Below are 72,089 nucleotides of genomic sequence, written 5' to 3'. Positions count from 1 at the left end.
GGCCCCTCCATCATACGTCTCTCTCTCTCTCTCTCTCTCTCTCTCTCTCTCTCTCTCTCTCTCTCTCTCTCTCTCTCCTTTTTTTGGTTAGGATTTCATAAAAGAACCCAGCCTTCTCTAATCAAGGAAGCCATTGTTGCATCTCAAAGAAAGGAGAAGACCCATGTTGTTGTCCATTTCTGGGCCTGTGTGGTCAGTCAGTTGCACAGGCTTGGATAGGGAAGAAAGCACAGATATTAGATTGATTTTTTTAGCTCTGTGGGTCATCATATGAACCCCACTTTGATGTATGTACTTCATCTATTCCAGTCCAGCAAATGGACTGTGTTGCTCGACATTGTAGGCCTACATGGTTGGCTGGCCTTGTAGGACCGTCTAAATGGGGAGATGACCCCTATCTCTGTTTGATGGGAGAGGGGTGGCCCACTGACGTGTGGACCCACCTGATGCGTGCGTTGTATCCATGTCATCCATGCCCATCCATCCCGGGCTAAAAGTGGGCCCACCTTGATGATGCCTTCCATCCAGGTTGTCTGTCCGTTGGATGTCCAGGACGTCTGGATGAAGTGAAAATACAAATATCAGCTTCATTCTAAGCTGAGGTGGGCCACACGTGTGGACCCACCTTATATGCAGATCGTCTAGGGGATGATGGGTCCCATCAGCTCAAGCTGTTGTTCACGTCAGCAATTCTGTGGCCCTATCACAAGGTATATGTTACATCCCGACCGTCCGTCCAAGTTGCTGGACGGTGGGACCCACCCTGCACATGTGAGGTCCCCACCGTCCGACTAGGATGTTGAAAAGGCCAAGCTATATGTCCTAGAGGGGGGGTGAATAGGACAGTGTCAAATTAAAACTTATAACAGCGGAATTAAAATGAATATGATAGCCAAAGTAAATCACAATGCAGTAAATTAAAATAACCTCAAAATTCAGATCTTGAGAGGTTGATACAAACGTTGTTCTAAGGACAACCTTACACCAAAAACAGAGTTTATGGTAGGACAACCTTATTTCTAGAAAGATCTTTGTATCAAGTCTCAAACCGAAGAGGAATACAAAAAATAAATACAAACTGAATTGAAATAACTTGAATAAAAAATGTATTGTTCTAGGGACAGCCATACACCATAAAAATGGCAGGGCAACCTTGCTGGAACAACTTTCAAATGAAATTGCAAATCAAGCGATAAAGGAATAGCAGAAAATAAATTCTAAACTATTACAACATTCCCACAAAGCTTGAATTAAATAATTACAACATTCACCACCATACATACATCCCACAAAAGAATAATTAGAAATATAAATCAATCAACCACAACACAAGGGTTTATAGTGGTTCGCCTGTGTATTCACCAACTGTTAAACAACAGCCACATAAAAAGCTACTCCACTCCTAATATCCTCACATAGGGGATATTAGCGTTCACTAAAAATAGGTTTTCCCAGGTTCACCCAAAACCTTTACAATTGTGTCTTTGTATGTGGGCTTACACAATTAAAAAAAAACCCCACTTCTGAGTTTTCCTGGCTTTCCTCAGATAACCAATATAACAAGATTTTTCTGGCAAATCTTGAAAGAAACCAAAATAATAGAAAGGAATTTACAATATGTAAAATACCTGAATATCTCCTTCGTTGTAGCAGCCCGGTAGAACCAAATCAAAGTAGATGATTGAATGTCCAAGTTCAATGTCCAGTACTCGATTACAATGGTTCTAATTCTAATAGATTTTAAATTAAACCAAATAGGGCTTGCCTTAATTGATTTTGATTCCAAAGAAAGGGAATAATAATTCCTCTTATCAAATCAGATTGGAATAGCAGAAACAAAATCAATTAAAATAAAGCTAAGGAAAGAGAATATTAAATAAGCACACTTAGCTTAGATGGAGCACAGAATTATCTCTCAGAAGTTCGACAAAGATTGGCTTGAATGAATTAATTAAATCGATGATTTCTTCTGAGATTCGTGCACTATTTATAGGTGAGAAGATCGGGTCTTCGTGGTCCAGAGTGCTCTTCGACTAGTCGAAGCACTATGATATTTGAAAAATCCGGAGATTTGCTTTGGCCGTTCTACGGTGGTTGTAGGTCTCCTACGAGTCGTGGTTTCCTTCGAGTCGTAGGTCGAGAAAATCTTTTTGGACTTGAGTCGAAGATTGTACGGCGGTCGAAGATCGATCGACACTTCCTACTGGTCGAGCAGTTCTGGACTAGTCGAAGGCTAACAGATTTTATCCAGAATTTGTAACAAACTCACGACTGGTCAAGGATTTTCTTAGACTGGTCGAAGCAAGTCTAGGACTAGTCGAAGAAGGCCTAGGACTAGTCGAAGAACAGACCAATCACATGTAAAATAAACATTCGGTTTATGTATCCGAAATGACCTACTTCTAAGGTCAACCTATGGTCAATCAAACCTTAACCATGAAGTATGGACATTGAAACATTCAGAACTTGAGACCTTGAAGTATGAGCCTTGAAGTCTTGATATAGATCAATCTTGAAATCTTCAAGTAGCTCAATCTTGAAAGGGTCTTGAGTTCTGCCTTGTACCCTTCTTGAAGTCTTGCAGCTTGAGTCTTGTCTTGTGAGCTTTGCTTGTTGTGAGCGTAGCTTGTTCATGAATGTTGATCCTTGAAAGAGCTTCACTTAAGCAAGTTATATATATAACATAACATTGATTTTGGCACCACAAATTTGACAACAGACAGGGATAAAAACTATAGCACTTACAATCTCCCCCTTTGTCAAATTAGTGACAAAACACATAATCAAGATAAACAAGAGTAAAACAACTGGTTAATACCTGCAAATCAATATTCAATATTCAACATTCAACCAGTTTCATTCAACATGATCAAACATATACTCCCCTTGACTCCCCACTCCCCCTGAGTAACATAACCAATGCTACTCCTCTCACAATCACATTAAGAACAAACCATTCTTCCCCTTTTTGTCACAATATGACAAAGGAGAACTAAATAACGGAAGTCATGAGAGGAAACATGAGGAAGTAAGAGAGTATAGCAAAAGAGTCATAGAGATACTCAAGATAGCATCACATATATCCAGCATAAATATTACATCAAGAACAAATATCCAGCATTAAACATAGATAGAATCTAAATCAAAATCAGCCAAGTGCTAAGTTATTACAGACCAGAAGTCTCATAAAAACTAGTCAGAACTAGAACTTGATGACGGAGCAGGAATAGAGAGATCAAGTTGGTGCATGCCTTTGTTCAAGCGCCTTAGATATTTGCGCATGTATTTGAATTGCAAATCATGAGCAACAGACATGTTTTCCAACTTAACATTTATATTCTCAACTTTACCCTCTAATGCACTCAGACGTGCATCAACATCAGATGGTACAAAATCTGGATCATTAGCTGAGTCAGAATCCAGTTCCTCAAAAATGTCATCCATATTAATGTCAACACCAGCTTCTTCATGACCACCACTACCACCACCACCTTGTTCAGGAAGCAGATCCAACTTCATCTTATTAATATTTGTATTGTTGAAGATCAGATGATGGATTGGTGCTTCATCAACAGGCATATCGACTAACATATGAGTAGCCAATACAGTCATAAAATAGGCAAAAGGAATGTCACTATGACCAGGATGGAGTCGAAACTGAATAATGAAATGACAGATTAAGGATGGCAAACAAATCTGAGTACCATTTGAGATAGCATGGATAACACGAACCATAAATGAAGTCAAGTCAGATTTATTACCCGAATGAGGATACAGATTAGACATAAAGATTCGGTGGAGAATTCTGTATTTGGGTAACAAATACCTTGCGGGAAGCGCATTCCCTTTTTGAGTCCATTGAATATCCATATTGCACAAGTCTCTAGTGAGCATGCGTTTTTCAGCCATTGAGGGTTTATCGGTTAAATTATGGATAGGAATACCCTCATCATTCACAGAAATTTTCATAAGGGCTAAAATTAAATGACGATCAACGTCAAATGGCCCTTCTCTTGTAGAAATTTGAAAAGTTAAATTATCCTGTGAAAATGCACTAATACATGTAAACATGGATTGGGCAATGGACCGGTATGCAGGCCCACCCCAATGCAATAAGTTAACCCAACCTACAGCTTCAAGCATAGGAAGGATGTCAAAAGGAGCAATGTGATTAACATCAACAGGATGTTCAACAATAACATTATGAGATCTAATGTCCCTAACATATGATGGATCATCATTAGGAACAAGAAGATGACGCTTAGAGATAGCGGTGATCTGGAGGAAGAAGAAGGACCACGTGAAATAGTTTTTCTACCTCTAGAAGCCATTTGCAACAAGGATTTAAAGGAATAAAGAAGTTGCAAAGGATTGAGAAGTGGGTTTGCTCAAAACAGATTTTTCAAAATCTAAACCCCAAATCTCAAAGATTTTCAAAATAGAAAACTTCAAGAGAGAAAAGGAAACAATCTTGACACAAATCTACAAGAAAAACGGGATTTAGAACACTAACCTTGAAGGACTTGAAGGATGGGTTCGACAAGTCGAAGTTCGGCTCCAAGGAGAAGAAAGAAGAAATGGGGAAAAAGGTGAAAAATCCCCAATTTAAGTGAAACCTGTGTTCCACGACTGGTCGTGTATACTCACGACTGGTCGAGTAAACCCCAAAATATTCAATTTTCTTGCAATTTAAACAAAAATTGGAATTCAATCTAGCAAATATATACAATATTATACAAGAAGGCATAAATTATCAATTTAAAATGCACATGCCAAGATCAAATTTCATCTTTTTGAACCTGCTTTTATCAAGAGATTTTGTGAAAATATCAGCACGTTGATCTTCAGTAGGAATATATTCTAGAGATATAACTTTTTCTTCTACTAATTCCCTTATTTAATGAAATCTAATGTCAATATGCTTAGTACGAGAATGCTGAATAGGATTTTTTGAAATATTTATCGCACTGAAATTATCACAATGTAATAACATAGAATCTTGTTTAATTCCATAATCACTTAGCATTCGTTTCATCCAAACAAGCTGTGTACATGCATTACCGATGCGATATACTCGAATTTGTTGAAAGTGATATAGAATTTTATTTCTTACTAAACCAGGAAACTAGACAATTTCCAATAAAAAAACAATCACGACTGGTTGATTTTCTATCATCTAGATTACCAGCCCAGTCAGCATCCGAGTACCCAGCTAATTGGACATTGGTTTCATGAGGATACCAGAGACCAAGATTTACAGTACTTGCGACATATCTAATAATTCGCTTGACAGCAATTAAGTGAGATTCTTTTGGATCAGATTGATATCTTACGCAAATACCAACACTTAGTGAAATATCAGGTCTACTAGCAGTTAAATATAGCAAACTACCAATCATACTCCGATAAAGTTTTGAGTCAACATTTTTACCATTAGAGTCTTTTGATAGTTTCAGGGTAGTACTCATAGGAGTATCGAAATTCTTGCCATTCTCAAATCCAAATCTCTTGATTAGATTCAAGGCCTACTTAGATTGAGAAATGAATATTCCTTCAGGTTGTTGCTTTACTTGCAATCCAAGGAAATAAGTCAATTCCCCAACCATGCTCATTTCGAACTGTGATTTCATCAAATCTGCAAACTCAGTAGTCAAGTCAGTACAAGTTGATCCATAAATAATATCATCAACATAAATCTGCACCATTAAGATATGATCATTATGTTTCTTAACAAACAGAGTTTTATCAACAGATCCCATTTGAAAATTATGACTTAAAAGAAATGTCGTTAGTTTCTCATACCATGCCCTAGGTGCTTGTTTTAATCCATAAAGTGCCTTTTAAGTCGATATACATGATCAGTATTTTTGGAATCTTCAAATCCCATTGGCTGTTCAACATAGACTTCTTCATGTAAATCGCCATTTAGAAAAGCACTTTTCACATCCATCTGATAGATCTTTATCTTTCTAAAACATGCAATGGATATAAATAGTATGATAAATTCAAGACGTGCTACTGGTGCAAAGGTTTCATCGAAATCAATCCCTTCAATTTAAGTATAACCTTGTACCACCAGTCTAGCCTTGTTTCTAATTATATTTCCACATTTGTCAGACTTATTTTTGAAAATCCATTTTGTTCCAATGATGTGTTTATCTTTAGGTCTTGGTACGAGATACCAAACATCATTTCTTACGAATTGGTTGAGTTCATCTTGCATCGCAACAATCCAGTTCTCATCAGCAAGAGGTTCTTTTATGTTTGATGGTTCAATTTGAGATGTAAAACATACATAATTACATATATCCTCAAGTTGTCTACGGGTGCGAACACCGGTGAGAGGGTTTCCAAGAATTTGTGTGGTTGGATGATCTTTAACAGTCCTCAACTCAGAATCAATCTGATTCGATGAAGTATCGGGTTTATCAATGATTAGTACTTCATCATTATCTGAATTAGAAATTGGTGTGTTTAAGTGATCATCAATGACAACATTAATGCATTCTTGAATCACACCAGTCCTTTTGTTCAGGACCCTATAAGCTTGACTGTTTAAAGAATATCCTAGAAAAATACCTTCATCACTCTTCGTATCGAACTTTCTCAAATTTTCACGATCACGTAAAATATAGCACTTGCTGCCAAAAACTCGAAAGTATTTAACAGTAGGCTTTTTATTGAACCACAATTCGTAAGCCGTTTTATTATTATCTTTGCTAGTGTATACTCGGTTAATAATATAGCAAGCTGTGTTGACTGCTTCAGCCCAAAGATTTATAGAGAGCTTCATGCTATTCAACATGACATTAGCCATTTCTTGAAGCACCCTATTCTTTCTTTCAACAATTCCATTTTGTTGTGGAGTTTTGGGAGCAGAGAATTCATGTAATATTCCTTGGTCGGTACAGAACTTCTCAAAATTGCTATTCTCAAATTCAGATCCATGATCACTACGAATTTTACTGATTTGAGAAGATTTTTCAGTTTGAATCCTTTTGAGAACTTTTCTTATTTCTTCAAGGGTTTCAGATTTATCCCTTAAGAAGACTACCTAAGTGAATCTGGTAAAGTCATCAACTATTACCAAGATATACTTTTTACCACCACGACTTTTCGTTCTGGTAGGTCCTATCAGATCCATGTGGAGAAGTTCGAGTGGTCTTGATGTGGTATTTGAATTCACCTTTTTGTGTGAGTTCTTTGTTTGTTTGCCTATCTGGCACTTACCACATATTTTATCTAATTTCTGAAGTTTGGGTAAACCTCTTACAAGTTCTCGTTTGCTCAATCGATATAAATTTCGATAATGTACATGTCCAAGATGTTTGTGCCATAAATCAGTCTCGTCTGTATGGACCATGTAACATGTTTGATTAGATGAGCTGGATTCACTAATAATATAGCAATTTTCAGACGTTTTACGTCCAGTTAATATTACAGAACCCTTATTGTTTAGTATTTCATAGCTTTGATTAGAAAACCGAACATTATGGTTATTATCACATATTTGTGATATACTAAGCAAGTTGTGCTTTAGGCCTTCAACGTATAAAACATTTTTAAACATAGGAAGATTAAAAAGTTGAACCGTACCTTGGCCTATAATCTTGCAGTTGCTACCATCACCAAATGTGACTGAACCATCAGTCATATCTTTCAGATCGGTGAATAAAGCTTTGTCACCTGTCATATGCCTGGAGCATCCACTGTCTAGGTACCACTTTGAATGACTTGTTGCTTTGAAAGCAATGTGAGCAACCAAGCAGGTGACTTTAGGAACCCATTTCATAACTGTTTTGGGTTTAGGAACATAGTTGGTCTTCTTTTGTGTACATTTGTAGGAATGACCTATAGAGTTAGATTTTAAGAGCTCCTTGAGTAAATCAACTATCTTTTCAGCTAGTGGATTTCGTTTCTGATTAAAGTTGACATGGCTGTTTCTAGGTTTTTGAAAAGTTTTTGAATTTTTAGAAAAATCTTGATAAGTACTTTTCCCTTTTGAGTTTGAGGACTCTCCTTTAACAAACATAGGAGGAGTATACTTTTGTTTAGGAGGTAAATTTTTATCATAGCCCAACCCGGATCGATCACCACATTTCTTGATCCAGATAAAAGTTTCTCTAACTTTGGATCACCTTGGGCATATTTCCATCTGTCCTTTAAACTCAGAAGAGAAGATACTTCAGTTTTAAGTTTCTCAATTTCAGATTTTAAATCAATAATTAGAGAGTTTTTGAATTCCAAATCGCATTTTGATTTTTCAAAACAATCTGAAATTTGTGATTTTTCTAAGACAAGTGAATCAAAACAATTTTTGAGTTTAGAAAACTTTTCTTTTTGAAGTTTAAGTTTGACAGCAATTTTATAACTTTCCTTATATAGGGCATTGTAAGCATCTTAAAGATCATCTTCATTTTCACATTCACTATTCAGATTTTCTTCACTTGTAGAGTCATTATCTGAAAATGTGAATTTGGTTAGAGTCATAAGAGCTTTAACCTCATTACCCGACTCAGTTTCAGAATCTTCTGATTCAGAAAAACCTTCAGAATCAGATGATTCATCCCATGTAGCCAACATACCCTTCTTCTTGGGTTTGTCTCTTTTAGGACATCTATTTGCTAAGTGCCCATATTCTAGACAGTTGTAACATTGACTATCTTTCAAAGATTTTTGAGATTTGGGTCTAAACTTCTTTTTGTCATTTGATTTTTGAAAATCAACCCTTTTCTTACTTTTGAAAATCTTGTAAAAATTTTTAGCTAAAAGAGCCATATCATCTTCTGAATCAGAATTTTCTTCTGAATTACATTTAGAAGATTTTAGTGCGATAGATTTTCCTTTAGGAGCTTTAAAGTTTAACTCGTAGGTTTGTAGTGAACCAACTAGTTCTTCTACCCTCATATTATCCGTATCACGAAGTTCCTGGATCGCGGTTACTTTAGAATTGAACCGTTCAGGAAGTGAGCGTAGTATTTTTGCACACACTTTACTTTCTGGGATTTTATCGCCAAGACCCCACATTAAGTTTACAATGTCATTCAATCTAGTGTAAAAGTCCATAAACGTTTCATTTTCCTCCATATGAATTTCTTCAAATCTGGTTGTGAGGAGTTGGACTTTAGATTTTTTGACAATTGTAGTACCCTCGTGTGTCATTTCTAATATATCCCAAGCTTGCTTTGCAGTATCACAGGAAATGATTCTTTTGAACTCATCCGGTGATAGTGCACAAGTAATTGCATTTAATGCTTTAGCATTTGCACTACTCTCACTTTTCTGAAGAGTGGTCCATTGGTAATATGGTGTTACTTTCATTGATTCTGAACCATCAACCCCAGTAACTTCCATGATAGGAGGATTCCATTCAGTCACTGTGGCTTGCCACACATTTTCATCCATTGATTTAAGGAAGATCCTCATTCTGGCTTTCCAATAGGCATAGTTGGAGCCATCAAAGGGTGGAGGCCTAGTGACTGAAAGGCTATCAAAATTTGACATCTTTAATAGCTTAAATCGTTAGCTCAGGAATTAAATCCAAGAATAAAAAAGAGCTATTAGGCTTTGATACCACTTGAAAAGGCTAAGCTATATGTCCTAGAGGGGGGGTGAATAGGACAGTGCCAAATTAAAACTTATAACAGCGGAATTAAAATGAATATGATAGCCAAAGTAAATCACAATGCAGTAAATTAAAATAACCTCAAAATTCAGATCTTGAGAGGTTGATACAAACGTTGTTCTAAGGACAACCTTACACCAAAAACAGAGTTTATGGTAGGACAACCTTATTTCTAGAAAGATCTTTGTATCAAGTCTCAAACCGAAGAGGAATACAAAAAATAAATACAAACTGAATTGAAATAACTTGAATAAAAAATGTATTGTTCTAGGGACAGCCATACACCATAAAAATGGCAGGGCAACCTTGCTGGAACAACTTTCAAATGAAATTGCAAATCAAACGATAAAGGAATAGCAGAAAATAAATTCTAAACTATTACAACATTCCCACAAAGCTTGAATTAAATAATTACAACATTCACCACCATACATACATCCCACAAAAGAATAATTAGAAATATAAATCAATCAACCACAACACAAGGGTTTATAGTGGTTCGCCTGTGTATTCACCAACTGTTAAACAACAGCCACACGAAAAGCTACTCCACTCCTAATATCCTCACATAGGGGATATTAGCGTTCACTAAAAATAGGTTTTCCCAGGTTCACCCAAAACCTTTACAATTGTGTCTTTGTATGTGGGCTTACACAATTAAAAAAAAACTCCACTTCTGAGTTTTCCTGGCTTTCCTCAGATAACCAATATAACAAGATTTTTCTGGCAAATCTTGAAAGAAACCAAAATAATAGAAAGGAATTTACAATATGTAAAATACCTGAATATCTCATTCGTTGTAGCAGCCCGGTAGAACCAAATCAAAGTAGATGATTGAATGTCCAAGTTCAATGTCCAGTACTCGATTACAATGGTTCTAATTCTAATAGATTTTAAATTAAACCAAATAGGGCTTGCCTTAATTGATTTTGATTCCAAAGAAAGGGAATAATAATTCCTCTTATCAAATCAGATTGGAATAGCAGAAACAAAATCAATTAAAATAAAGCTAAGGAAAGAGAATATTAAATAAGCACACTTAGCTTAGATGGAGCACAGAATTATCTCTCAGAAGTTCGACGAAGATTAGCTTGAATGAATTAATTAAATCGATAATTTCTTCTGAGATTCGTGCACTATTTATAGGTGAGAAGATCGGGTCTTCGACTGGTCTAGAGTGCTCTTCGACTAGTCGAAGCACTAACAGATATTTGAAAAATCTGGCAGGATTTGCTTTGACCGTTCTACGACTGGTCGTAGTTCTCCTACGACTGGTCGTAGGTTTCCTTCGACTGGTCGTAGGTCCAGAAAATCTTCGCTGGACTTTGAGTCGAAGATTGTACGACTGGTCGAAGATCAGTCGACACTGTTCCTACGACTGGTCGAACAAATTCCTGGACTAGTCGAAGGCTAACAGATTTTATCCGAAATTTGTAACAAACTCACGACTGGTCGAGGATTTTCTTAGACTGGTCGAAGCAAGTATAGGACTAGTCGAAGAAGGCCTAGGACTAGTCGAAGAACAGACCAATCACATGTAAAATAAACATTCGGTTTATGTATCCGAAATGACCTACTTCTAAGGTCAACCTATGGTCAATCAAACCTTAACCATGAAGTATGGACATTGAAACATTCGGAACTTGTGACCTTAAAGTATGAGCCTTGAAGTCTTGATATAGATCAATCTTGAAATCTTCAAGTAGCTCAATCTTGAAAGGGTCTTGAGTCCTGCCTTGTACTCTTCTTGAAGTCTTGCAGCTTGAGTCTTGTCTTGTGAGCTTTGCTTGTTGTGAGCGTAGCTTGTTCATGAATGTTGATCCTTGAAAGAGCTTCACTTAAGCAAGTTATATATATAACATAACATTGATTTTGGCACCACAAATTTGACAACAGACAGGGATAAAAACTATAGCACTTACAGATGTGGACCCCACCAATAATGTATGTGTTTCATCCCTACTATGAGGGGCCAACCGTGATGTATGGGCCTTATCCCCACCACCGTCCATCTATTTTTTAGGGTGGGACCCACCTTAATGTATGCATTGTATATCATCATTATCCATTTGGACGTGTTGTGGGATGCACTATAATGTATCCGTTTTATCCATGTTGTCTGACTATATGCCCACCAAGATGTACATGTTTTATCCTTGTCATTCATGGGCTGGACGTGGGCCATCATGTTGTATGTGTTTTATCAGCGCAATCCAGCTTGTGGACCCCACACTGTGATGCATTAATGGCCCATTGATGAGGCCCATTGTGATGTGTTTGTGGCCCATTGATGTGGCCCAACATGATGTATTTGTGGCCCATTGTGATGTATTTGTGGCGCATTGATGAGGCCCGATGTGTTATATTTGAGGCCCATTTGGTGAGGCCCCATGTGATGTATTTATAGCCCATTGATGAGGGCCGCTGTGATGTATTTATGGCCTATTTGGTGAGGCCTAATGAGATGTATATGAGGCCCATTGCGATGTATGTTGGGCCCTTATGTAAGGCCATGGGCCCACTATATGTCAGGCTCTATGTGGCCCACTCCTTAGGAGCAATGTTGGTTAAATGTCCACATTGATGGGCAATGATGGTTAAATGTCCACATTGTGATCTTTCCTTAGGCCATATTAGGCTCATTTTCATCATTCTCTAAGTGGGTTAACCCAAATCATTATGCCCCATTGATGTTTTGCATATTCCATCTATTTCTATTAGGTTAACCAAAGTTGTCGGGCCCAATTGGTTGCTTATAGGACTATTTCTTTTTAACCTTGGAGTCCATTTAGGACTTATCTGAGCCCCCTAGGGCATCTAGCGGGCTATATGATAGTATGGAGAATGAACCCTTTCTGAATCCTTAGGATTATAGGTAGGCCACCTAAGCCCAACCTTGATTTGAGGAGAGTTCATCATCGTCATAGATAGAGGGATCCGTGCTATCGAATTTGGTATATTCACAGTCGAGGGCCGATCTTTATATTATGGGTTAGATCGGTTGTCCATCTATGGACCCTGCCTTGTATATAGGCCGGTTATCGATACCGATTATGAGTATGTGATAGCATAGTATCATGATACATGCCCATACGCATCATCTGCATGTTTGTTATGAGATGTGATTGACCATTGCATGTGTCATTGGGCAAGTTATTTATGGGACTCCCTGATAGGTGGAGTTATCCTGCATAAGCGCACTGTATGCATTAGATTGATGTATGAATGGATTGTGTGACTCATGCATCTTATATTGTGTATTGTGATTGTTGTACGCCCTAGCGACATCAGGGCCATAGCCTCCACAGGCATATCGTGGATGGTAGGTTTGGACACCGAAAATTTTCTCTTTACATAGGGCGCGAAGTATGTCCCTGGGTGAAAGTACTTAACCTGACGGTACCGAAAGACGCTCCAACGTCGAGACCGAGTGGATACATGAGCGCACAAGGGATGAATACTAGGAGGCTGCATCTATGACTATGTCATGGTCAGTTGGAAGGGGGTGTGTCCTTACTCGCCCGCGGGAAGGGGACAATTGCTAAGTTGAGTATGACCAACTCATAAATGGGTCTAGTATCGATATGCCGGATAGATATTGCCTGACTATTGACCAAGCGGATAGTGAGGTCTCTTCTGCTTGCAGAGTTGTACATCCAGTATAGGGCGGCAATGTGGTGTATAGTGTATTAGACCCCGGTGATTATCCAGAGAGAACTGTACTAATATATGATGCTCCAAAAATGAGCTAGATTGGTATGTGAATTGGTATGCTTGAGCTACATCTTGCACATGACAATTGGCTATGTAGGCCTTGCATCGCATGGCCTTGGTATGGTTAATAACATTCATGCCCTGCATCGCATAGCCTTGATACGGTTGTTAGCATTCATGGACTTATCAGCATGTTTCCTTATTACTTTGATACTGTATTCTTGCATTACTACCTTACGCAAACACTTTCACCACCCTCTAAGCTTTCGATAAGCTTATGCACGATTGATGCATGCAAGTGATGCCAGGCCGTAGCTGAGCAGGAGCAGGAGCGTGCCGCAGAGCTTCAGGAGTTTTTGTTATTATCATTATTGTATTTCCCTTTATGCGTATTGTATCTTAAAGTTTTTTATCATAGTAGATTTTGTGATGGAGTTTTGGTTATTGTTCATAGGTTACGTTTATTATAAAACGAATTCATGTTTAAAATTCTCCTTGTAGGATCCCAGGATCGCAATCTGTTATATGGGTGCCAGAAGCTGAGAATGGGGTACTACAGAGGCTGTTGGTACCGAATTCACAATCGGAAATTTTGTGAGCCCGGTTTCTAAGTTTGGGGCGTGACACTCTTTGCCACTAAACTATAATAAAAAAAAGTATTGTGCATACCATCAAGCCTAGGGTCACACAACAAATCACTATTTCATCTTAAAACACGCAATCTAAGACTTGATCAACTACAAGAAAATTTTAATCACAACCTCTGATGTAGCTGCGAACAACATTGTCACGCCACGAATCCGGCACCCGAATTCTCTCGACCCAGATCTCGCACTCAACAACACAACTTAATAGCTTTATGATCACAATAGAAATTTCAAAGATGTACTACTACATAGTATTCATCACACACACACACACACATAGGGAAACGGTAGTATGAGGTTGACCTCATGAGAACTTCCCATGAGGTTAAGTTGTGTGGACCCATTGCGATGTGTGTCAAACATCAACACCTTGTATTTGATGGGTCCCCTTTAGGTTATGGGATATCCCAAAAATCAGTCGTATAAGGAACTTAGGTGGGCCATACCATCTAAAATCATGTGAAGACATGTCTAAAACACATAAAAGCACTTGCTAGGGTCCACATGAGTTTTGAATGCGACTGAAACTTGGTTTGACCCCTCATCCAACTAGGACACACATAATGGATGGGCTAGATTTGTGAACCACATCTCGGTGGGCCCAATAAATGATTATAAATGTTCTAATAGGAGGGTAACCCCTCTCAATTTTTATATGTGGCGTGGCCCACCCAAGTCATGGATTTACTTGATTTTTAAGCCCATGGTGGGCCATGGAATGGTGTATCTGACAGACGAGTTGATGTTCAACACACATCATGGTGGGGCCCACATAGCTCGACCTCATGAGAACTTCCCATGAGGTTGATCACATACCATTCCCCATATTATTTATATATATATATATATATATATATACAGAGAGAGAGAGAGGGAGAGAGAGAGAGAGAGAGAGAGAGAGAGAGACCCAGTCTCCTGCACACAGTATTGTAAGGAGTTTATATACAAGCCTTCATATAAGCCGTAAGATGAAGAGAACGGCTGGGAATCAACTACATTAAATGAGAGAGTCTTAAAAAAAAGACTCTCCTACACTCAAGGAGGCGAATTTCCTGCAAAAGCCTTTAGCAGTGAGTTCCTACACAAGGATTCTAGGTGGGGCCCACTATGATGTTTGTGATAAATCCAACCCGTCCATCCATTTTTTGAGATCATTTTAGGACATGCGACAAAAAATGAGGAGGATTCAAAACTTAAATGGGTCACATGAGAGAAAACAATGGTGATTTAACGACCACCATTGAAACATTTATATTACCACAAAAGCTTTGTATTCTTGTTGTTTTCACTTCATCTTAGAGAAAATGACCTTATAAACGGTTTGGATGGAATATAAACAACAAGATGGAGCCTAGGAAATTTCAACAGTAGGCATTCTTTTCCCCACTGTTTCATCTCATATGGCCCATTTAAGTCTTGGATCCTCCTTATTTTTAGTTGCATGTCTTAAAATGAGCTCGAAAAATGGATGGACAAGTTAGATTTTTTACAAACATCATAGTGGGCCCCACCCAGAATCCTTGTATACGAACTTCCTGCGAAAGGACACTACGGTGATAATGACACCCACTGTTGAAACCTTTCAAAGCGCCACTATGATGTTTTTTTTACCATCCAACCTATTCATAAGGTCATGTAGATGTGGATGAAGTGAAAATACAAATATCACCTTGATTTGAAACTTCTCCAGCTCTCAAGAAGTTTTTAATGGTGGACGTTCAATACCCACTTTGTGGTCCACTTAAGCCATGTACCTACCTCATTGTTTTTCTCATACCTTAAAATGATATGAGAAAAACTATGACTGGCGTGAACAAAACACTTACATCGCCGTGGGCCCCACAGAGCCTTGCCCGTCCGGGTCGGGGTAGGACGCAATCCGCGTCCAATTCCAGTGTGCAAAGACAGAAGTCTCGACGTGAGCGTAGGAGGCAGATTTCCTACGAAAGCCTTTCGCAAGAAGTTCCTACGCAAGGATTCTGGGTGGGGCCCACTATGATGTTTGTAATAATTCCAACCCATCCATTCATTTTTCGAGCTCATTTTAGGACATGTGACCAAAAATGAGGAGGATCCAAAACTTAAATGAGCCATACGAAATGAAACAGTAGTTATGACTCTCATCAACCCCCTTTTCCAACTTTCCCCCTTTCCAATGTGGGAAAATTATATAATAGAGCATCTCACTCTCAAAGCCGTACACGTGGCTTGCAAAAGTATCAATCTAAATGGTCCATCTAGTAAAAAAATAGTTTACATGGACATTTCTTTTAATATTCACACCATTAGATGATCCTTCCAATTTGATCATTAGTCCTCAAATCGACGGTGGAGAACCAAAATGGGTTAAGGGACGACAATCACTTATTATATAGAGAAATTATATCTCTAATGATATATCACCATACATCAACCCATGATAGTTTCGAATAGATGGCGGTGAAGATCACAAATATCAGTACGACTTGCATGTTTGAAGGATGACCCTACAAAGTTACGGTGCTACATTTTCTACCATATAATTGCAGTATATGGACTGACCTAAAGAAAATGTGCCCCTTAGGAACGATAGGTAATGGGGTTATACAATCCTCTTTTGAAGAACATGTTTGCATCATCTTGCGTTTTGTTTTGTACAGGTGGGGCCCATAGATTTGTGATCCATTCCATTAATATGATGGGAAACGAATAGTGGAAGGATCTCAGTCAAAAATTTCAATGATGGATTAATCCTGACCCTTCCAATGGTGAAGTGAAATCAACGATTGAGAGAAAAAAAAAAAAAGCAGGTCCACAATCAATTGAAAGGGTGACAATTGGACGGATGGGATTTTTCGATCTAGTATAGTCTTGAGGGATTCTCCATTCATGGTGGGGCTAATCATATCACCCGTCTGGATTAATGAATCGAAATCCCCAGTTGTATATGATGAGAATCTCTGGAGAATGCGACCATTGAAAAGTGGGGAAGTTATTAGTTAATCATGACCAATGGTTTAGTGATCGAAACTGTTGATATTGTGGGCCCCACCTTAGATAAGGGATGCCCCCAAAAATTCCAAGAGCAACAAATCCTAATTCTCTGATCTGTGGCTTATGTTCTGCTGAGGATGAACCATTGTTGAATGTCTTTTTTCATTGGTGTTTCAATCGTTAGAATCTCCCATTTCGAGAGATTTATTTTTGGGTATTGATGTTAGCAGCAGTGTCCATCAGATCAACAGACTGGATCATTAGCATATGAGACCGGGTTGCTTTGGAAAGTTTCAATGGTAGGCATTCCTTTTCCATTGTTTCCTCTCATGTGGCCCACTTAAGTTTTGGATCCTCCTCATTTTTAGTCACGTGTCCTAAAATGATCTCGAAAAACGGATGGACGGGTTGGATTTATCACAAACATCATAGTAGGCCCCACCCAGAATCCTTGCGCAGGAACTCACTGCGAAAGGCTTTCGTAGGAAATCCGCCTCCGTGAGTGCAGGGAGAGTCTTTTTTCTGAAGACTCTCTCTCTCAATGCAGCTGAATCCCAGCCATTCTCCTCATCTTACAGCTTATATAAAAGCTCGCATATAAACTCCTTGCGGTACTATGCGCAGGAGACCGGGTATATATATGTGTCTGTGTCTGTGTGTGTGTGTGGGAAAAGGTACTATGCGCTCGACCTCACAAGTCCATCCCATGAGGTCGAGCTGTGTGGGCCCCACTGTGATGTGTTTCAAACATCTACCCCATCAGTCACCATTCCATCGTGGGCCTAGGTCTCAAAAATCTAGCCCATCCATTATGTGTGTCCCACTTGGATGAGTGTTTAGACAAAGTTTCAGGAGCATTCAAAACTCAGGTGGGCCCCACCAAGTGCTTTTATATGTTTTAACGGTGTTTTCACATGATTTTAGATGGTATGGCCCACCTGAGTTCCGTATACGGCTAATTTTTGGGATATCCCATAATTTAGAAGGGACCCATCAAATGCACGGTGTTGATGGTCGACACGCATCATGGTGGGGCCCACACAGCTCGACCTCATAGGAGCTTATCGTGAGGTCGAGCGCATAGTACCTTTTCCCTATATATATGTGTGTGTGGAAATGGTTCTGTGCGGTCGACCTCATGGGAAGCTGTGTGGGCCACACTACATGCAAAAGTTGAGAGAGGTTACCCTCCCATTAAAACATTCATAATCATTTGTTGGGCCCACTGAGATGTGGTTCACAAATCCACATCTCATCCCAACAAACTCCACTCATTCTCTCTCTTACCTTCCACTTGCAGCTTTACTCACTCTCTCCTTTTACCCATACACCATGCACTCGTTAAGAAAGGAGAGAAAAAGAAAGAAGAGAAAGAACAATGAGTATAATGAAAGAAAAAAGAGAAAAGAAAGAAAGGAAAGGAAGAGAGAAAAGAAGAAAGCAAAAGAGATGAGAGAAGAGAAAGGAAAAGAAATTAAGAAGGAAAAGAGAAGAGTCAAACCCGATCCAACCAACAAATCGTTACATACACCTCCTGCACACCCGAACCCGCGAGTGCATCTCTCCTTTCACCACCCACTCTCTTTCTCCCTTCCCCCCTTTTTCAGGGTTCTTTAAGGCACAGGGCCTGTCCACACAACAAGCTTCACATTATGGGATTCATCATTCCAGTAGGTGGCCCCCTCCCCCTATAGAGTTTGAATCCCATCCAATTTGTTGATAATGTCAGACAGACCTAGATGAAGGGAGAACATAAATATCAACTTGATAAGCAACTAAGGTGGACCCCACCTTAGGAAATAGTTAGGGACAATGTGTCCACGGTTGAACCTTTTTAGGGCCCATCATGTTATTTATTTTTTCCTACAACTTGTTAAATAGGCCCCATAAACTTAGATGAATCTCTGGATAAGCAAGCCATGAACATGAAGGAGCCAAGGGAGGAGAAGATAGTAAAAAACTGAACCGATTATGAGATTGTACCTACATTTAATACAAGATCATTGTGATAAACAACTCTTAAAGCAAATGCAACACATGTAGTTGATAAATTAATGGGGTTATGCCGCATGAAACTAACGATTCTCATTCTTATGCGAGAAATCCACCACTTTGTTGCAAATCCAAGTTGTGGATCATCCAAATGCAACCAAGTGAGAGGCATCGTTTCAACTCCCCACAAAATCACCTACGTCTCTTCACTTTTTTATAAATGCAAAGAGATATGAGAGGCATTCTTTATGTCTGATTTGACCGTGTCAGATCTAACGACTCAGATGATGCTACATAGCAGTGAAATCTTAACAAGAGATAAACAAAAAATCTCCTCAGTTATCTTGATGACCGAATGTGATTAGAATATGAAAAGTCCTTAATAGCTCGAAAAGAGTAAGTCGAATTGGCTACAAGCACGAAACATGCATTGTGTATCTTGCTCACATGATAGAGCCAACTATACACCATAGTAGCCTCATAATCAAAAATAGATATAAACTAATAAATCGTCATGACAGGTGACAAATTCGATCCATACACTATAGCATCACACAGAAGTCATTACCGTCGAAAGCACTTAAGGAGTGGAGTAACAATAACACCAAGTTGGTTGAGTTTTATGACGCAACACGCATGCTTGCGTGAAGAGGCCACTCACTAACACATAGTGTTACAAGAGGAGTTCTCGTCCATATAATAAGAGCAGGATGTGCTACGATAAACGAATAATACATGTGGCGTTACTTGATAAGCCACAACTATCTTTGGGCCCAAATAATTATTTCTAAATTAGCAGGCATGAGAAGTGACTACAAATATCTCTCTCCAACTATTCTCTCAAATTTCTATAAATAGAAAAAAGATTTATAAAAAAAAAAAAAACTTAGAGCCTTCGCTAACCTAATATAAAAATAAATCTGCAGAAAAACATTGTGTATTACATTTGTATCTTATTCTAGACTAAGAGTATTGTATTTTAATTGGTCTACACTACTACGTTGGACCAGCTTTAGCATAGGAGTAATTTAGTTCTTGTCATGCCCTGAAAATGGAGCCTAGCCTCCTGACTATGCTCTTAGGATATGATTAGGGAAGTATTTTTTATACAGTTGATAGTGTTTTCCTCAATTATAATATCAATAAGATAAAAGAGCAATTCAAAACTTTTATTCCATTATGTATCTTTAACAATTACATCATATACATAGGTTCCAAATACATAAATACACTGCATGAATTCCAAAGGAACGAAACATCAAATGCAGCTAGCATATAGTCCTTGCTAAGTTATTCTTATTGCCTACCATACCCTGAAAAAATGAGAATAAGGCATAAGCTAAAAATCTTAGCGAATACATCTCGTTTGTGCAATGTAACCTATGTCATGCAATAAAACTTACAAATACTTAAATATGAGAGTACACTATGAATCTTGTATGTAATGCAATATGATACAATGTCACATGATTTTGATGATATAATGTAATACAATAAATGCAAATGTTATAATATATGCCACGCTTCCACAGCTAATATCCAACACATATCAGTGCAATTACTATATGGAAAGCATCAGGGCTGATACCTAAATACACTATGGTGTACGGTCTCGCATACCTGCCTCATCGATAGGGCCAAATGTAGAATAACCTCTAAATTAATCTACCCAACAACTAGTAGTGGACCCTATTTCACTTCATCTTGCCAAGGGGTCAACTCAAATCTATTTTATATATCCACTCATACTAGGTAGGTCACACCTCTTTCCACTTGACCTTGGCAGTGGGAGTCAAACACACCATGACCTACGTATCCACTCAACCTGACAATGAGGCACCTGATGGGGCCAACTCGGTTTAGGGAATTTAACCGAAGAGCTTTGTGTATTAATCCACAATATTAACAATATTTTTGGTATTTTTAAACTACGAATACAACTATGGTATCTAAGTCACCATAAACTATATCTATCGTATAATGCCATGCATTATAAAATATCTATAATCCATGTGTATGTCACGCATAATATACATCCAACAATACAATGCATACCTTATGATATGTATGCATGCACCGTGCACCCAATCAATCAAGGTTATCATCCTCCATATATCATCTAACATAAACCGTTGCCCCTAAATCTATATAATATTAAAAACAATTATGGCCCATAAGTCTATATAGAATCCATATCACTATAACAATAGCCCATGAGTCTATGTATAGTCCATATCACAAATATCATGACCCATCAATCCATGTAAATAATCATCCTGTGATCTATAATCATAAATTCATGCATGTACTTTGTAACATGCTCCATACACACATGCTATGCATCAAATCAACCATGATGCGTATGTATGCATGTCTATTGTATTAAACTACCATTGTAAAACATAAGTGTACTTGGTTAGCTCGACTGTAATTGTAAAAAGTATGCACCATTATAAAGTTCGTACTCTCTACTTAGTATATAATTACATTTGGAGATCAAATGGTTCAATGATCATTACGACCAAAATAGTTCACACGTTCCAACATATTTAAGTATAGTAAATGATCAAATATTCCATGTCATACATTTAAGAGCTCATATTCTTAAACACATAAGCATACGATTAAGTTGCCATAATTCCACATACCATCATATGGTCAGATGGCCATAATTTACCTTATTCATCACGCAACTAAATGGCCATGATTTATCATATTCATCACCATTAGTTAGTATATAAGCAAACATTCAATATTATATGGTTCACAACATATATTGTAAATCTATTCAATTTAGCATACTACCTGTAGTAGATCATCATCATTATACTATATCATGCATATACAATTCATGTACCCAACATATTTTTTTTGAAATAGAGCATCATACAAAGAATACCATATTTTATTTCATATAATCATATGGTCATTCATATATCAAAGGTTGACTTAATGCAATAGTCATACACATATCACAGGTTCATATTGTCTGGTGGCCACGTAATTTCATATAATTAAGTAATTTTACAACTATTAAAAGTTTCTAAGGTCAAGTAGTCATAAAATCAACATCCCTTTAGATAACTAAAGGTTACGTACATATTTCACAAATTCATCATTTCAAGATACTACGGAACTAGCATGATTCACTTGTTCGAATAGTCGCACCATTATCTAAAGTTCACAGACACATTATTTACTTGAGCAATCACAACATAATTCTAATGACATCACTTCATAATATCTGCACATTGGATCATCTATATGTCATATCTTCTTTAATACAAGAGTTTATTGGCGGATTTCAAAGGGACTTCACTAGAGTACTTGAACGAAGCTACTTGTATGCAATACTAGCATACATTACATAAGTCACATACGTTATTTGAGTATACCCCAACAATAGTTTGCATGCGCTTGCTATTTGTGCATATTTCATTTATCTAATGCTTCCTTAAGGGCTTACTTGAACATGAGTTATGGTACACATCATGTAGTGTGCATCTCATAAATATATTTATTTTCCATATGCGCAAGCATTCTCTCTAAGCATTGTCAAATCATAATCACTACTCAAGGCATAAGTTTATGGTTTGCAGGCCTCGTGCAATAGGCCTCACATAAGCATAAGGTAGACCCTGCTTCGCAATGGGCTACAAAAGTTCTGATCATGTGCACACGTGTACTTTCCATTCGTCCAAGCCTATGCGACCATATTAACAAATTGGAAGGCAGACACACCTCATGGTGGGCCTCACTCCCAAGCTAGCCACGAAAGTGTGGTCCCACCAATAGGTTAGATAGCGAAGAAACCTCAAGGTGGGCCAAGATGGTTTCAATCGTGAGTATCATTATCAACTCTGCTCCAGGGGGCTGTAGGCCACCTGACCGTTGTATCCGCCCTACTTTTGGGCCCACGTCCTAAAATGATCTATTTAAAACAGATGGACGATGGCACATGGTGGCCCCATGCCTAAATGATTTGGCATAATCAAAGCAGCCATAGCGGTGGGTTGTGCTGTTGGACGGCATGTATAAAACACATACACCATGTTGGCTTGGCGATGGGTCTCACATTTACATGATCATGGTGGGCCCAACTATCCAACTAGTGGGCTCCTGCTCAAAGCGTCATGGTGGACCCCTTTGCCAAACAGCGAGTCCCGAAACCTCCCTCGACCAACCCATTAAGGGCCAGTATGCACAAATGATAAGGTAGGCTCTACAGTTCAAGACAGTGGGCGTGCCCTACACAAGACGGCCAACCTGATTAGGAACCGGTGAACCGCACATGCACACATCCACGGTGGACTCCACGGTCTCGTGGGTTTCGCAACACATACATACACAACATGGTGGGCCCCATGGTCTTGTGGGCCTCATAGCATACTTGCACACAACACAGTGGCCTCACGGTGCACACAAATACGTTACACGGTGGGCCCCACATTGCACACACCACATCACGACAGGCCCCATGGATTGCGTGACTTGGACACATGCATAACAGCGGTCCCATGGACCACGTGACTAGGACACAGACATCATGGTGGGCTCATGGCGGCATGCAAAACACGCATACATCATGGCAGGCCTCATGGACCGCACGCATAACCACATACATCGCGGTGGGTTCCGGTGTCCAAGGGACAGCGTGGACCGTCACGAACATCACTGGTGGACCAGGCAGCCGGTCATGCTGCTGGACAGGGTACACCACATACATCAAGGTGGGCCAAGTAGTGGGTCATGGTGCTGGACGGTGTAAAATATATACATCAAGGTGGGGGGGTCACTAAAATAAAACAAAGAAATCATGGTGGGTCCCACTATCAGCGGGATTAGAACGCATCCATCATGGTGGACTCCACTTGAAGTTCCAGCTGTAGGTGATCAATCACCATAATTTCCAGCGGTGTGGTTTCAACGGTGGAGATAAGCATCACCGTTGATTGGGGTGGTGGGACCCACTTAGGCTTTGGGTTGACCTCACGTGTGGGGTCTGGTCCACGTCTCTTGCGGACTGGCCAGGTTGCAAATAAATATCAAGGTGGGCACTTAGGAAGGATTCAACAGTGAATGATTGATCACCACTTTTTTTTGTGGCGAAGCCCAGTTGAGCCTTGCACCTGCCTCATGTGTGGGTCCCTCCAAAGTCCAGCTCTCGGGAATGTAAATAAAATGCCAATGTGGGCCCCACTGGAGGTCTCAACGGTAGACGGCAGGACTGTTTTCCTGCAGTGGGATCCACTTCGAAATTTAGATATGCCTTTTGGACTTGTGCCCAGGGCTAGGCTAGAGAAAGAGACGGACGGCGTGTATGCGTACATACATCACAGTGGCCCCTAAAGAGGGTTTCAACGGTAGGTGTTCAATCACCACCGTCTCCAATGGTGGGGCCCACAAGGCTTTGGATTAAGTTGTTATTTGTGGGGGTCTGCCCCTGGCCCACGTGGCCTCTGTCAACAGGTCAGATGAAAATTAACAACACGGTGGACCCCACAGGTGTTATTCAACGGTCTGAGTTCAATTCCGCTGTTTCCTGGGATGGGGCCCACTTCATCTTTGGATCTACTTCATTTGTGGAGCCTGGCCCACCTCGGCCTGCTTGGTCTTGCCAGCAGGCTGGATGGCTGATCAACATCATGGTGAGCCCCATGGTAGTCCCGCTATTTCCTGCAGCGTAATCCACTGGAGCCTTGGATCTGCTGCTGATTGTGGGGCCCATGCCCTGAAATGAGTTGGCAATTTGGATGGGGTGTGTGAATCTGACACGCTCATCGGGTGCGCCCCAGGTTGCTGGACACACGCCCAGGGAAGTTTTCAATTCCCTTGCTTGTTTATTTATTAATTTATTGTATTTTAATTCCCTCTTTTCTTCTCTCTCAATGGTGGCATATAAAACATATTCATCCTGTGGGGACCACAGGGGGCCCAGCGGCTGGACAGGGAGGCCCCACCTGTTGGCGTGGATAAAACATATAAATCATGGTGGGTCCCACGTAGGGACGGCATGGATCAAGGGCACATCCATCAAGGTGGGTCCCACGTCCAGTGGGCCCCCCTTTTGAGCTGGAAAAACTGATGGGATGGGGTGGATAATACAACATCACAGTGGGCTTGTAGGTTTTAACGGTGGTCAGTCCCCCACTATTTTCAGTCGTGGGGCCACGACAGTGTTGGATCAAGCTAATATTTGTGTTTTTTCCCTTCATCCAGGTCCGAATTACCCTAAATCGAATGGTAATAAACATCGCAGTGAGAGAGAGAGAGAGAGAGAGAGAGAGGTGGGATGAGGGGGAGATACACTCACCCGGGTGTGGGCAAGAGAGAGAGAGAGGTCGCATGGAGGGAAGGGGGTATGAGCTAAGCAAGGTAGGGGGTTTGTGCAGAGATCCCCCCTGTTGACTAGTTGAGGCATAAAGTAAGGGGTGATGCGTATGGGTGTACACGAACCGAGCTAGCTCGGTTAGCTCGTTCGACCCAACTCGAAAAAGCTCGATTGAACTCGGTTCGAAGCTGAGTTCGAGCCGAGTTCAAGATGGCCCCAGCTCGATTCGACTCAGATCAAATCCAGCTCAGATCGAACCAATTCGATGACTCAGTTACTTTGATATTGATGTTGCTCACCAAGTGTTTGATGAAATGACTCAACGAAGTGTGGCTGGTGGCAAGGAAGGTATGTATATGAAACAAAAACCCCCTTTTTTCTGAATTTTTATGTTGCTTGGAAGGTATTTGATAAAATACCTGAAAAACTTTTGCTACTGTTTTACAGACAATGGGACTTTGAAGGTGCAATCCAGGTGTTTGTGGAAATGCCGCACAGGCAAACTCGGCTCGAACTCGGCCTGAACTGGCCCAAGTTGCTGACCAAACCGAGCCAAGCCGGCCAGTCAATCTCGAGGACCAAGCCGAGTCGAGCTGAGGCCAACTCGACTCGGTTCGGCTCGATGTACACCCCTAGTGATGCAGCATGTGGGGACCACTCCAATGTTTAAGGTCGAAGGGTTAACAATCGTGTAAGAGTGTTTCTGTATATGTATGTGGTACATATGTGCGAGAGTAAGTATGTATATGAGGTGGTGCACTTGTGTGGGGTTGCGGGGGGTGGGGTTTCGGTCACACATAAACAGGGGGTCATGATCGAGCCTGTAGGGTACATCATGCACATACGAGGCCGGAATGCGCATGTGCAAGGGCATTGACATTCGTGCGCACACATGAGAGGTTTCGGGATTGACAAGCTGCGTGTGCTCGGGCAGGAAGGGGTACAGAGGATCGAGGTGCACACATGCTCTCGAGGGTCTACGGAAGGATTGGGGGCACATGAGTGCGGTTTGTGTACTCACGCAGAAAAAAACAGGGCACTTGCATAGGGGTTGGGTCGTACATGCACGAAAGCTAGTACACACTCAGGAAGGTGTGGAAAAGACCGAGGGTATTATAATTTTATCCATCTACATTGATACTTTGGATACCTAGATTAATAGTGTAATTCTGTCCATCTATGTTGATACGCTAGACCGACCTAGATTAGTAGTAGTGTAATTCTTTCCATCGATGTCAAGCACTAGATCACAAAGAGGGCCTTTACTTTTCTTTTTTAGTAGTGTAATTCCTTTCGTCTATGTCCAAGTCGTTAGACTAAGGAAGATTTAGGTTTAGGGGATCACCATCTACACCGCATATGTTGGATCACCAAGGAAAATTTGTAAGTTTTCATTTTTATTTCAATTACAAGGATCAGGTTATCTCCATTATAATAGTGAGAAAAAGTCATTTTAACTGAAAGACAAAAAGAACTCATTAAAATGACAAATCCTCCTATTTGCAAATTGCCTAATTTCATTTACAAGAACTCATGATTTCTATGTCTATATTGGCGCTTGGGGTCATAGACGTTCAGTTCGGATCAGCTCTAGCATGCCCGGCACCATACACATGTACCAATGATCAAATTTTGAGCCAAACAATTAATATGATGATTGTTTGGATTATGACCTATCTAAGGTTAGGCCTACCTTGATCATCGATTCAGATCTTTTACACATTTGACGTGGTTGGAAATCAAGAATGAGAAAATGGTAACCAACAATATAGAATAGACTGGAAATTTCAAAAAAAAAAAAACAAAAAAAAAAACAAACTACAAAAAAATATAATCACAAAGTCTAAGCAAACATGGCAAGATAAAGAAAAGAAAGGTCATAGAAAAGGAATGGAACCCAAACCCAAGGGGGTCGGGGGTATTCCTTTTTCTTCATTGACAACGTGAGATCCAAGCCAGGCTTTGGATACAAAGCATATATCACCTTACTTGCACGCTTTCCCTACAATACTCGAGCTAATCGATAAACAGCCTTCACAAGCCTTCCTTTCTCTCTTTATAGGCTTTTCTCTCTTCAAATAAGCCCTTCCCATCTCTCTTTTCTTTCTTCAAATAAGCCTCTCTCTCTCTCTCTCTCTCTCTCTCTCTCTCTCTCTCTCTCATGTTACAGGTTTTGACGAAAGAATGGAGAACTTGCTTAAGCAGCTCAGGTAGTTCTCAGCCTAATTACATTTATCATTATAAGGTTGGCTAGAACACGATGCTACGTACTGCAGTAGGCCACATGTTTAGATGACCTTCCCCAAAAATTCAGGCCAATCAACCCATCGGTGTGGGCCCCATGTTTACGTCCAATAAGGGACCGACCATAGTTTTTATTCTAAAGCATGCTGAATTGCTTCACATTGGCGATGTTTTCTACTTGTTTTTTCCTTTTCTTTTTTTCTGGGCTCTGGTGACTACTGCCTCACAGAGGCCACGGGAGATGACTCGGACCCACTCTTTTGGTCCTAATTTAAGTTGAAACTCGGCAGAGTTTGGGCTAAGTCACTTTCTATTCCCGGTCCCAACACACGATTCCAAACTAGACATTTATCTCTGTTACTTCATTTGGGTTCTGTTTGGATTGTTTGGATTCATGGAAAGCATAGGAAAAGAAATGGTGTTTATTGGGAAAACTTATTTCCATTAAAATGTGGCGAAGTTCATTGTTTTCAGGTTGGTTTTTTTTTTTTTTTTTTTCACAAAATTTTCCTAGAAATTTAGGATGTATTTTGAAATTTGTTCTTTTGCATAACAAAAAAATTTCTTGGGAAAAAAATGCTTGTTGGTCATTAGCATGTGCCAAATTAGCACCCCACACATGTGGGATGATAGTGGAACATATGGCATACATGGCATTTGTGGGCGCTTGAAGCTGAATTGTGGCAAACGTGGTCTACATAAGTTGCTTGAAGCTGTAAGGGTGTCATGTTATAGAAGACACACATTGGCACATTTGACACATGGGCACTCAAAGCTAGATGACAGCACTAGTGTACATTAGCACCACTGGCACATGTGGCACACTTAGAGCAATTGAAGATAGATGATGGCACATGTGGCACATTGGCGCATTTAAAGCTGGACACAAACCAAGCTAGCTCGAAAGCTTAGCTTGGATTAGTTTGAAAAAGCTCGGCTTAGATTGGTTCAAATAGAAGTTTGAACCAAACCAAGCCTCGGAGTCGAGCCCGTTTAAAAAAACAAGTTCAAACTATGACAGTACCAGCTCGACTTGATTCAGCTCATTAACCGTATGCACACTGTTTCCTATGGTGTGATCCACTTGAGCTTTGGATATGATTCAATTTTGGGATCATGTTCTATAGAGGATATTAAACTTTATGTTACCTTTTAGTGTTGTTACCTCTATATTAATATTTTTTAATGTTATTTTGTAGTGTTATCTTTGTATAAAAAAATTCATATTATGTATATTATTTATTTAAATAAAAATTTTAAAAAAAGGGAGCCGAGAACCCTGTTTAAATTTGGCTCGGATTGGCTTGGCTCGAATATTTGGATCAAACCAAACCAAGCTCAAGCTCATATAATCTAGACCAAACCAAGCTCAAACAATAGGGACAGGCTCGAAGCTCAACTCGTGTCAAACTTGAACAGGAGGTGTCACATAAACAAGATAAACCAAGCTTGGGTCCAACTCGGTTTGGCTCAGCTCTTGTACAATTTTAGGCACATCTAGAGTGCTTTGCGCATGTAGGGAGCTAGAGAAGATGAATGTTGGTGCAAGAGGCACATTAACACGTGGGGCACAAGAGAAGATAGATGGTATCACACGTGGGACATTAGCACATATGGGATGCTTTACACGTGGGGTGCAAGAGAAGATTGATGGTTACATATGTGGCACATTGGTATAGGTGGTATAGTAGTAGGTGTGGGGCATAACTAAAGATGGACAATAGGTGTGGGGCATAACTAAAGATGGACAATACATTTGGTACATTGACACATGTGGCACATGTAAGGCAATTGAAGGTGGATGCTAGCACATTTCAGCTGAACCCTTGAGAAACCTATTTTCCTTCCATCATTGGAAAGGCATTTCTTAGGTGTGGAGGTGGGAAAATAGTTTTTTTTTTTCCAACAAAGATAAAATGTGGAAAACAATGTTTCCCCCAAATTCTCATGAACAAAGGCTTGACAAACAAGGAAGAGTGATCTCCAATGTGTTTACTTCCGATCCAACAACGTTAGATCTAGCGACTCGGATAATGCCATGTGGCAACGAAATCTCAGTAAGAGACGGATGGAAGATTTCTCCGACTGTCCTGATAGTTGAATGGGATCAAAATCCATAAAGTTATGAATAGCCTAAAAAGGGTTAGCCCAACTAGCTATAGCGATGATACACGTGTTGCATATTCCACTCATGCGGCAATTCTAGTTAATTATCATAGTGGTCTCATGACTGAAGTTGGGTTTCGAACGAAACATGGTTGGGTCAAATGAGGCATTTGACTGATGCAATATAGCATCATGCAAAGATCTTACGGCCGAAAACATTTGAGGACTAGGGTAATAACTATAACAAGTTGGTCGAGTTTCACAACACATTATTCACATTTGAGCAGAGAAAGGAAGCTACCACTAATACGTGGCATATCGGGAGAGACACTCATCCACATAACAGAAGCAAGACATGTGCACAACCAATGGCCAATCCACGACAAACGACTAGCATACATGGCATCGTTTGATAAGATATGACTATCTTTGGGCCCAAAGAGTTATTTCCACTTCAATAGACATGAATGGCTATGAAGATCCCTTTCTAGCAACCGTCCCAAAGTTCTATAAAAATGAGGAAAATCGAAGAGTTGTACATCCTCACCAACCAAACACAAATTAAATCAAATCTACAATGTGACACTACTTATCCTTCTATTTTATTTTAGCATAGCTTATCTTAAACTAGGGGGGATCAACTTTAGCATAGGAGCAGTGTAATCCTTTCCATTTCCACTGCTACGCTGGACCAACCTAGATTAGAAGTAATGCAATTCCCTTTCATCTACCCCAAGAGTCATAGGAAAGACCCTTATTTTATTTTCAATAATGCAATTTCCTACATTAAATAGTTATGATACTTTACCACCTTATAGACTTCAACATGCCTTCTTGCATCAAATCTATCTCTAGTTGCAAACCTGATGAACAACTATGGATTTCAAATCTATTCCTAGCTGCAAACTTCAGTGCACTTTTTTTCTCTTTTTGTTTTTGTTTTTTTTACTGTTGCAGATAAGGCAAAGAACAGGTTGGAAAGGGAGATTCCTGATGGCGACGCTGATGACAACGATGAGTTCATGACAGCAACAGCAGCAGCCAGCTTTGCTATCACCACTCTAGAAGAAGAGTTCACGACAGCAATCACAGCAGCCACCTTTGCTATCACCACTCTTGAAGAAGCAGACGTAGCAGTTGCAGCCGCCACCTTTGCTATAACATCTCTTGAAGAAGCAGATGCAGCAGTTGCAGCCGCCACATTTGCTATAACAACTCTTGAATAAGCACATTCGCTGCTGAACGGTAAAAGGACATTCCCTCAGGCAGCAGAACATTCCCCAATCAAGACCGAAAGCAGAAAAGAAGATAGCCAACCAAATAGGCCCCACAGTGCACTCCCTCATGCACCAGAAGTCCCTCTAACCAAGGCCAAACACCCAGGAGAAGATAACCAGCTGAATGGGCTGATGACACTGCCTCAGCCAGAAGAAGCCTCTGCCGGGCAAACCGAAAAAAAAAAAAAAAAGCATAACCGGCTACCTAGGCTTACTGCATCCCCTCAGACACTGGAAATCTCTCTAACCAAAGCCAAAAGCAAAAAAAGAAAAAGAAAAACAGGATAACCCACTTGCCGGGCAAAGGAAATCACCTCATGCACCGGAAGCCTCTCTAACCCAGACCAAAGGCAGAAATGTAGCTGAGTCACTGGACTGCCAAAAGCAGGAAACATTTCCGGGAGGACTAGAAAAAAGGACAAGAAAAAGGAGACGCTATCGTCTGGTAAGCTGAACTACATGTGTGGATCCCAGTGCAACCACTTCCGCATGCCAGTAAGCCGCTTATGGTCAAGACCAAAGCCATCCACCAGAAGGGTTGCACCATGTACGTCCCTAGCCTAAAAATCAGTGCGACCATTCATCAGGTGTACAACGGAGAAACGAATGTCTAGAGAAGGTTGGCCAACAAGTGTGGCCCACCTGATGGGCGGGGCAGCCTGATCTTTGGACAAGGACACACGGTAGAAGCAACCTGATGGATAGCTTGAAACCTGCCACATTCTTACAAGATCTTGCCTGAGCTCACAGCGACGCTCATGCATGTGAGCTTTCACTAAACTTGTGTTCTGTCGTGTCGGGGTAATGTTTCTTGCCTTGGCCATTATTACTGCCAATGTTTTCATCTTAGGAAAAATGACCATCAGGTGAAGAAGCTTCAGCTAGGCAAGCTAAATCTGGTAATCAAAAGCCATCAGAAAATTCCACTGCCAATCAAAAAACACCTGAGAAGCCCATGATCCCACCTAGCAGAAAAGCTCCAGCATCCACTGAGGAGCACCGGAGTGGTGTTGGCAGAATGAAATCAGAAAGTGCGAAGGATATGGTGCTGAGACCAAATCCTTCTTCTGGTTTAAAACCCACAAATCCAACAGCTGGCCACAGGGACCAGACAGAGGGCTTAATCGAAAGCCATGACTTAGAATCAAAAGCAGATGATTGGGAGAAAGCCAGGATGGCTAGAAATGAAAGGCAGTAATTGATTCACCATGCCCTTGCAATCAGTGTTCAAAGACTTGACCAGAGTTCCTGCAACAACATCAAGTTCATGCAGGCTAGCTGACAGGAATTAGATAAAACTCGAGCTGAAGACACATGATATCCTTAAACATTGAGCGGGTAAGAGTGGGACCCACATCCGGGTGATCAGACCATTGATCTAATGTGTCATGGGTTGATAGGGGATTCCACGAAAACCACCCTGATAGAAGAAACATAGGAGAGGTGCCTGTCATAGATGGACTGATTCAATCTTCCATCATGACAGTTTTGAAAGATTCCCTAGCCATCTGGGAAGCCCATCATTTCTACGGTCTGGATTGCCAAGCTATGGGCCCCACATGTACAAACTCAAGGCTTGAGGAAACTCAGCATATCCTCTACTTAAGTTCATATAATTCCTCATCAGGGTCAAGAAAGAGTTGACTTGTTTCTTAAGAACCCAAAATTCAAGTTCTAACAAAGAAACTCAAAAGATCAAACTATGGTATCAGTCTCCTAAACCTAACAAAAAACTGACGAGTACTAGATTGAGTTTTGGGTTGAGTTAATGAGTCAGGTCCTCGTATATCCGAATATATTTTGAGGTTTTAAATCCTTCTTCAAATTACATCCTCAAAATGCAAGGCATTAGATTTTTTTTTTGTTCCTTCTAATAAGCCTAAGATTTCAGGTACGAAAAGCAAAAGTCCTCAATTCTGTCATGGGAGAGCGAGAAGCTGATGAAAGGGCGGTGCCAATTGGACAAAATAGAGGTTTTTTACTTTTACATGTTTACTTTGGGAAAAATCAAACAAAGGTTTGCTAGCACATATACCAGCCTGGCATTTGTGTGGAACGTCTAAGCAATGCATAAGGAGGCCCCATCAGAAAGATAATCATATGGGGAAATCAGAAAGGTTCACTCATCTGTTGGGCCACACATGTTTGTCAGGTGTTGGCGGAATCAACTGAGTGCACAAGCCTGATATTTGCGTTTGATCATCTTTGGTGGGGTGACCTTATATACCACTTAAATGTTCCACGTATTCTCCATCTGAAGGTGCATGTGTTGCTGTGAATTGTGTTTTGAAACTGGAACTCAAATTCTGATTACCGTCATCATCCAACTATGGCAACTGCAGATGAAATTGGAACACAGTAGAACAAGAGCTACACGAGAGTACTGCAGTGAAATGGATCGGATCAATAAGATTGCCAGAGAAGCAAGAGCACTTGCAGAAGAGAGGAGAACAAATAAGCTCAGATCAACGAGGAAGTTTCCGTGACGTGTTTTTGCTTCCGTTTAAGCAGAGACCCAGTTGGGTCTGGGATAAATACTGTAATCCACGAGCACCACAGAAATAACCCTCTCACAATTTCTCAGCAACTGCAAGCATAACACAAAGCGACTAACTGAATTTGGCTCCAGAAGCAAGCTTATCTGTTCATGAGAGAATTATTTCAATTACGTCCATGTATACCTAGAGAGCTTAGGAGTTGTTTGGATGCCTGTAATCCTCAAGTTGTAATCGGATAAGAGGTAATCAGATTACAAGTGTAGAGTGTTTACAGCCTGTCCGATTTGACTTTAAGCTGCCATCTGTTTACAGGCAAACAGTTGTCTGTGTTCAGATAACTGTAAATTTTTTACAGCCTGTAATTGGGTATTTACACATGACAAAGCTTAGAGTGGTAAATCCTTCAAAAATTATCAAATAAAATATGAAGTCTTCATTTAAGATAGATCATTGGGATAGGCCCAATTCAATAAAGCATATAGCTGATCCTCATGCTAAACCAATCATTTGGTTGGCCACAAAAGTGGGCCCACTAATTCAAATCCCCTCTTGTGATGAGAAACTCTTGAATATGAACAATTAATTATTAATTCATGTGTACATATAGTATATTGGCAACGTGCATAATATGCTTCACATGTGCAGTGGCCCCCACATATGCTGGCCACGTGTACATGGCCATACATGTATAGTTACACATACACGCGCGATCAACTCATGTATACAGCGGACCATACAAGATACAAAAAGAGGTACAAAGATGGATTACAAAGCACGCCACACATCCTGCAAAACCTTAGATGGGCAACCCCACGTATAATTAGGCACTGTGTACAATGGACCATAAATACACGATGGTCTATATCACTGAACCATGGGTCCCACCATTGGAAGAAGTGGAGAGTGGGAATGTCAAAACCACAATTCTCCCTACATCGAAAATTTTCCAAAAATAGATCTGTTGCCTGTAATTTGTTTACCTGTAATCTGAAACATGCCCTTTCGCCATGTTTCAAATTACAGTTAAAAGCTATAATCCAATTACAATCTGTAATCCTATTATAAGCAAATGCACCCATCTAAACAACCAATGTAATCGAATTACCTCTAATCCAATTACTAACTTAAGGATTTTACACACATCCAAATGATTAGAAGAGGATCCCTAGACAGTTAATCTAGTGGCTATTGGAGGAGTTCAAAACCATGGAGGTCTACCACTGAAGATATTCATGCTTAGACAATTGATAGAAACAAATAGGGAGGGGAGGATCTCCACATGGTCTTCGTTGACCAAGAGAAAGCTTACAATAGGAGGATCCCTAGAGAGTTAATCTAGTGGGTGTTGGGAGTGGAGTTTCAAGAGGATATATTAACATGATTAAGGATGTGTACAAGGAGCAGTAACAAATGTGAGGACCACTAGTGAGAGACAAGTGAGTTTCCAATTAATGTAGGCTTTCACCAGGGATTGGCATTGAGCCTGTACCTTTTCGCATTGGTTAATAGACTAAGTTAACAAGGCATGTGTGGGAAGAGATCCCATGGTGTGCTCCATTATCAACCAATTTCATGTGGCGTGCTCCCACCTTTTAATTTAGAAAAAAAAAAAGAAGGCATATGCAGGGAGGGCGGGTGTAAACACAAAGCTAGATTTATGGAGATGCGTCATTTCCCACTCCTTTTGTTATTAAAATTGCCCTCCACATACTCTGTTTTAGTCACACTATTTATAAATCCTTTAGATTCTAAAGCACCACTCCTTTTTTCTTTTTCATTTTTTTTTTCAAATTTTTTTTAAAGATTCCTCCCTCGTCTTGTCCACAAATGACATAGCTTTGATTGACAAGACGAGGGAGGGCATAAACACAGCTAGATTTATGGAGAGGCATCGTAGAATCAAAAGAATTTATATATAGTCGGACTAAAACAAAGTACATGGAGGGAAATTTTAGCAACAATAGGTGTAGGAACAAGAAATTAGTAAAGATTGCTGACCAAGAAGTTTCCCAAAATGGCCACTTTCGATATCTTGGGTCAATAATTTATGAGTGGAAAGTGTTGTTCTCAGAAAGATTGAGAAGGATGTTGCCCATTGACGTAGGGGAGGACGTGATGAGGTAGATCACCGTCTTCCTCGATCGATAGATACCTTGAATCCAGAAGGTGCTCTTCAATCCACAAGAGAAAATCTCGAATCCACGAGAAGAAATAGAATTTCTAAGAGTTTTAATTGCTAGATTAAATGAATAAAAACGAGTTTAACACCCTTTAAGTAACCCTAAACAAACCCTATAAATGTAATCAAAGAGTTCTAATCAAATAAAGAAACAAATTCCAAAAAACGTGTAAATTTTCGCCGTCTGTCGACCTGTCGAGTCGACGGGTCGAAACAGCCAAAAATTGTCCAGAGATTTAAATCGAAAATTCTGTGATTTTCAACCTGTTGACCCGTTTTATTGACCTATTGACAAGATTTCAACCTACCGAAGAGACTCGTGAACAATATTTCAACCTGTTTAAATAATGCAGGGCCATTTTCACACCGAGCTTGAGTGGGGTGGCCGATGAATGCAAGGGCACACTCGGGGTGGGTGGCTTGCAAAACCCATGGATTTGGAGCCTGCGCTATGAGATTAATGGATTAATTCGCCATGCTCTATCAGTTCGAGCTTTTAGAGCAAGTGGTTAATTGTCCTGCATCAAATTGGTATCAATTTGATGCAGGATAATTAACCACTTAGACCAAGTGGTTAATTGACATGCATCAAATTGGTATCAGAGTGAGATGTCTCGTGTTTGAGACTCCTCATAGGGGCTGATTAATGCGGGGGCGTTTTCACACCGGGCTCGAGTGGGGTGGCCCCTGGGATGCAAGGGCACACTCGGGGTGGGCAACCCACGAAACTCATGTTTTTTGGGGCCTGTGTGAGGCGGAACCCATGGATTTGGGGTCCACGAGGAGGGTTCGACGGAGGACCTAACCCATAGATTTAGGGCTTGGGCTATGAGATAAAGGGATTAATTTGCCATGCTCTATCAGTTCGAGCTTTAGAGCAAGTGGTTAATTGTCGTGCATCACTAAACTGGCAGAAATCAGCCAGCGAGCAATTTGGAATTTCTGACAGAATTTCGACCTGTCGACCACAAAGGTCGATTGGTCGAACTATATTGAGTGTGATCGATCCTTCTTGGCTTTTTTTCTTTGGTCCATCTTAGCCATGAGTGAATCCGCAACCCATTCTACATCACCTATAGAATTCATGCGGGGTGGAAAAAACAAATATGTGTCTCTAGAATGTTATGCGATCATTGTGTACCCCCAAACAAAAAGGGAATTTTTATGGGATGGCTATAAAATCAGCCATGCTTTATGGACAGAATATTTGACAGTTAAAGAACAACATGTCCATAGAATGTGTAGTTGTAATGACAATGCTGAGATGGATGAGTTGCATGACAAGGATAGAATTAGAAATGACCGCATTCGAGGGAATTTAGGAGTAGCACTAATAGGTAACAAGATGAGGTAAAGTAGACTTGGATGGTATGGTCACATGCATTGGAGACCAAGAATTGCACCAATTAGAAGGAATTAGTGAGTTTGTACAGGTTGAAGGCTCTAAAAGTGCAAACTCAAAAGGACGTGGGTGGGGGTAGCAAGAAAGGACTTGTTGACTTATGGTCTAACTGATTTTATTTTTTTTTCACACGCCCGCACACTCACACCACAATGGCTACTCGAACCCATGACCTCGTGTTGAAACTCTTGTGAGTCTACTACTAAGCCATAGGGTTGTAGGCTGGTCTAACTGAAGTTATGGTCCTTTATAGGGTAGAATGGCAAAAAAGGATTCATGTAGTTGACCCCAATTAGTTGGGATAAGGCTTAGATGATGATGAGTATGATGACATTGGCAGTCCACGTCCCATGTGTGATTTTTTTTTCTTTTTTTCAAAATTTTTATTATTATTATTATTATTATTTTTAATAGAAGGTAAGCAAGTAAAAACGCCATAAAATCAACAGAAAACAAGGGCACTGAAAAGCAAGGAGAAGCTCAAGAGCACAAAAAGGCCCATAAGATAAAGCCAACAACCCCACACAGCTATGGCACACCGATAGGTTGTTGTTGATCTCTCTAATGAGGCCGCCTGTTGGATTCTTGGTCCTATGCATGTCTATGGGATTGGCAATTTTCAAACAGTTATAACTTCTAAGAAAGTAATAAGATAAAAGATGGGTTATATTACTATGGGTCTTCCAAGATTTCTTAAATGGTGAAGACTCGACAAATATACATGTGGCATGAATCTATATTTATCATATTCAAGGTCAGTGTTGTCAAAATCCTATGATTTACGATTTGCGATATATGAATTGAATCCCACCTTGAAACCCTTTTTATATGAATCCTATGATTCTATGATTTGAATCCTACGATATACTATTGAAATTATACTTGTTCTCTTCCATTTTAAGCTTCACTTGGCTTTCATTTTCTGTTTTCAAAATAGTGGAGACTTTAAGAATCATTTAGAAAAGGTAAATTATTTTATTTGTTTTGTATAAGAGATTAAATGCTCTCTTTAACATTAAATCATGAAACTTTTTTATGATTTCTTACTTAACTAGTCGAAACAAAAAATTGATGTTTGGCTTATCTGGAATGTTTTTATGGATTGTTACAATCATGTTGACTTATATGTATTGTGGAATGATGTTTAGAAATCAAATATCTTTTTTCGTCGATCAATAGTATCAAATGTGGCTTTTCCAATATGATTCTACATTTAAGAAAGGTAACAAGAACATAAATTATTAAAAGATCCTTGTGTGTTTTTTAAGGGAAAATTCTTGAAAGACATCAATAAAGGAAAAATAAGAATCTTTTGACACTTCATGACATGGTATTACTTGGTGCATATTGATGGCAGGAGGATGATTGACGAGTTTTAATTCTTTCTGATTAATTTATATTTTCATATTTTTTTCAAAATTTTAAAAAGATTATTAAAAAAAAAAAAATCTTATTTATGATACGATTTGCAATTTGATACGATCCAACCCCTATTACAATTTTGGCAACATTGTTCAAGTCCACTAAATACTATGGATGGAGCATACTAGAATATTACAATGATCAAACTTTTCCATCTGATAGTGGACATTGAATTTGGAAATGCTGAGCATAGCTGCTTTAACAGCCCATTGGATGACCACCAATTGGATGGTTATGATCATCCAATGAGTGTGAATTTTAGGATATGCTTCCTCAACAGTGGAGTCCAAATTTGGACAGAGTAAGAGTCTGGATTGGCATACATTTACGGCACATGTACTGAGGATAGTCACTATCATTCAAATGATGGTCCAGTCCTAAAAAGATAAGCATTTCCGGATGGATCCAACAGAATAAATTCTTAAGGATAAACAATAGCTGGTCAATACTAGTACCTAGAATAAGATGGCATTTGGCAACATACACAACTGTAGATGAACACATGCATACAATAATACACCATATAAATACTTGATTGTGGCCAAATAAGGTAAGTAGAATGAGAAAAGATTGAAGAGCAGCTTACCCTAAGGTTGCATGACCAAAGAGTGATTCCTCTATACCCTCACACAGGAAACATGACGGCTGGATTTGATTGATGCGCCATTAAAACGGAAGACAAAAGAAGATCTCTGTTGCAGTTTTGACTCACCCTCCAAGTCCCAATAAGATCCATTGAGAGAACAAAAAATCTTGAACTTATAACAGACAACAACCTGTGCAAATCCAAGGGAATAGAGAATTCCACATTTGAGCATAAAGAAGTGAAATAACAAAGGGATAGTCTAGTGGAAATGCCCAGTCTTTTAAGTATTGTATTAATGAATGTATCGCACCCATGGGATATAGAAACATAGTGGTACCTCATGTGAAATATCTCATGTATTGGGGAATGTATTCCAGAGGGAAACATTAAGAAACCAATGGAATTTTCAATGAAACTTTAGGTGATGTTAGAGGAGACATGCACACTTGGAACTCATAAATTACAAAAGGATGGAATTTTCAACGAAACCTTAGGTGATGTTAGAAGAGTCATGCACAATTGCACACTTGGAACTCATAAATTGCGGAAAAAAAAAAAAAAAGAGTTTGCACAATAAGTTTTAGCTCTATATCCTAAACAATGTGCTACTTGGCATTAGTGATGCAATTATATCCAAAATGAGTTTATATAATTTAAAAATCTACAATAAAACTATCAAAACACAACCAATACATCTAAAAATCAATAAAGAAACAAAAATACACATCTGTCTCAAACCCACAAAGAGTTACGAGACAGCTCAAAGTCGTTATCCCCGCCCCACTAGGGCGGCCATCGTACTGCTGTTCTGCCCAATGTTTTTACTATCAACGATATCAGTCGATATATCTTATATCGCACATCAATGATATGAAATCCCAAGGTGGTATCTGAAATTCTTCGTATCGTAGAAGATATCGCATGATATTGCAATGTATCACATAATGTCACAGATATTGCGAAATATCCCGAGATATCGCAATCGCAACCAATCCCTTTTATAAAATTCTCAATAGCGACGGTATCAGTCAATATCACACAGAAATAAGGAAGTGCAGGGCTTTCTTCAGAAATTTTGAAAAAAAAAAAACCATTCTAAATCTCTTTTTCTTGATTCCTCTACACTTCTAACTAGATCTATTGTGGATTTCGACCCCTTCTCTTGAATCATTTGGGAAAAAAAACATAAATTTCGAGTCGGAATCAAGATCCAAGCTGATTTAGGACCGTTTTCCATCCGGTAAGCATTTTCTAGTTTCATTTTTTTTTTCTTTTTCTTTTCACTATAAGATCATGTGAAATCAATGTCAAATAGTTAGAAATCTATGATTCTTCATGTTATGCATAAAAATAATGGATTTAGAGCTTTGATTTCGAGATTTGGGGGAGATTAATCGATTTGCAGAAAATTGAGGAAAAATCAAAATTTTCCTAATTTCTCCCGAATTGGTTGCAATCTTATTGTCCAAATACGAAATTAAACATGTAACCTAATCTAGTGATTCTTGGTAATTTAGGGATTTGTTGGAAAAAAAATTAAAAATTAAAAATATAAAAACATAATTTTTTTTTCAAAATTCTACTTCGTTCAACGGTTAATTAGCCCCCATTTCAGAGTTTTTTTTTTTTTTTTTCAAAATTCCACTCCTAATGTATGCACAACTCTAAGTGGGTCTAAGCCACAACCACACACATCATTCCCAGGCATATTTCTAGTTTTCTATTTCTTTTGCTTTTGAATGTATTGCTTGTGTTTCCTCACACGTTCTTCTTATATTTGTTTGTAAATTATATAAATTGACTTTGAATATACTTGCATTAGTTCAGTTAGACGAGGCATAGATTAGAACCCTATACAAAGGAAACCCATTATGTGCACTTGTTTTTTGTGATGTTTTGATTTCTAAATGTGTATTGATGTCTTTCTTAACAATCCCTGAAGTTTCATTGAAAAACTCGACCAGTTTCCCAATGTTCCCCCATGTTTCCTAATAGTAGTGATACATTACGCGATACAACCGATATATCTTATGCGATGACTAATATGTATCCGTATCCCGCAAGGGTGCAATACATTACACGATAACAATACGAAAAGCATTGGTTGTGCCCAAGTCATGGTAGAATGATACCAACTCATGCACTCTCTTATCCTCTCCAAACTAGATCGGTGTGTGCTGTGTTATCATGATTGTCTGTGGCTGTAGGCTGTAGCGGCTCTACACTCCATAAGGACTAGGTATTAATGAGTATCTTGGATACATCTACCTCCAGTAATATGACTAATATCCATGTTCATATCCATAGGCATACTCTTGTCCATATATGTGGCTAGAAAATGGTAAATGGAATTGTGGTGTCAGAGTCTCAAGCATTTTTCAACAATGATTTGCTTTTCCTGTTGAAGCTAACAGATGATATTTACAGATCTAATGGCAGTGTTTCTTCCTTTTGAAGGCAATAGGAAAAAAAAAAAACACAAGTTAAAAGTCCCAAACACTAACAACATGAATAATTAATTTTTTATTTCAAATGGCAAAACAAAGTTCTATTAGCACAAAACAAAAACAGGAGTACAAAAAGGGAGGAATTGAAAAGGGATGATAAAAAATCAGCTCCTCCTCCCTACCAAAAGAGGAGCCCTCCAACAAAACCAAAATCTCTCTCCATTTTACAACATTTGAGTAGAGGAATGCCCAAAGCCCATACAAGCACCCTCCTTGTAACCCCATAGAAAATCACTTCAATTACTTTCTGATTTGTTGTCAAAAATTCTGCTGTTGTGTTCTCCCCATATGGACCTGAGGCCAAATAAGAGAGATGGACACCATAATATTTTTCCCCCTTTCAAACAGACCTCCCATTTCCTGGCCAAAAACAAAGCTTCAATTAATCTTGGCATTACCCACTGCAAATCAAATAGCGCCAGGGATATCGCCATAGGAAAGATACAAGTTGCAATGGATAAAAATACCATTCACAGATTCTGCATCTTAGAGACATGGAAGTATGGAACAAATGTTCATGATGATCATATTCCTCCTAAGCTGATCAATAGTCAGGATTTCATCGTTTGTGGCTAGCCACCCAAACACTACCACTAGGCTCACCCTCCCTCCTTTTTAGCATACATTAGAAGGATTTGACCAAGAATAAGCCTGATTTATTACCCTTCCACCTCTACCTTCTTGATTTCCCTGGAGAGAAGACAAGTGCCCATCTTCTTTCTTAATGCCTTTTAAATTTGTATCTCCTCATCACAAAGGTTTCTTTGAAAGAAAGAATACTAGGTTGCCACATCCTCCACAATGCTAAAACAACAAGATGTAAAATCCCCTTGATTAGAAGATATATCGTAGAGTCTTGTGAACTCAAGATGAATCAAGCTATTGTCAAGCCAAGCATCTTCCCAAAATCTAATTTGGTAACCAGCTCCCACAAAATAAGAGCCTCCTTCCATAAAATCTTGAGAGACCCAATCACCCCCTTCCAAATGCTTGAGGCCCTAAACATCGAAGAAGCAAAGGTGATCAAACCCCCTCTTGGATGCCATATTTAGAAGAGATAACTTGTTCCCAAATATGGTTATCCTCCAAAACTAGGTCTCCACAACCACTTTACCATCAAAGCCCGATTCATCACTGTAAGGTCTTTAACACCCATACCCACACTATCCTACGGGGAGAAAACCTCATTCCACCCGACCAAGCAGAATTTCTTTCTAGATTCCAATTCTTTCACTACAGTGGATCACACTATTGGGGCTCTAAAATAAAGATATGAAGTACATTGGCATATTTAACATGTTAGCTTTTATACAGGCAGCTACCTAACGATATATATTGGCTCCTACATGTTAAGAGTTTCCTTTTAGTTCTCTCAATTACTGTCCCATAGCCAATTGGCAAGTTTGCCTACACAAGGGGCAAATCAAGGTAAGAAGAAGCAAAAAGGCACATCATCATCATCATCATCATCTAAGCCTTATCCCAATTAATTGGGGTCAGCTACATGAATCCTGATCTACCATTCCACTCTAACAAGGGCCATAAATTCATTTAGAGCATAGGCCATCAACTCTCTTCTTACTACCTCCACTCACATCCTTTCGGGCCTTCCCCTTCCCCTTTTAGAGCTTTCAACTTGTACATGTTCACTCCTAACCAGCAATGTTCTTGGTCTCCATTGCACATGACCAAACCAAGTAAGTCTACTCCTAAGTAGAGTAGTGAGTAGAATCCAAAATCGGCTTATATCCATTTCTTAGGCTTTCCTGTCCCCAAGCCAACCTCTCCCACACTCCGGAAATAAGATTTCTGGAACTCGATGCCCCATCATTCATACCCAACCACAGCTCTCACTTTGATTCCCATTTGGTTGATGAAGGTGAAGTTGATCCCCATATCCTTAAAAGGCGCTTTCTCCTTGGCGTTCTATTCTGTTATTCTATGTGAATTTTGAATGGTCAAAGGGTTTCCTAACCTAATAGATCTCACTCAAAGCATTCATAGTCTCACAGAACTCACCTTGTGATGCTTTTCCTCTCTCGGAGTGGAGCTCTCAATTGATGAGAACTGGCTGTGTGCTTTTGCTCCATCTCCATGCCATACCATTGACTCAAACCTATTCTCTTTTACCAATTACCCTTAGCAAACCACTCATGGGTCAGCAGGTCTCTCATTTGCAGAATGGCCAACATCTACACCTATTCCTGAACTTCAGCTCCTGCTCATGAGCAGTGTTTGAATTATCTCCGATATTATCGAATTATCTCTGATATTATCTTTATCTCCACCTTAGCGACACCGATAACACTGGTAGCGATACCGATAACACTAGTAGCGATACCAGTAACGTAATCGCCAATATTTTCAACTATGTAAATTCTAGGTGTCGCTTGTATTGCCAATGCATCAATATTGCCAATATTTTCGACTATGTAAATTCTAGGTAATGCTTGTATTATAAGTGTATCGATGATATTTCAATAATATCGCCAACGTATTGATATCATCATAATTTTATTTATTAGAAAAAAAAATTTCTATTAAATTTTTTTTTTTTCATGGGCACATGGTTGTATGCAGTGTTCAATTTGTCATTAATAATATTGATAATATCTCGATATTATCGATATCATAACATGTGCGATATTTAGCAACAATCTTTAATTTCCTTTCCAATTGTTGATGATTTCTTGGTGAAATATCATGTGTTGTTGATATTTTACAATATCGATGGATGTTTGAATGAAATGTTGTATAATTAAATAGGCCGGATGGGTTGGTTGGACTGATTTCTTACAAAAACACATGCTTTTGCCCTTTTTACAATTTTTTTTTTAATTATTATTTTTAAAAATGCAAGTATATACATTTTAACATCTCCTAAAGTTTGGTTGAAAATTCCACCGCTTTTCCTATGTTTTCCCTGCCTTTTCGGTTATCAGTGATATTACGGCGATCTTGATATTGTTTCCGTATCCCCGGCCAACGAAAATCATGGCGATACCGATACTTCGAACACTGCTCATGAGTGAAGATTTGGATGTCCACCTGGCTGAAGGATCTAATGGTGAATTCTTCTTGTCTTCACTCAATTTTGAAGCTGGTTCTGAAGGATCAAATAGGTCGTGGATTCTTTGGGGAGTCATTGAAACCAACAGATCTACTGTATATTAAAAAGAAACGATACGTATCACCTGTATCAGCTGTTATGGGACAATAACACCCTATCTGTGATCTACACAATAAATTTGCACAGGTGGCATGCATCTAATATTGCTAAACCATCCAAATTGTGAGTTCCAACTTAGACGGCTTGTAAATCCAAAATTACACTGATTAGAGTTTCTAATTGCTTGTGGGTAGACATTTAATGGGTGGTAAGAATAGAAAATAATCAAAGGTCTGCATGCTACAAGAAAATGCCATTAATAAGAGGTTGGGATAGTTCAATCAATATTTCCTTTTGGATTATGACGTATCTACAATGGCTCCCATAATTTGGACACTTTAGCTTGACTTGATGTTTGCTGAGTATTAAATGTTGTGTGACTGTGTATCAACCACATCATACTGAGCATGAGCATCAAATCTCCCAAATGCTTCTCCACTAGCCTGCTAAGGCTACACACGTATTCATTAAATAATCTCCCCTAGAGCTACACTCCTTGTTTTGCACTGTTTGAAAAAATGGTGGTGAATCATCTTCCTTGCATGGGGCACAAATGTACAGCTACTCAAACCATCCAAACTGTGGGTCCCATTGTGTATGGAGCTTATATCTAAAGTCACCACTAATCAAACAATCCTAACCATAAATTAATGCCTATCAAATGGATGTGTGTGGACCAAATTCAAAGACAATCAGATAGTTAATATCATCTTCTCAGTTCAATTTTTTAGATTATCACCATCTATAATCGGGTCAGCGATTTGGAAGGTCTTCATCGTCGTACAACTATGCCATGCATATGTCGTCAGAGTTACCACCAATATTTAATTGGTGCAAATCTAACTTAGGAGTCTAGCCCATCCCCCTCAACTGGATCACTAACACAACATGCCTCTAGAAAATCATTTCTGCCAGAGGTGGCATGCAACCTTGTGCCATCTTTCCAAATGGACGTAACCTAACACCTTGTACCAAAACAAGTACTTATCGAGCAACAGATCAGTTTCAACCAATACTTTTAACTTGATTCAGCCCCCATCTAAGTGCAACCCATTCAACTTCATCATTCAAGCAAGCTAAAGATCTGACCATGAGAATGAAGGATCGGTTTAAAGTGTTTACATGGAACAACCATCAATCTATTCTAGACCATCCATCATGTGAGTCTCACCCTTGATCGCACATCCTGTTAAAAAATCACTTGTATTGGATGATCCCAACCATCCATTCAATGATAGGGAAATGTATGCCCATATTGATCATACTAAAAATGGTCTGATCAACTAAAAATAATCCGATCATTGATCTCGATCATCCATAATACGGTCACACCTTTGATTGCTCATCACTATAAAAAAATCACTTTTATTGGATGATCTAAACAGTCCATTTAGTGATTAGGGAAATGGATTGGTCATATAGATCATAGCGGAAATGGTCCAATCATTGACCTAGACCATCCATCATGTGGATCTCACCTTTGATTGCCCATCCCGCTCAAAACATTACTTATGTCGAATGATACTAATGGTTCATTCAATGCCTAGAGAAATGAAGGGTCCATATTGACCCCAAAATAATAGGTCCGATCATTGATCTAGACCATCTATTGTATGGCCCCACCCTTGATTGCTCACCCCTCTCAAAAAATCACTTTGGTTGGATGATCCTAATCTTTTATCAATGCCTAGGGAAGTGGATGGTCCATATTGATCATGCTACAAATGGTATGATAAAATCTATAACAGCACATGGGTACCATCATTGATTGCCCCTCTCGAAAAATCACATTGGTTGGATGATCCTAACCTGCCATCCAATGCCTAGGACGATCGACCGTCCATAATTATCATCCTACAAATGGTCCAATCATTGATCAAACCATCCACCATTTGGGTCCCATCCTTGAGTTCTCATTGCTGTCAGAAAATCATTTTGGTTGGATGATCCTAATCTTCCAATCAATGTCCAAGGAAATGGTGCATATTGATCATGCTACAAATGGTCCAATCACTATATATGCACCACATGGGTACCCACTTAGATTGTAAATTCCTCTAAAAACAATCACCTTGGTTAGAAGATCCAAAATCTACAAAGCCTAGTAAAAAGGATGATGCATATTGATCATATCATTGATCTAGACCATCCACTGTGTGGCTCCCAACCTTGATTGTTGATCTCTCTCAAAAAATCACTTTGGTTGGATGATCCTAATCTTCCAATCAATGCCCATATTGATCATGATATCATGTGAGTCCCACCCTTGATTTCCCATCCTCTCAAGAAATCACTTTGGTTGGATGATCCTAACCCTCCAGTCAATGTCTAGGAAAATGGAAAATCCATACCAATTGTACTAAAAGCGAACTGATCATTGATCTAGACATCCATCATGTGGGTCCCACCTTTGATTGCCCATCCTTGCAAAAATCATTTTCGAACAGTAATCCTAGTTTTCCAATCAATTGCACAGGAAATGGGCAGTCCACATTAACCATGCTAAAAATCGTGTCATCACTGATTTAGACCCTCCATGTGGGTCACACCTCTTCAATTGTGCATCCCTCTCAAAAATTACCTTGGTTTAATGATCCTAACCATCAAGCATTTCCCACCTAAAATTGCCCATCCCTCTCAAGAAGTGTCATCACCAGTGGAAATATGAAAATCCTACCTTTATTTTTCCTTGCATTGTGATATCCTAATTTTAGGGTATGAGATGCCCATTGGGCATTTGAATATCTGGGGTATTCCAATGTCCCCATCCCTAAACACAAAAGTTGCAGTCAAAGTGAACTTTTTTCGCAATCCAAGTACATATTCTGACTCCCAGAAATTTGGATGCTCCCAATCCAAACGGACCCTAATGTCTAAAACTGGTGGCTTCTTTTACTTGTTTTGATCCAAACCCCATGATTGTGTCGCAGAATGATCACCCCCTTTCCATTCCCAATCGTCAACCCCCAAATCTGCTCTCTTCTTAGCATCCATGGATCCGATCGGTCATTTTCCTTTCTCCTCCTGTAGAAGCTGGCTTCAACTTCACAGAGCCCTTAGGTTTGATTCAAAGATATTCCGGCCCATAGTTGGCGACTTTCACCTTAATCTTTCTCCATCTGACGTTATGCCAATCCAACCCACCAATGGCACCATTCACCTACACTTTGTTTGCAAGCCACGCCTTGACCTGTGATCCAACAGCATCATGGCGTCAATCACCTCACCATATGTCCCAAACTGATACTAGATCTCATGGAAATTCCTGCTATTAGGGAAACAATCCGTGATCATCAACACTGACAAGGATGAACAATGGCCTTCTTGGAGGGACTCCTTCCAATTGGAAACCCATCCTATTACCATTCTCCTTCTATTCCATTCCTCCTTCCAATCTTTTCTTCCTTTCCTTGTCTTGAAGGTATTTGGGAAGCTCTTGGAAGGGACGGAACTGGAGTGCTGTGAACGGGAAGGAGATATGCAAATGCCCTCATCTATTCTTAAATTACTAATTAAGCCATGGAGGGAAAGGAAGCACTCCCTCCAACATTTTCCAAGCATTACAAACAAAATAGTAACTGATATGAAATTTATTTCCGGCGGCAGGGCCCTTCATTTCATTTCTCTTTTTCTGTCTTTTCCAAGCATAAAATCTAAGGTTTCTTTAGGTGCTGCATTAAAATCATATTTTAAATCAGTAAAATCTTATTTTAAATCAGTACTAGTTTGCTGCCTTTGTCAGGAAAACAACTTTGTTGATTTTTTATCTTTTAAAATGAGTTAGAGACGCCAACTTCTTCCACCATTTATCACAAGTACCAACTGGTTACACTTCTGGAAAATCCAAACAATCCACATGATTTGCGCTCACCTGAAAGGTCCATGCCCTTAAAATCAGGCCGTTCCAAGGTAGATTGTAATATGAATGAATCATAACCATTTGATTATTAGCCAAGATGCACTGACAACTATAATAGTGCTTTCTGGCTAAAACACAATAAAAATTGAGTTTTTCAAACGGGCCCTAGGAACTGTTGAGATTTGTGACTATTGAGTTAATAATTGCAAAACAATTAACTAAATATAATATATAGATTTCAGGGAGCACTAAGTAAAAACAAGAGGTCAAAGACTCATGAAATTTGCAAGTCGGATGGTTTGTGTGTAGAAAGTGGTACCAATCTGCTCATGCAAATAGCAAGAGAATCTTTTAGATACTCAATGGGAGACTTAACCTGCCACTAGAAGCAGTGAAGAAAGAAAGATGGTTCATATTGCACACAGCTTATTACAGAAGTTCTCTTGGAAGAAGTGATGGCATGTACTAGATCTGTACATTTGGACAGATGTCACCATCATGGATCGGCCATGGCCAAAACTGGGCTATTTGGACCAATCTTCATTCAATTTGAAGACAAAAAGAGCTATGCACATTTCAGCTCTGTTTCAATCCAGCAGGTAGATCATCCAATCAGCCTGGTTTATGGGCCATGTCTCATCCATGGTGGAGCTTGCAGAATGAGTCTGGATTTTGTATGTGTACAACATTCCCTATGAGAACTCATGAGCAAAATAAGTGTGTTATAAACTGGGTGCAAATACAACTGCTCAAAAAAGAAAAATATATGACAGTGAAAGAGTACCTAAATCTGCTTTCAAGCATCACTCCAACTCAGATGCCTCCTCTGAATCAGACAGGGGCAAGAGAGTGCAGATCCCGAGCATATGTCCATTCAGACACACATAGTACTCAATGCAATCCTCGTAGGAACCCAATCTGTTGCAGGCACTCCTCGGTATCATCTTTGCCTGGAGCATGCTCCACAGCTTCGCCTTGCAATACGGGCAGACCTCCGTGGGGTGGAGCTTTGCCTCCTGGTCAATCAGCATCTTACGAACCCTTGAAACTGAGAACGACTTAAAAACCCCACGGAAAAATCCTAGGTCGCCCTCCTCCCCCTGATCGAGATGCTCACAAGGGTCCGAAACATACAACACATCTGTCCTGCATTGAGGTATAAGAAAACTCTTCCCTGACGTCCTTGAAAACCGCGTCCTATAAACAAAATGGCTGGGAATTTGAACATTGTTAAAAAGGCCTCCCTTGCTGCACCCAGAGCAGTAAATGAGCAGCTTCCCGAGTGCCTTCCAGTTCCCATCCACGCTGTGGCTTCCACTGGACTGCAGATCAAGCATCATCTTTGGGGCCCTGGTCCGGCAGAACTCTTTCCATAGTATGCGCTTAGCAATGTCATCAAACCATTTGCAAACACAAGAAAGAGTAGCAATCAACCTTGGGTTCCAATTCAGTTGTTGAAAAATGAGGAAAATTACATCCTCACTGAGATGACCTTTTGTGCATGAGCATGTTGATGAGTGTACACAACGGTACTGTTTCACCAGCATTATTTCCACCAGTAATTCTTGGTCAGGAGAAATGTAATATGTTGTTGCTCAATGTTGCTCAATGTTGTTACAGGGTCCTCTTGTCAGCCAATAGTAGAGAAATATGGTTAAGCTTCTCAACTAGGCAGTGGTAAGCACATCTCGTTGCAATCCTGTGGCATCGTGCATGAGTTACAGATGGTTAATACAGATAAGTTAGGGTAAGCACATCTCATTTCACAATATAAATACAGATAAGAAAGCTTAATTAAGAAAATGATTATTTGCACCATTGATCATTGTAAGATCACATGACTAATACCATTTGATCAATGTAAGGTAGGGTATACCCCATGTTCACCATCACTTTAAGCCATGTGGTTATGCGCACCATCTAGTGGTAGGCATTTATGTCAATCCAGATTCCCCAAATCATAGAGCCGATTGTTGATGGAGGTTAACTCAAAAATACTGCTGCTCAAATGATCGTTACCATCCAGTAGGAGGCTATGAAATATGAATCAGATTATTATGACTGTCCAAATTTAATGGTTAGAAAAAACCAAAGGTCGGGGATCGAAATTCAACAAATGAAACAGATGATTAAGACTGTTTTAGTATAGGCTATGCACATCCATAATGAGGCTCAATATTTGGAGCGTCCAGATTGCAGACATGTATGCCTCATGCATAGTGGATGACAACCTGAAAACTGGTGGTGAATTACCATGATCGTCAAAAACTCAGCTTCCAAATTACTAACAAAAACATTGATGCCCTTGGAAAGTGACAATATATGCTCGTGAACATAACTACTGCATATATGACATACATGTAACCTCACCCCAGCTGTTCAGATCATAGGTCCCACCACAGATGGGTCATATCACAAAAATCATATGTAAAGAATCATCTTAATCATCTTATTGCTGGCCATCAAACAGGCAAATGAAAAAAAGTCATAAGGTTTGTAAAACAATGTCCAGTAGTTGGAGGTTATGATTGTCCAGTCAATCTGACCTTTTGGGACTATGCCCACATCTATAATGGCACCAATCAACAGTAAAACCAGTACTAGTATTTCTTTTATTTTTATTTTTTCGTGAAACTAAAGCTGGAATTTCTTGTCATGTATCGAACATCGAATCTTGTCAAACTAAAGGATCGAATCAGTTCACTGAACCACACAAACGGGAACGGTGAATTGGGCAAACAAAACATTTTAAAAAGAAAGGAAGAAAATGTCCACCAGTGAATCAGGTAACTATGGGCACAACTCTCACCATGTTCCATTGTCAACTACATGGTTTTTTCTTGTGCTTTTGTGAATGCCATATCTTCTATCAGTTCAAATGGCCCAACTGTCTGTTCGTTAATTCAGGTGCTGCTGACTCAACTATTCATCCATCAATGAACACATCATTTGATCCATCAGTGGATTGAAGAGTTTGTCAAATTGTCAAAGTACCAATGGATCCATCAATCAATCTATTGGTGGACCCATTACTAGAACCTGCAGTGGATTTATCAGTCAATCTAACCGTCGCTTCCATCGGTTCATACATCAACTTTTCCGCTGATACCATAAATCCCTCCATTTTTTTTTCCTGATCCACTCATCCAATTGTTTTGAGTTTCTTCTTATTCCACTAAGATACGATCAATGACTAAATGAGGTTTTGTTTGTCATATCTCATTTCCAAGGAGCTTTCAGCAAGGAGAAGCAAATCCTCCAAGGTGTCTTAGTGACCAGTGAATATCAATTCAAGAACCAAAGTCAGCATTCTTCGTGAAGCCGACATGGGCAAAAGCTTATGATCATACATTGCATGGGACTTCCTCATGTATTTGCTTCATAGAATGGGCTTCACAAACAGGTCGTTCATTGGGATAAGGATTACAACTCTGCAACATCTTTCTTTGTTTTGGCTCTCCATGCATTTTTTTCACTAGTATGAGATGTCTCCAGCAAGGAGACGAACTTTCTCCTCTCTTTTTCTCGATGGCAGCTAAAAGTCATGCTCATAGTTGAGGCCTCATCCATTGTTCTTACAAATAGCTTCAGTTTTGGCAGCTTGGAGGCGAATGTCACCCAATTCAGTTTGTAGACAATATTCTATTGTCATGAGAATGCGGGAGCAAATAAAATATATCGTCAATGTGTTGAGGTGCTTTAAAGCGGTTTCAGTTCTTAGAGTGAACATGGGCAAAAGCACAATGGCAGGTGTAGATGTGCCCGTGGTGTGCATTTCTCTTACCTTGCGCTTCCTCTAAAGGGTAGCCCTAAAGCAGCATTGATAGCAAACAACCGACCAGTGCACCAAAAGCTCTAGAGCTGATGGGAAAGGACCGGTTTATCCCTATATGCAAGCCCTCACGAGCAAACCCAAGCGAGACCTCCACGTGAGCAACACCCCCTTCACATGGATCCCCGAATCACATGGTCCCACAATGGACCCCACCTCGTGGCCATTCTGCATCTCATAGACCCCACCTCATGGGCCACCCCACCTTAACGTGGAGATACAACGCATCCTTAGAATCACATCAAGATGCCCCTGCACCATCCACCCATGCCGGTGAGGAGAGTTGAACACTGGGCTCCAACTCGAATACCATTTTAATAGCAGACAACCGACCAACGCATCAAAAGCTCTAATGTTGATGAAGGACCGGTTTATTCTTCTATATAGGCCCTCCCAGGCAAACCTAGGCGAGACCTCGTAGGCAACCCCCGCTTCACACGGGTCCCTGAATCGCACGGTCTCACAATGGGCCCCACCTCATGACCATTCTGCATCTCACAAACCCCACCTCGTGGGCCACCCCGTGGAGATACGGTGCATACTTGGAATCACACCAAGATGCTCCCTCATCAAGCATCCTCTTGGAACATGGTGGCGGAGAGAATGGATAAGAGGTATACAAGTGAAAAGGGCCATATTTATCCTTGGGAAGGAGATTGCTATCATTAAATCAGCTCTTATAGATCTAGCAGTATACGTTCTTTCTATGTTCATGATCCTTGGGGGGGGTGATGAAGAGATACCATCTCCAAAGGAATTTCTTATGGGAAGGAAAGGGATTTTTTTTATTTTTTTATTTTTAACAGCAAGGGTAGGGACAAATTCCACCTCATGAATTGGGATGATGTCCATAAACCAAAAAAGGAAGGAAGTCTAGGGGTGGGAAGAATCACATAAGCAAACTGATATTTTTGGCAAAATGGTGGTTGAGATAGGGGGAAGAACTAATATGCTGTGGATGGAGATAGGAAGCAAGAATGAAAACGATCATGGGGTGGTTAGTTTGTGAGCTAACCCTCATGGAGGTCATGCCTCGTGATCCGATGTCCAAAAAGCCACCAACAAGGTAGGCAAAAACTCCGAAAAAATAGGTAGGGACATCTCTCACAAGGCGGGTGGAATATTGGTAAAAGGATTCACTTTCTCACAAGCAAAGGTAATAGGAAGAGTATTTGCAAAGACTTTGGCTCAACCATACTACCTTGGCAAATTCATTCCATTCCTTGTGCCCTTCTAAAAAAGAAGTGATGAACGAATGTTATGGATGTGTTGTCAAGTTGTATGGAACATGGATCTTAGAAGAAATCGTCCGGATGATGAATTAGTAGAGTTTCAGGTCTTAATGGGGAAGCAGGCCATAGTTTTTGTTGACCTTTCAACGGAGGACATGAAGGTTTGGAAATGGCCAATGGAGGGCAATATCAACTTCTAAGTCCTTGTTTTAGGAAATTTGTTCCCCAATGGTCCTTTATCACTTGTTACAAGGGTTTGGGAGTCTCCAACCCAGCGTTGTCATGTGCAACTGCATATGCGTTAAGCCATAAAAGCTTCTCACCTCGTGAATATTGCACAGTTCAGGTCACTCAACTATGACCCTGACCTTCTTGGAGTCCGCTCTCATGCCCTCAAATGATACTATGAGCCCTAAGAAAATAACGCTCTTTGACATAAATGTGCACTTCTTGAGTTTAGCATAAAGCTTTTTAGTTCTGAGGACCCCGTAAACTTGCCTAAAATGGTGGAAATGGTGTTCCTTTAATGTGTTATAGATAAGAATGTCATTGAAATACACCGCAACGAACTTGCCCATAAAGGGTCTCGACACCTGGGTCATCACTCTCATAAATGTGCTCGGGGCATTAATCAAGCCAAAGGGCATGACTGGTCACTCGTATAGCTCATCCTTCATCTTGAAGGTTGTCTTCCATTTATCTCTTGAGCATATATGTATTTGGTGATACCCGCTCTTGAAGTCAATCTTCAAAAAAAATGGTGACGCCCATCATCATGTCTAACATATCATCAAGACGTGGTATGAGAAACCGGTACTTGATTGTGATCTTATTGATGGCTCTACTGTCCACACGCATGCGCCATGTCTCGTCTTTCTTAGGTGTAAGAAGCGTTGATACGGCACACAGACTCAAACTTTCCTGAATGAAACTCCTCCTAAGGAACTCGTCTACATGCTTTTTCAAATCCGCATGCTCCATAGGGTCCATTTGATAATGAGGAAGGTTTGGCAGAGTCGCCCTAGGGGCAAGATCAATGAAGTGTTGGATGTCCCTCATGGATGGAAGCTCATCTGGTAAGTCCTTTGAGAATACGTCGTGAAACTCATCCATAAACGGAGTCACCTCAGGGGGGTCCCTCTACACCAACCTCGGGTGTAACTTCTCTAGCCACTAAGGCGTACGTCATCGAATCCACCTTAGTCTCTCTCTCGAACTCCTTGGCGTTGATAACATGAAGAGACTTAGCTTGGGATTTCGTCGTATCCCTTGGGTTACTCAACTTCCCCTCGGCTTTCTTCTTTGCATTGCTTTTTGGTGGGAGAGGAACTAGAGTGATCTTCTTGCCATGATGCATGAATGAGCGTACATTTGAGCAGCCATATATCATCACATCACGGGCAAATAACCAAGGCCGCCCCAAAATGATGTGTCCAACATCCATGAGCAAAACGCCGCACCACAGCGAATCTGAATATGATCCGACATGAACAAGCACAAGACATCACTAGGTGACGAGCATGGAAGATGTGTCAACCCATGAAACTCTAAAGGGCTAAGGGTGCAATTTGGGTTTCAAAGCCAAACAGGATAAAGTGTCAGTGGAGACGACATTTGTACATCTACCATTATTGACGATCACCTTGCAATTCGTCTCCCTACATTTTGCATAGGTGTAAAAATTCGGAGTCCAACGCCAGTCATCAGCCTCCTTAACATTGGTCAAGGCGCATTTGACTACTGCAAGTGGTGTGATCTCTTCGTCCTCTACTTCCTCGTCACTAGCACCAATGATATTGGGTTGATAAACTTCTTCATAATCGCCATGTTTGTCCCCCTCTTCCTCACCTTAGCCAATCACTAGGGCCTTGTTCCTCTCTTTCGGGCACTGATGTGCAAAGTGACCAAATCCATGGCAATTGAAACAACGCATTGGCTCACCTCCCCTAGAGTTAGCACTTGTTATCCCCTTTCCGTTGACATCTCTAGGGTTGGATTCAGTATTGTCATGTGCGATCGCACATGCGCACTTGCGTGCACTGATCGCATATGCGACAGTGGCATATGCGATCATTGCACATATGCAATCGCATATGCCACATGTGCTATAATATGCAATTGCATATGCGATGTATGTGATCGCATAGTTGCCAACGGTCAAAAATATGACCGTTGGAAATTTAAAAATAAAAAATAATAATAATAAATTTTTAATAAAAAAAAATCTTGAGTTTTTCTCTATAAAAAGGGATTCTAAGCATTCCTACATGCACTCAAAGCTCAAACTCTCTCTCTCTCTATCTCTATTTTGCTCTCTTACACTCTCTCTTACACAATTCCAAGCCTCAAGCTCCACTCCTCCATCCATATTTCTTTCAAGAATCAAGATTGAGATTGAAGTTTCAACCAAGGGACAAGTACATACATCCACAAGGATTCAATAATCAATATTGAAGAGACATTACAAGACAACCAAGCTCCCCATCCACTGAATTGAACCCTCTTTCTAATTTCTAATTTTTCCAAGTTATAAATATTCACACAACACACCCACCACTCTCTCTTTCTAGTTTCTAATCTATTATCTATCTCATTCTCTCTTAAAGTTTCATAATATCCAAGTATCTATGTTTTCTAACAACTTCTTTCTTTTTTTTAGTTTATTTGTTACTCTGTTACAAGTTACAAGTTAGTGTTGTGTTAGTGACTTAGTGTTACAACTTACAACTTACAACAACACAACTTTACAAGTCTACATTCTACATAATTCTAAAATCAAGATCAAGACTCAAGTCAAGGGTCAAGGACTCGAGGCAAAGGTGAAAAGAAGACAACTTAGACAAGAAGTGAAGATCGAAGAATTTAGAACCTCTTTTTAAATTTGTAATTGTAATTTTATTTGTGTGTAAATCTCTCTCTCCCCCCTTTTCTACAAGTCTACAAGTGTAACTCAACTCTCTCTCTCTCTCTCTCTCTCTCTCTCTCTCTCCCCCCCCCCCCCCCCTTTTCTTTTCCCTCTTCTTCTCCCTTTCTATAAGTGTAACTCAACTCTCTCTCTCTCTCCCTCTATTTGCTTTTCTTTTCCCTCTCCCTTTCTAGTTTCTACTAGACTACTACTAGTCTACTATCAGTGTAAGTGTGTATGTGTAACTCTCTCTCTCTCTCTCTCTCTCTCTCCCCCAAGTCACATCTCTCTAGTCTCTTTAGTCTTTACTCTCAGTCTCCTACTTTACTTTAGTTTACTTTCTAGTTACTTTTTAGTACTAGGCTACTAGTAATCAATACACATACCACCAACAGAACGTCTTCTTCCCAATCTTCCTCTTTGAAACCCAAGTCGAATGACCCGGGTTGGAAGGATAGGTAGTACCGTAGTGTTACGGAAAAGACTCACATAGCATGTGAGTTCCGGTGGCATTGCAAAGCACAAGCAACACCTTGCACATTTACTGGGGTCAAACGCAAAAGCATGCGACAAAATTACTCCAGAAATCTGAAGGGAGACCACGGAGTATATAGAAAAACAGTCAAGAAAGATATGCGATAGTGCCCTACGTCAGGAGGAATATTTGGAACAAGATGCATATGAAGATATAAACATACTTAACGTAGATGAAGCTAGTCCCACTCCCCCCACTTCGACAGGCCAGTCTAAACCACAAGTACAACCAACGATCTCGAAAAAAGTTCGAGGGCATAAGCCTATGGATATATGATGTAGACCACACCCCAGGGATGTGATCGACCAAAGGGGTAGAGGCAAAGGGCCGGCTCAAACAACTTTAGAAAACCGGTATAAACAAAAAGATAAGAAAACCAGTATTCAATATATTGCTAAGTGGTTTTACTAAACCAACATTGCTTTCAACGCCGTTAAATCGAGAAGCTTCAAAGTAATGGTTGAGGCTATAGGTCAATTTAGACATGGGCTTAAACCTCATTCATATCATGAAATGAGGGAGACATACCTAAAAACTGAAGTTGAATATACACGATCCTTCATAACTGAATATAAGGAATCATGGAAAACATATGAGTATTCACTAATGGCCGATGAATGGACCGATAGATCCGGTCGGGCTCTCATTAACTTTTTGGTAAATTGTCTGGCCGGGACAATGTTCTTGAAGTCCGTGGATGCATCGGGTCATTCACACACAGGAGAATATTTGTTTAGCTTACTAGATAATGTAGTTGAAGAAATAGGTGAGGAATATGTTATACAAGTAATTACAGACAACGCAGCCTCGTATGTAATGGCCGGTCGTCTTCTTATGAAGAAGAGGCAACGTTTATTTTGGATCCCCTATGCAGCCCATTGTGTTGATCTTATGTTAGAAGATATATGTAGATTATTTATAAATGTGATTGCAAGGGCTAGAAGAATCACGGTCTTTATGTACAAACACACTCTTCTTCTCAGTCGAATGAGAAAACACATTGGAGGTAACTTGCTACGTCCAGCAGTCACCCGTTTCACTATAGTCTTTTAAACACTACAAAGATTACATGCAAAAAAATCAGAACTTAGAAGCTTTGAAGTGTCGATCAATTTTACAAGTGGGCCTTGGTCAAAGAAAGCTGGAGGAAAACAATTCAACAAACAATCCTTTCTCAAAGTTTTTGGACACAAGTGGTAAAGGCGCTAAAAGCATCCGAGCCCTTAGTCACTGTGTTGTGATTGGTGGACGGGGATGAGAAGCTTGCAATGGGCTACACATAGTATGCGATGGAGAAAGCGAAAAATAAGATCATGAACCATTTTAACTATAGAGACCGTGATTACAAGCCAATTTTAGATATTATAGACAAAAGATGGGCAGCCAAATGTCATGTCCACTGTATTCGGTCGCTTAAATCCTTATCCGAGCCTGTTTATTCACTTTTGCTAATCCAGCAAAAGCACTAACTATGCATATGGTTGGATTTATTGATGTCTTGGAAAGAATGATTCCAGGTAGAACAGAACAAGACAAGATCTCAACTTTGCTGGACTTCTACACAAAAAGTAAGGGGAAATTCTCAAGGGATATCGTAATAAGGCATCAGACAATGAAATTACCCAGTAAGCACTACTATGAATGTCCGTCTTAGTATCTTATAAATAGTTTTTTTACAAAGTGTCTCTAACCTACTTAAACTGTTTTTCTCAGCTGATTGGTGGACTGCTTATGGAGTAGACCCGAACTGGAAGGATCCAGCTTTAAAGACGCTGGCTATGAGGATTCTTGGACTCACGTGTTCTACTAGTGGTTGGGAGAGCAATTGGAGCACATTCGAGGCAGTAAGTTTAAACTGTTTAGTAATTGTAAACTTCAATTTTTTAGTGTAAGGCCTAAGCTAAATTAATTACTTAAATAGTTAATGTCAAATGCGCATTCTTTCTTGCAGATTCACATCAAGAAAAAGAATCGCCTTGAGCAGAAAAAGCTCAACGACTTAGTTTTCGTTTTATACAATAAAAAATTGCGAGAACAATTCCAAACTAGGAAAGAAAAGCCCGGTTTCTTTGACCCTATTTGCTTAGATGAGTTGGATACAGATAACAAGTGGCTCGTAGAGACGGACGACCCGGTATTTGCTGGAGAGGACCTGACATGAGCACAAGTTGAAAATGACGCATACGAATCGACACCTAGTGAAGGGAGTATCACTCGAAGGCGAAGGATGGAGGGAGCAGGGGGGCGACTAGTAGCCGTCAACCCACTGAAGAGATTGAGGAGATGGAAGAATGAGATGGTGATAATGATGATCAAGCTGAAGATCATCCACCATTGGATGCTGATGAAGTATTAGTACATACAGATGATGAAGAAACGGATGAATAAGAAGTGTATGTCGAAGAAGAAGACTCGAATGATGATGATGATGATAATGGTGGAGGACCTGGTGGTGATATGCCATAATGGCAACTAGATCAATGTATATAGTATATGATTAAATGAACAATAAATAAATAACTTCTTCATTTTGTTTACTAAGTGTGTTGATGTTGATTGTTGATGTATATATAGTGTTCAATGTTGAATATTGATATTTCATATTTGTTAAATGTTAACTATATCGTAGAATGTAGAATTGTTGATGAATGATGACTTAATATTTAATTCATTATGTAATTGGTTTTATTTTACTTAAATTAAATGTATTTCAAGGGCCAATGACATATAATAATTTATTCATTTTTTTCTTAATTTATCCCTATTTTTTTAAAAACTTTTTGAAAAATGTTAAAAAATAAAATAAAAATGTGCGACCACATGCGATTGTGCGATCGCATATGCGCACATGCATATGCAATCGCACACGATCGCATATGCTATTTAACAACATTAGTTAGATTGGGAACCAACTCGGGGCTTGGATTGACTTCCCACGCTAGACGTAGTCCCTTGAGGATAAGTCTTAACAATTGAATCCCGAGGGTCAAAACGCCTCCTAATTTGCGCTTTGAGATAATACTCGAGATCTTGTACCATTTGGTACATGTGCTCCAAGGTGTCAACGTCACAAGAATAGAATTCTCGTTGGATCTCAAACCGGAGGCCCATCCTGAATCTGGACTGTGTAATCATCGAGTCCTTAACATCACATCACATCATGTATTCCTCGAATTCGGCGATATGGATCCCTGGCGCAAGCCTGCCACTGGTCTAGGAGCCTAGAGCAGTAAGAGAGAGGGAGATACTTTTTTTAAGGACTTCTTTCATCTCAACCCAGTGCGTAACTAGGGGTTCTCCACTCTCAATTTTACGCTCCATGTTGGTCTAAAAAAAGTTTAGTCTGGCCCACCAGCTTCATCTTGGCAAATCTCACTCGACAGGCATCAAACATATCATACCACTCAAAATAGTGACCCATGTCTACCTCCAAATCAAGAGATGCTTCAAAGTCCAAGTGACCATCAAAACTAGGAGCCTCAACATTCACACCCTTTATGACTTGCACGTCTGGGTTATGACAGTCATGATGTTCCTCACATTGTGGTTGCACTTGTGCTCAACCACAACTAACGCCTTGAAAACAACCACGCCCTCGCCTATCAACTTGATCTCCAACTTGAAATTGAACATCTTCCCTAATGTTGGGGTTCGCCTGAAGGGAGGCCTCATGTTGATTGACATGCGCATTGGTCGTGGTCAATTGAGTAGCGGTGGTTCTATTGTGCACTTCAATGGCAGTCGGACGATGGTTGATAGCATTAAGGGCCTCATCAATCTGCACTAGATTTACAATGGGATGTAGACCAAAACCATGTCCAGAACGAGTGGGCATACATAAGGGAACTCTAAAAAGGAAAACCTACATCCTAGGGTAATATTATGACAAAGATAAAACCAACCCAGATATCAAATTGGACACACTAGAAACACTAATCTGAAAATTCAGCAAGTCGTTAACCTCAAATACCATGTTAAAAATTCAGCAGGACAGCAATCTGAGATTACTATGCTGAAAATTTAGCAATGGTCATGTGGAGAACGCTAGCTGAAATTTCAACAATGGGGCATTCCAAACTAGGAACAAAATTCAATAAGTTGAACCCATATTCTATATGCAATGTATGCTCTAACAATCCTAGATGTGACTCTAACCTAAGTGCAACACAAAATCCTATGCTAAAATTAGGTCTCTGGTACCAAAATTGATGCAGGACCAATGCATGAAATCAAATATGTGTGAGATCAATCAGCAAAATTAAATTAATTAATAAAAATCATAAATCCTGCTAACATCATCACAAATATCAAGATTTTAAGAGGAAAGTATGCATAGTTTAAGTCTAAGTTGTCAAGCATCATCCTACATGATCATTAAACATGGAAAACTAGGATATAATGGATGTAGAGACATCCAAATAGCATAGTGTTAGGTCTATTGTAAATGAGAATGTCTAAATAGGCATTCGAAAACGATTACGTATCGGCCGTAACGGCCGATACATAACAATAACGGCCGTGACCGTTACCCTCTTTTTTGTGCCCGTAACGGCCATTACAGTCCATAACGGCAGTTACGATACCGTAACAACTGTTACGAGCCTAAAGAAAATAGGAAAAATAAAAAATAAAAAATAAAAATAAAAATAAAAAACAGAGGCTGCAGCCCAGGTGCGTCTCCCCTCTCGTTTTCTCCTTCTCTCTCTTTTTCCTTTTCTTTCCCTCTCGTTTTCTCCTTTTCACTCATTTTCCCTTTCTTTCCCTCTCATTTTTCCTTTTTCCCTCTCATTTCTCTCTCCCTCTCTCAGTCTCGAACAGCCACGCACCTTATTTTTTTAAGTGGTCTACGGCGCATGCCGCTTAGTGCACTTGCACTATTTTAGTGCATGTGGCCCACCTTGATTTATGTATTGTATTATATATCCATGCCACCCATCAGTTTTTTCTGATCATTTCAAGATATAGTCCCTAAAATAAAGCAAATCCAGATCTCAAGTGGACCGCACAGTAGGATTGAATGCCCACTGTGCACTTGCATTGTTTTAGTGCATGTGGCTCACCTTGATTTATGCGTTGTATTATATATCCAAGCTACCCATCAGTTTTTCCTGATCATTTCAAGGCATGGTCCCTAAAATGATGCAAATCCAAATCTCAAGTGGACCACACAGTAGGATTGAATGCCCACTATTAAAAACTTATTATGGCCCACTATAATGTTTATTTACCATCGAAACTACTAATAAGGTTGCATGGACCTGGATCAAGGAAAACACAAGTCGCAGCTTAATAATAATAATAATAATAATAATAATAATAACAACAGAAGTTTTAATTGTGGGAATTCAATCCCTACTATGTGGTCCACCAAAGATTTGGATTTGCCTCATTTTTTGGACCATGCCCCAAAATGAGTTGGCAAAAAGGATGGACAGCATGGATATACAACAAATGCATCAAGGATTCAAGGTGGGTCCTATGTTCAGGGTGTCATTCACTAGCAGTCCACCTAAGGTTTAAATCTACCTGTTTTTTTGGATCATACTTTAAAATGAGCTGGCAAAATAGATTGACGGCATGGATATACAAAACATTAAGGTGGACCCCAATTTCAAGGCCTCGCCCACTAGTGGTCCACCTTAGATGGATCTACCTCATTTTTGGAGCATGCCTTGAAATGATTTGATAAAACGGATGGATGTCATTGATATACAATACATACATCGTGGTGGGCCCTATGTACATGGCCGTAGAAACTGTCCATGATGCATACATTAACTCGAAATTAATAAATTAAATTATGGCACTATCGTTGCCATGTCACAATTCCAAAATTAAATTATTTACATGATTTTCACCGTTAATTTGCAAACACTTGTTTTTCTAAAATAGGATCATTTGATATTTTTCATTCTTCACTTTTCAATAATATCCACTAATCCATTAGTGAGATAAGTGCCAATAGATTGCATGAATTTAACGTTGATTTGGGGCATCAAATGGTCCAGCAAATCAGCTCTAAATCGACAACACTATTTACTTGAATATAATTTCAATTTTTTTCTTAAGATTTATTGGGAAAAATTATATTAATTTGTTAGATATATGAATTATATAATTGGACATAAAAGTCCCTAAATTGTATGTTGAAATAAAATGTACACAAGTCACAAGGTATGTAATAAACCAATACTTACAAATATGAGATATTTTGGTATTAGATTCATTCTAATTAACTCGTATTAATATTATATAGTTAGATAATTAAATATAAAAGATCTATAGCCAATACTGGGTTGTCAGGTTCATAAATTCATCAGGCAGTCCGATACAACTTCTCACCAAAGAGTGGACTGTTACACCACCATAAACATGTTCCAAATTATAAATGAATGCATACTTGGAATATTTAGAATATTTTGGATTTAATGAATATTTTTCATAATTTTTGAAGAATAAAAATTTTGCACCGTTACGGCCTCGCATCAGCCGATACGGGGGGTATCCGTATAGGTAACGGTGGGCACCGTTACACCCACCGATACCGATACGGAATACCTTGTGTCTAATACTACCTAGGGTTTACTAGATTTAGGTGTTGGGCGAAGCTAGGGTTAGGGAAGTTTGGGGAAAAGGGTAAAATTATGGCTAAATCAGGGAATTGGATAAAGGGATTAACGGATTTAGGCATTATGAGATGAGAATTTGGGTTTTGAATATAGGGAAATTAGAGATTTTAGGTTAATTAAAGGATTTGAGGATTTAGGGTTTAAGAATTTGGGGAAATTGATAGATTTCAGGTTTTAGGGTTAGGGTTAGGGTTTTGAACAAGAGATGATGGAGTTTTGAAGGAAGAATCAAAGATGCAAGGGGGAAGGAAAATGTGAGTTGTAGGGACCAGCCATGGGGCTTGCACATGTGGTCGTACGTTCACACGTATGGGGCCCGGACAGGTAGGGTTTGGCCCGCGGTAAAAGGGTTTGAAAGGAAAGGGAAATGGGAAGAAGGGGAGATGTTTGGAAGAGTTTTGAATGGCTTGGGGTGAAGAAAAGATGTGATTTCTACAAAATACCTCGAACGAAGAAGGAAGATTCAAAGGTAGATAACTGGAAGCCTTACACTCTCGTGATTGAAGTAGGCATCGCACCAATCTTCGTTTCAAATCGCATAGAACAAGTCTTCACGTCGCATGAATAAGAAGAAACAAAGAAGCTTTGTTGTTTTTTTGAGAAATCAACCATTAGAGAGAAATTAACCCCTCCCCCCGTGGCGTCCTTCAAACCCAACGATCCAAATCACTCCCTAAAGCAATATATGTGCATCTTCCCAGTGTGGGGTCTTTCAAATGCTCGTACATGCACTATGGGATCTTCAACACGGATACTCACCTAGTCACAGAGAGATTGGGGCCTACCTCCTCCTCTGATATGTGCGAAAGGCGTACGTGATGTGATGTCCTCATCACTCTGCATCTTTAAAGCACCTAATTCCGAGAAGCTCATTGAGGAATGGGACTCTAGTATAATCTCCCAATTGATGTCGGAGTCCAAGCCAGGCCCTTGGCACCTTGCTTCATTTATAGAAAAGTATTAAGTCCTTTTAAAAGTTAAACTGGAGGGATGTGTTCCTGTGTCTTGAGGGTTGCCAATTGGTAGTTGGGAGACTCACAAAAGGAGACAAGAAGGTCACTAAACATTCTCCCTTGATTCTGCGATCAGTTTCACTTTTTAAATAAAGAAAAATTGACACCTTTTAGAAAGAGAAAAAGATGGGTAAGGGACTGTTTAGAGACTGGTTAGGAACTGGTTCTTATATTTAGTTAAGAGTCTGACAATGAGCTAGTTTGAGGATAGAATAGGGGGACAGCATAGCTACTGGTTAAGGAAAGCTCTGGGGACTGGTTTAGGGATAGGATAGAGACTATTTATAGAATTCACAAGGACTGGTTTGGATAGGTAGGTTGGGTAATTGAAAGTCACAGGTTGTAGGAAATATGGGCTGAGATAAGGGGATGCAAAAGGATATGGATAGATTCCTCATAAACAGTATTTAGAGATCAATTGATTTTCTAAGCTTAAACTTGCAGAACAGAGATCAGCTCTAATAAGTATCTCAACTACCAGGTTTTTCAAACAAAGAATTAAGCAAACTGGTTATGCAGATGAATGGTTTAAGACATAAAAACAGGTTGTAGAAAAACAAAATCAGATCTATCAGTCTGTAGTTGAACTGTTTCAGGACCTACAACTGATTTTAGAGAAGTTTCTAAAGCAGCAAATATAAAATGAGGACTAACCGGTTGATCTAACAGCAGAAATGTGCGGATTGAAACAAATTCAGGATATCCTGTTGTTACCAGCAGCAGAAAACAGACCAGGGATCAAAGGTTTGAAACAGAAAATACATTTTAAACAGAAATTAATCAAGCAAGGAGGGAAAAGAAGTCCCCAAGGAATAGAACTTGCTTCGATACCAAATTGAGACGGTACAACCTGATTTAAATTCAAAATAAAAAGCGAATTGTAGAAATTTGACATTGCAAAAAATTGAAGCAACTGTGTATATGTAAAGCAGTCTAGAAGATCTTTTTAGATATTGTCTCTTTACGTAAACGATATCCTGCTAGTTGGTAATGATATATGATTGTTAATAACGACTAGATAACAGCTTTTTTCGAACTTTAAGATGAACGATCTTGGTGAAGCCAGCTTTATTCTTGGAATAAACATCATCAAAGACTACCTTCATAGGTTCTTAGACCTAACTCAAGATACCTACATACAGAAAATCTTAAGAGTAGTTTGGGTGGCTAAGAAAACTACCAAGCAAGATAGGAGGTCATGCCCCCAGACTAACGCTAGAAAACATGTTATATCCTCAGTATCCTATGCCAGTGCAGCAGGTAGCTTAATGTATGTCACGCTTTGCTGGTCTTAATTATGTAGTTGACGTAGTTAGCCGTTACCAAAGTAACTGAAGAATCTCATTGGAAAGTCATCCCATCAAACGTATGTTCTGTTATCTTAGAGGGACAAATGACCTGATAAGTTGTCATAGGGACAGAAATCTCGAGCTTCAAAGACTTTCAAATGCCAGTTGTGGTAATGACCCGATAAGGAAAACTCAACTTAAAAATATGTATTCTTGGTGGAAAAAAAGAAAAAGAAAAAGAAGCCATCTCATGGTCGAGTGAGAAACGGACATCTACGACCTTTTCATCTATAGAGGCCGAGTACATTATACGTTCTGCAGCTATTTGGGAAAATGCATGGGTCTATAAATTCTTCCTAGTCTAGGTGTTCTACCGGGTATTCATGAACCTATGGCGTTGAGGATAGAGAACACATCTGCTATTCACTTGTTGAAGGACACTAAACACCACTAGAAGTCCAGCAAATTGGGATAAAGTATCGCCATGCTTGTGATCAAGTGAGAGAAAAGTTTTCCTTAGCTACATTCCCAGCAAAGAGACTTTGGTCTAATGAAACCTATAGCTTGAAAACTATTCCAAGTTCACGTCAAGTAGATGGGCTTAAGAAGAGCTTGAGTAATAAAGTTGTATGATATACTTATGATATACCATTTCAGCTACACCCATATGATCTACCTTTTTTTAACTCTATATGATATATCTTTTACCTCTCATTAATAAATAAACATTCCATTTTTTCTCGTATTAAGCACTATTACTAACTAGACGTGTAGATCATTAGCATTGACCTTAAGATCTCAAGGGATCTCCACAATTTTCGTAAGCTGGTTGCCCCCTCACATGGATAAACCAACCCTAAATGTATAAAAGAGGTACAATTTGGGTAATGTTCATATATTGAGATGTGAACCACGATATTTCTTGTGAAGAATAGAATATGAGAATCAAGTGATGGAACGTCATATCTGCCTTTAGTCCTAAAAAATTGTAGACGGGATCAATGTTTTAAATATCGACGATATTGGCCGATATATCCCGCGATATTTCTTGTATCCCACCTATGCGATACGAAACGCACAAGTAGGGGGATATATCCCACATGTTTGATCCGATGAGCATTTTTTATTATCGATCCTTTTTCTGTAAATCATGTTAAATCAGTGTCAAATTGTTACAAATCCATGATTTTTCATGTTTCACATGAAAAATCATGGATTGGGAGCTTCGATTTTGAGATTTGGAGGAGAAGGACAGAGTTGCCGAAAATTGAAAAAAAAAAAATCCCAATTTCTCACAAATCAATTGTAATCTGTGTCCAAACATAAAATCATACATGTATGTAACCTGATTTAGTGATTCTTCTTATGCTTTTGAATGTATTGCCTGTGTTTCCACACGTCTTCTAACATTTATAAATTATATGAATAATCTTTGAATATACTTGCATCAATTCAGTTAGGCAACGCATAGATTAGGACCCCATACAAAGAAAACCTATTATGTGCACTTGTTTTTTGCAATTTTTTAATTTGTAAGTGTGTATTGATGTCTTTTTTAACAATCACTGAAATTTCATTGAAAATTTTGACTAATTTCCAACGTTTCCCCATGTTTCCAACATCAGCGATACAATCGATATATCACATGCGATAACTGATACATATCCATATCCCAAGGGTGAGATACGTAACGCGATACCGATATTTCAAATACTGGATGGGATTAATCTAAGTCGAAAGATAAAAAATAAAAAAAATCAGTCCATTGCTCTTCTACGCAATTAATGTTATGGCATGATTAAAAGCAAAGTCATGAGAATATGAAATAAATAATACCTAACGTGTGTGGTGACCTGTGTATTGTAAGTTTGACACATGCCTAGTATAGTCTACTTTACAACATTGATTGTAGCCACATGCACGGACCTATTATTACCTACGGAATACTTTGTTTCAATCTTATCATTGTATCATGCGAGTAGCTAGTCTCAAAAGTGACTCTTTGTCCTCAAAAGTGACTCTTTTTATCATGCGAGTAGCTACTTGGATTGAGTGTCGCTACTTTGTCATGTGATGACAAAGGTTCTTAAGTTGGTCAAACTTGGTTACACTAGGAAAGTAGTTTAGTCGATTCCAAATTACACATCTACATGGGAAAAATCCCATGATAGCTACACCAAATTTCTAAACCACTAGTACACGAATCATCCGCCAATAGTATCGAGCTTTTTTTTATAGATTTTTGCAAATAATATTCTTTTGAAAATTCTAGGTATTAAATTATTACTTCAAAATGGATTTAGACCAATATTTATGAAAACTAAGTTTTCTAAATAAATTCGATAAGTTGGATAAGTGCGTATGTTGACTGTGTACTTCAAATCGAGACTCAACTCCATTAAATGTTGTCATGTATATACGACAGGTATAGCAAGGCTTGGGTTATTGAGCATTATTCAAGTAGTCACATATTATTCAAAGACCTACGAGAAAACAATGGTGTTCTAGATGGTTCCACGCCTCCGACTCATATGATCGCCTTTTTTTTTTCTTTTTGTTGTTATGAGATGATCTAGATAGACAATCTATTTTGTACCCATCCCACAATGTAATTAAGTGGGAGATGTTAGATATGGGCCTATGGAGCCAATTTACAAGCAACCACTAGGGAGTGTGTCCCTTGTGGTTTTCCTCCGATATGTCCCTCTTTCGATTTTCTCTGGAAATTTAAATTTTGAATTTGAAGTATAAGAAAGGAGATTGGGATAAGAGAAAGAGATCCAATTTGACAAGGATAAAAGAGAAAGATCCAATTTGATAAGGATAACCCATATCACATCCAAACTCCTCCCATATCCTTTCAATCCCTCCTTTCATAAAAAAGGAGGCATACTCTCATTCAAAGCATTCCCAACCAAGATTGTTTCCCAAAGGGAAAATAGAAGAGGGATAATACCCATTGTCATCAAGCCGCCTTTAGACAATTTAAATCATTAATCACATCTGGGGGGGCATCTTAACAGTAAATCAAAGGGATGATCAAATCATCTCCAATCTGTAGTAGTTAGGTGGGCGGTTGGACGTAGGCTATCCATCTTTGGCTTTGTACAAGGGTCCTAAGATCATGTAGATACCATCTGATCCTGTGTGTCCATCCATCCAGGCCTTTCAGGGGATCATTAGCAATGTCGATCACCAGGATGTGCTGACCCACATATAGTAACTCATGACCCAAGGGTACCCATCCATGCATCTTCAGAGTGATGGTCATATAATTCCATGTTTTTTGTATATATCTAGTTAACAATCTGTATCGTAAAACATAAATGTTCCGGATCTTGCTTCTTCATTTTTTTTTCCCTCCATCTCTTTTGCCAATTTGTAGATTTGGGTTTCCTACATCTCCAAAAACTAGATCTGACGCATGAGAGAAAGATGAGAAAAATGAACTCTTCTGTTGTTCCAGATGAATTCCCAAATACATGGGAGCCACTGTTTCCCAACCCTAATCGATTTTCTTACAGCCATTTTCATTTTGACGATAGCAATTTTGAAACTAAAAATGGATGCATGCCAATCAGTCGTGCCAGGTACAGATATCAATTCCCATAAATTAAAATTTAAATTACAAAAAAGAAAAAGAAAAACATACACAATATTATAAAACAATAAAAAGAAAAACTTCCCGATAATCATCGGTGCTTCACTGAAATTACAGAATTGCCATTTTCTGTGATTATTTTACAATCCTTGAGATAATTTTCTCTTTGATGATACCCAGCTTATCGGAAATCTGAGCACAAACTGAACGAAAATACAGATATAGAAAAAACCATTTCTGACGGAAAATTCATAGAAAAAATGGAGAATGGATTTTTCTTCACCTGGAATCAGAAGTTCTGATTCTTCAGCTCTTCCTTCTTCTTTTCTATTTTCACAAAGCATGCCTGCGAGAGAGAACACGAGAAGAAAAACAGAGATTAGGGTTTCCTTAAGAAGATTCGATCAATTGAGGAAAGAAAAACAGGAAGAATTTCTGGAAATGCCATAGAGAGAACCACGTAATTTCTGCCTCGAGCAGGGGTATTTTCGTAATCCGCCACTGCTGCTGATCATTCGCCTGTCGGTTCTCTCAAAGCATCGTCAGGCAAGCTAAGAGACGAGCCGCGCTTCGAGAGGAGAATGGTACCGGGGTACGCTGGCGCGACTCGCTCGCGTGGGAGGAAGAGAGGGCTTCGCAGTACATATGCACACGTGGGGCACGTGCGATCTCGAGACATGGTTCGGCCCATCGCCTGCATTCGGCAGTTTTCACACGTGTGCTGAATATGGACTGCCTATCTTCAATTTCATTGTACATGCGTAGCGTATACATGCCTAACTTTCGTTCCCGCGTGTTATAGTGAACTGCCAGGGGAGATATTTCTTGTTTGATTTTTCAATTCATTAGGGCCTGTTTGTTTTTCAAAGAAACGGTAAATGCACCGTAAATAGGCAATTATTACTATTTAACCGTGCTTGAAAAATCCTAGGAATACGTGCCTTTGAAAAAAGAAGTAATTTTAATTTTTAAACCATAAGGTAATGTATCTGATATATCAGTTCGGCACATCTGCTTTACTACGATATTTTGAAGTATTAGACAAAAAATGAAACAGATCCGATACTCAAGTGGCCCATGCCAAAAGAAACAGTGGCAACAGTGGCCCATAATTTTTAACGGTAAGTATTCGATTCCCTTTTTCGTATAGCGTGGTTGACTTGAGTTTTGGATATGACTCATTTTTTTTACTCATCCTATAAATTATACTGGCATAATGGATGAACGGTGTGGATAAGTGAAATACATCACAATGGGACCCACATATATTTTGTAATATTCTTAATTTTCATGTAAAAAAGTATGCAGTCAAATCAGGATGAAAATGTTGTAAATGCTTGGAAAAATAATTATTATTTTTTTACATATATTTACCCATGCACTGGAAAATCAAACAAGCCCTTAGGAAATATGGTGAAAATTTGTAATAATTATCTCCCCTGTAGTTACCTCACTTTCTCCGATGTTTGATTTGGCTATCCGTATTTTTTACACAAAAATCGAGAATGCCACAACATATTTATGTGTCCCACCGTGATATGTATCGCTTATTCACACCGTTAATCTATTATGCCTAATGAATTTATGGCATAAGCAAAAAAACGAGACATATCGAAAGCTCAAGTGGACCACGCCACTAGAAAAAGGGAATCAAACACTTACCATTAAAAACCTCTTAGGCCAACTATTTCTTTTGGTGTGGCCCATTTGAGTGTTCAATTTGCCTCATTTTTCGGTTCATGCCTTAAAATATTGTGTTAAAACGACTGGACGAAATGGATTTATCATATCCATCACCTTGGGGTCCAAAATTTTAAAATAATTCTTTTAAACCAATATGCGAAGTGAAAAGTACGGTCGATTTTCAAATTATTTTCAAACGGGTGAAATGATAATAATTACTCATTTCACGGGTATTTACAAAGCCACTGAAAATCAAACACGCCCTTAGGGAGGGGGGGCGCATTCCCTTCAGACATATATCAGGTGGTGTTGTGAATACCATTCCAACGGTGTCGTAGCCCAATATGATGTATGTGATTTATATTTAATCTGTTTATTAAATTTGCTAACTCATTTTGAGGCGTGAACTAAGAATAAAGCAAATCTGAAGCTCAAGTGAACCACGCCATAGAAAATAACGGTGATTGAATGCACAATATTGAAAATTGATTAGACTACAAAAGTTTTGAATCAGGCTGATATTTGTGTTTTCAAATCAAGTGGTGTTAGCAACACCACCAAGTGGTGTTAGCAACACCACCCCATCGATGTCGTAGGCCCAATGTGATGTATGTGATTTACTCTATTTATCAAAATTGCCAACTCATTTTAAGGCATGAATTAAGAATGAAGCAAATCCTAAGCTCAAGTGAACTCCGCCATAGAAAATAACGGTGATTGAATGCAAGGCATTGAAAACCGATTCGGCCACAAAAGTTTTGAATCAGGTTGCTATTTGTGTTTTCACTTCATCTAGGTCTGAGTAACCTAATGAACGGGCATGTTCCCTCTAAACGCAG

General features: G+C 39.4%; 1 protein-coding gene and 1 long non-coding RNA gene across 5 annotated transcripts; one reads left to right on the top strand and one right to left on the bottom strand.

The window, feature by feature from the left end:
* The first annotated feature begins 30,272 nt into the window (after window positions 1-30,272).
* Window positions 30,273-33,782, top strand: LOC131219225 (uncharacterized). Its single transcript, XR_009158065.1, has 3 exons — window positions 30,273-31,354; window positions 32,801-32,882; window positions 33,252-33,782. It is a non-coding gene; the product is annotated as an uncharacterized LOC131219225 (long non-coding RNA).
* A 4,965-nt stretch (window positions 33,783-38,747) lies between these two features.
* Window positions 38,748-70,182, bottom strand: LOC131219224 (EID1-like F-box protein 2). 4 transcript variants are annotated; one of them, XM_058214261.1, is made up of 5 exons: window positions 70,025-70,182; window positions 69,851-69,913; window positions 65,332-65,381; window positions 49,316-50,230; window positions 38,748-39,186 (listed from the first exon to the last, which is right to left on the bottom strand). In XM_058214261.1, exon 4 carries the CDS (start codon window positions 50,076-50,078, stop codon window positions 49,335-49,337), a length of 744 nt encoding a protein of 247 aa, XP_058070244.1. In that variant the 5' UTR covers window positions 50,079-50,230; window positions 65,332-65,381; window positions 69,851-69,913; window positions 70,025-70,182; the 3' UTR covers window positions 38,748-39,186; window positions 49,316-49,334. The 4 variants fall into 4 exon arrangements, with proteins under 4 accessions (XP_058070244.1, XP_058070246.1, XP_058070245.1 ...); XM_058214263.1 differs by having other exon boundaries at window positions 70,028-70,179; XM_058214262.1 differs by lacking the exon at window positions 65,332-65,381.
* Between the last annotated feature and the right edge of the window lie 1,907 nt (window positions 70,183-72,089).

This window comes from Magnolia sinica, chromosome 11 (genome assembly GCF_029962835.1).
Source record: "Magnolia sinica isolate HGM2019 chromosome 11, MsV1, whole genome shotgun sequence".
NCBI lineage: Eukaryota > Viridiplantae > Streptophyta > Magnoliopsida > Magnoliales > Magnoliaceae > Magnolia > Magnolia sinica.
This window is presented reverse-complemented; position numbering and strand designations above follow the sequence as displayed.

What these genes read in the sequence shown, in the direction of transcription:
- LOC131219224 (XM_058214261.1), bottom strand. Translation starts at nt 50,078, where the DNA reads ATGCTGGTGAAACAGTACCGTTGTGTACACTCATCAACATGCTCATGC.